The 58,234-nt window shown below is 46.2% G+C and overlaps 1 protein-coding gene across 1 annotated transcript; it reads right to left on the bottom strand.

Moving 5' to 3' along the window:
* Positions 1 to 28,792: 28,792 nt before the first annotated feature.
* Positions 28,793 to 48,351, bottom strand: LOC146355543 (vomeronasal type-2 receptor 26-like). Its single transcript, XM_084829937.1, has 8 exons — positions 48,180 to 48,351; positions 45,633 to 45,749; positions 38,683 to 38,969; positions 37,385 to 37,642; positions 35,645 to 35,866; positions 35,247 to 35,429; positions 32,301 to 32,427; positions 28,793 to 29,703 (listed from the first exon to the last, which is right to left on the bottom strand). Exons 1-8 carry the CDS (start codon positions 48,349 to 48,351, stop codon positions 28,793 to 28,795), a joined length of 2,277 nt encoding a protein of 758 aa, XP_084686063.1.
* Between the last annotated feature and the right edge of the window lie 9,883 nt (positions 48,352 to 58,234).

Here is a 58,234-nt window from a genome sequence, read left to right as displayed (position 1 = left end):
ACAGGAGTGGTGAAAGGGCAGTCTTTACCTCACTCCTCTGCATCCTTAGGCCATGTCCCACCCAAAGTCTGATGGGTTCAGATTGCTGCTAGTCAAAAGGTCAAGAGAAATGAAAGCTCCTTTAAAATAATGCCATTGTGGTTTTTTGGTGGTGGGGCCAGCCAGACTAGGAGGAGAAAGAGACGAGCAGCTGCCACCAGGTCATTGGTGGCATCAGTGGTAGTGGCAGCAGCTGTGGTTGGCTCATGGATGGGCCCTTTGGAGTCTCTGGGCCCGCGGCAGCCGCCTCATCGGGCTGACCCTGACGCTGGGCCTGTTAACTTCTCTCTGCTTGGTTCTTGAATCAATATGCTCCATTGGAAACTGGAGTTGATTTGGCCTACTTTGAGGGTGGTCTTATTCACACCTAGACTAGGGGGGCATTGTGGGAAATCAAAATGGCGGTTCCCAGTTACCTGGTGCTGATTCAGAGCACTGTTGCTGCCTGGTAGTACGCTTGACATTGCTGCAAGATGAACTTGCCAGCCCTGGCCCCCCACCCCGCCCCTGACATAGGAGGGCATCTGAGAGTGGGCATGTTGTCAAGGGCCTTTTCAAAATGGGAGCAGAGCTCCTTGGTGCAAATAGACCGCAAAGGACAGAACCAGGAAGATCAGCTGAAAATGCTGAAAGGCAGGAAGGCAAGAGGTTTAATTCATGAAATGGGGAATCAGCAGTGCAGCTCCTCAGGGCACACCAGCCCTGGAAAGGTAAAAGATAATTACTCTTTCCTGCCTGAAGTCATAAGATCTGAGTTAGAAAAGGCAGGACTCCTGTCTCTACTGCAGCTGCTACTTCTTGATTTGTGAAGGGACTCCTAGTATTCTATGGCTCTCTCATTTCCGCCATGGGGGAGAGAAAAAAGAGGTATATTGAAACTGGAAATTCAGGCTAAGTATCACTGTTCCTTTCTCTCTCTCTGTATAACGCAAGCAAGTGCTTATCCAAAGAAGAGGCAGAAGAAATAATTGAAGTACTGTGTCAGGATTTATTTTGAACATCCAACACATTTACATAAAATAAATTATGAGAAAACCTCAGGATGTTCCTCAGTGCTCTGCATATAAGTATAGTGGAAATGAGAGATTGATATAATTGCTATTTACAACTGGAAAAGAACATAGCATTAATATTGTTAGCAGGATCAGAGTGAAACCAAAACAGGACTCTTTTTGAGCACTTTTATGTTCACCAAAAAGTGAGGGAAACTCATTTCTAAAGGGACTTGTAGGGCTTCATCACACAAGGCTAAAAATCCTGCAATTTACCAGGGCTTCTGCTTCCGGAATCTTTGTGGGATTAGATCAGGTCCTTTCCATGTGGCTTTAAGAACAACAACTAAACTTCTCCATTAGGGCTGTGTTTCACTACAAAGCCACTAGGCGGCGTTGCTGTTTTATTTGCAATAAAAGCGACTTTAAACAGTATACCCTCATTTATATTGACTCCATGGTGGGAGGAGGGAAAACGCCGGACTTTCGTAGTCACGGAAAACAATGGAATAGAGTTCAGAAAGAGTGGGAGGTGCCCTGGAGGACGACTGTGTTGTGTACAGGACCCACAAACTTCTGTGAGTAAGCAGTCTCCATAGCAGGATAAAAGCCCCATGTGAAGGCTCCCGTAGCCTGGAAGCACATAGCTGATTCTGCAGGGGGCTAAAGCAGGCAAATGGCTTCCTCAGCCTAGAAAGTCAGGCCACTTTCAGTGGCTTTACAGGCCCAAGTACAACCCCATTGGCTCCTTTTATCACCTGATCACAACCGGGTTGTAGGCTGTAGTTTCACTCTGTCCATCTAGACTGGCTGGCACTGCAGCACAGTGGAGATCAAGCCAAGAGTTTCTGCTAGCATGGCAGAATGGAGAGTCTGGTGCCACCAGAGCTCCCAACTCAGGACCGTAGTTCAGTAGTAGAACACCTGCTTTGCATGCAGAAGGTCTCAGTTTCAATCCCTGGCATCTCCAGATAGGCAGAACAGCAAGAGATTTAATGCAGAGATCAGGGATTCATGGCCTTGGTGCTTAGCAGGGGTACAAATAAAAAGAAAACATTGCTCTCTTCCTTAATTTGATGAGGAGCAAACATTTGCAAAAGGGGAGCATGTGTTCATCAAGGAAGATGAAATAGTAATGAGAGTGGGATTTAGTAAGATTTATTTACAGAAACAATTTTAGTTGAAGGCACACTTGGAAGAAACTGATTATCTAGACCCATTTCAGTCGGGCTTCAGGCCTGGGCATGGGACAGAAACGGCCTTGGTCGCCTTGGTAGATGATATGAGGAGGGCTCTGGATAGGGGTGAATGCTCCTTCCTTGTTCTCCTCGACCTCTCAGCGGCTTTCAATACCGTTGACCATGGTATCCTCCTGGACCGCCTGGAGGGGTTGGGCATTGGGGACACCGTATTGCGGTGGTTCCGGTCCTTCCTCTCCGGCAGGTACCAGAGGGTAGCACTGGGAGAGGAGGTTTTGGACCCGTGGCCACTTACTTGTGGGGTGCCACAGGGTTCCATCCTCTCCCCGATGCTATTTAACATCTATGTGAAGCCGCTGGGGGCTATCATCAGGAGGTTTGGGGTGCAGTGTCATCAATATGTGGATGACACGCAGCTCTACCTCTCGTTTAAATCTTCACCAAGGTTGGCCGTAGAATCCCTGTCCAAATGTCTGGAGACGGTGAGTGGCTGGATGGGGAGGAATAGGCTGAAGCTGAACCCTGACAAGACCGAGGTACTTTTGGTGGGAGACAAGAGGAGGCTGGGGGATGTTGACCTGGTGTTGAATGGGGTACGGCTACCCTTGAAAGACCAGGTCTGCAGCCTGGGGGTCATTTTGGACTCCCAGCTGTCCATGGAGGCTCAGGTGTCAGCTGTGAGCCGGACAGCGCTGTATCAACTCCATCTGATACGGCGGCTGCGCCCCTTCCTTCCCGACCATCTGCTCCCATCGGTAGTACATGCCCTGGTCTCCTCTCGTTTAGACTACTGTAATGTGCTCTACGTGGGGTTACCCTTGAAGACGGTTTGGAAACTGCAGCTGGTACAGAACACGGCAGCTCGCCTGATTAAAGGCAGCCGCCGGCGAGATCACATCACTCCAGTGCTGAAGGAGTTGCACTGGTTACCAGTTGTTTTCCGGGCCAAATTCAAGGTGTTGGTTTTGACCTTTAAAACCCTATATGGTTCCGGCCCAGCCTATTTAAGGAGCGCCTCCAGCAGCACCAGACAGGCCGCTTAACAAGATCAGCCTCGGATGGCCTTCTCTCTGTCCCATCAGAGAGCTTCGGCTATTGGGCGGTATAGAAATGAAATAAATAAATAAATAAATAAATAAATAAATAAAATCAGCCAGGACAGCTAGACTGGTGGGGACGAGGGAGAGGGCCTTTTCTGTGGTGGCCCCCACTCTGTGGAACTCCCTCCCTAGGGAACTCCGTCATGCCCCCTCTTTAATGAGCTTCCGTCATGCATTAAAAACGTGGCTGTTCAGGCAGGCATTTGGGGTGGGTTAGGGTATTTTAGAAAATGTTTTTATTGTAGAATTTTATTGTTTTAAACTGTTTTTATTGTATGTTGTACATCGCCCAGAGTGGCTGGGTGACCAGCCAGATGGGCGATTAATAAATTTAATAATAATAATAATAATAAATAAATAAATAAATAGTGTGCTTAGAATGGGCCAGAACCCATTTCTGAAACTTTGTAAAGAAAGACCTATAAAAATGTATGTGCAAAAGTGTTCGTATTGGGATTGGCTCAAGCACTGCTATGGGCCCTATAGTTTTAGAGTCAGAATCTGATTCAGAAGTGGACCAGGATGGTTGAAAGATCCCATTCAGTCATAGAAAACCTGGGGCCTGAGAGAGTTTAGCTCAGCCTGGTTTCTTATCTGATGGCAGGCTGAGGGAGCGAGTGGCTGGTTGAGCCTACTTGGGCTGTGGAATGACAGAATGGTGGGAGCTTCCCCCTGGCTTTCACACGGATGGGAGTTGAATCAGTCCTGGCTAGCTGCAAAGTGTGACGTTGAATGACATGCCTACAGCTAAGAAAGTTCTTAGCCTCTCTGTGGGAACCAAACAGGCTGGGGAACATTCAGGAAAAGAAGACAGTGTTTCAGACTTGTTTCCTGAGAACGGAAGCGTCTATAAAAGACAGAGTATAAATGCCTTCTTTAATGTAGTGCTGGCTTATGGGCCAGGATCCCCTGTCAGCTAAACTGTAAAGAAAGAGGGCTCTTGCAGGATCACCTTTGCATTTAAGTAGGTGCTGAGGCTACAGTGCTTGGCTGGGAACATTCTCATCTTTACAGCCCCAAATCCTTTCTGTTTGGACTTATCACCGTTTGAGCTGCTTGAAGCACTTTTCACCTGGACTCTCTTTGAACCTTGTATCATTAAGAACCTGCCATGGAATATAATGCTGGAAATAGGGATGGGTGGATTCCCTACCTTCCAGTCCGTGGGGAATTTGACCGCAGGGGGGAGGCGATCCGTTCCTCCCCCTGGAATCCTCTTCGGCTGGCTCCACTCCATGGCGATTCCGTGGAGCTGCCAGCCAGCTCTGAAGTGCCAGCGATACATCTGCCATGCCGTATCGCTGGCTGAAAGGACTGACTGCGAACGCAAATGGCATCCAGGATGCCATTTGCAGCTGTAAAGGCCTTAGTTTAAGGTAAATGCAGCTGTAAATGGCTGCATTTAGCTTAAACTAAGACCTTTATGGCTGCAAATGGCGTCCTGGACGCCATTTGCGGCTGTGGTTTTCATTCACACGATAGGCTACGCAAATATTTACATAGCCTATCACGTGAAAAAATAGGGCCGCAAATGGCGTCCAGGACCTCTAAAGAATCCGGCCTCATTGGAGTCCGTGGTGGAATTCTCCGCCATCCTTAGCTGGAAACCATGTCTGGATAGGAGAGGCCTGGAAAGGGAATGCCTCTACTGTCTGGTACCTTCATTCTCTCTAGCTTGGACCTATCATGTCCCTTGATCTTTGATCTGCCTGGATACACACCCAGTGGAGATTCTGACATAGACTTTATGGTTGGACTGATCTCTGCTTCTCTCTGTGTGTATTCTAGTTTGTAACTTGCTTTTGAACCACATCTTGAATTGCATGGAATATGATCTTGCCTGGATATATTATGACCCTTGTCCTTGCCTTGTATTATGAACCATTCTTTGAGAGAGGGACGGGGGGAGTGCAACCCTGTTACTTCCTCTTGATTTCGTAGTGGCTTTTGATACCATTTGCCATGGTATCCTCCTGGACTGTGAGTTGAGACCTGGAGGCACTGTTCTACAGTGGCTCAACTCCCATTTGCATGGTTGGTTCCAGAGTTGGTTCCAGGAGAGGCCGTGCATATTCTGAACTGGTGTCTGGATGCAGTTATGGCTTGGATGAGGACTAATAAACTGAAGCTGAATCTTGATAAGACAGAGACCCTATGGATTGACAGTTCCCAGCTCCATGAATTGGGCTGTTTGCCTGTTCTGGATGGGGTTGCACTCCCTCTAAAGGAGCAGGTATGTAGTTTGGGGACGCTCCTGGATCCGTCTCTGTCACTGGAGGTCCGGGTGATGTCACTGGTTCGGAGTGTCCGTTACCAACTTCGGTTGGTGTGCCAACTACACCCTTTCCTGGTTAGGGACAGCGTAGCCACAGTGATCCATTCACAGGTAATCTTCCAATTAGACTACTGTTATGCACTCTATACGGGTCTTCCCTTGTGCCTGGTTCAGAAGCTGCAGCTAGTGCAGAATGCAGCAGCTAGGGTGCTCACTGGGACACCCAGCTATGCTCACATAAAACCAGGATATGTGACCAGGACCAGGATATCTAGCAGACTGCCTTCCCTTAGATATAGCCAGCTGACCTTTAAGATAATCAGAGGAGGCCATGCTGGTCATTCCAAAACCAACAAAATGTGACCACATAATACCCCAATGGTGGGCCCACCCTAGCGGCACCCGCCGTATGGAAAACCCTCGCCCATGCAGTTTGGGAGACAGAAAATGTGGCATTTTTCAAAGCCTCCTGAAAATGTACTTGGCCACCCAGGCTTTCCCTGGCTTGTAATTGGTTGTAATTAATCATGCTGTTCCATCTTCCTGCTCCTTGTATTGCTCTGTACTATTATTGTAATTGGAATCATTTTAATAATGTATTTTAAATGTGATTTGAATATTTATATATGAACTGCTTAAGGATTTTATTATATTAAGCGGTAAAGAAGTGTCACACATAAATAAAAAATGAAACATACCAGAGAAATCCAGACTTGGGAACTTAACGTGGAATCCAATCTTTGACATGGTTGTACATACAGAGCTTTGAAATGTATGTTGCACTGAGCCATGGGCCTACAGCTGTCAGAGCCATACGATTTCTGACGAGTGTAACCATTAAGCTTTTCCCATGAGATTTGCTACAATAAATAATCTTACTGACTTCGGTATCTTGTGTCAGACTACCAGTGTGTGCTAAAAGGAATGGGCCCATGACAGTTAGCCACAAAAACTGGGTGGTTTTTTTTTTGCGGGGGGGGGGGGGCTACGGATGGAAGATGGTCTACCAAAATCCATCAGTTTCACAGTCACTGTTGTAAAATTAGATCATGCAAAAATGGTCCGGTGACACCAATTTGGTTTGAATGTATCCTGAGATAAATCAGGCTGCTTTGGAACTATTTGGGGCTCTTCCGAAGTGAAGCAGATGTCCTCTGAAGCACCCCAAATTGAATCCTGAAACCTCGGGGGAACTTCAGAGGTCCCAGAGTGCTCTGAGAGATTCTGATTGATTGTCTCTTTGAAACTGTAACTTTTCCAGGACTCTCCTTTTCATTTGCTTTCACACTGCTTTTGGGAGGGATATAGATGTCATCTGAGCAGAAGACATAAAGAAGACTTGAGACAGTTTTTTATTCATCGTAACTCACTAACCCCTTTGCCTGTCCTTTGAAATGTTGTGGGTTACTTAGCTATGGACACCTCTATGATGTATGCTATTGCAAAACTGGCTAAATAAATAATCTAAATTGAAAAAATAAATCCCAAGGTGATAAGCAAAATCCTTTCCCTCCAAATGTTAAATACTCCTCTTGCATACCCCCCCCCCCGGACAACACCCACAGTCAGGGGTTGAATATTCAGGATGGTGCCCGTGGGTGCCATGGCTCATCATGGCATAAATAAGCCATGATGAGCTGTGGTGTGTCATGCAAACCAGCACACTCAAGTGGGATCTGCACTGAATCCTGTATTTGATGCACAACTCTAATTTATTGGGATTCTATTGGTTATTCAGGTTGCGATAAGGTAAGGAATGTAAATCTTTAAACAAAATGGACTGAGGACATCCCAGTTTCATTGTACATTCACCATTATTTCAAACTAGTCTCTTGTGATGTACATGCAGAGATGAGAGATTATTTAGAGGTGCATAAAAAAGAAGTTCATTCCCAAGTCAGGGAAATTGATTTTATTACCACCATTTTGTACAAAAATATGTACAAATACATCAGATGCCATATTTAAGTTACTTAGTTAGATGCCCTTTTTTATTCTGATCTGGCCTCAATATGATAATGAAACATTTGGCGATGAAGATGCAACCTAGTAACCCTACACTGGAGGCCAAGATAGAGAAGACCTGCACAGCCACCATGTATTTCCCCCTGGTGCTCAGGTAGGCTGGCACAAAGGACACCCAAACACTGCAAAACACCAACATGCTGAAGGTGATCAACTTGGCTTCATTGAATGCCCCAGGCAGCTTCCTGGCTAGGAAAGCCACCATGAAACAAATGGCAGCCAGAAAGTCCATGTAGCCAAGGGCGGTATAAAACATGATGGCAGACCCTTCATTACATTGCAGGATGATCTGCCCAGGCTGGGAGTGCATGTCAGAGTCTGGGAATGCAGGAGAGATTCGCAGCCAGATAACACAGATGACCACTTGCACATTGGAAAAAGAAATTACAATACAGTTTGCCAAACTCTTCCCCAGCCATTTCCTCATCCTTTTCCTGGGCTTTGTGGCCATAAATGCCACCATCACCATGACAGTTTTTGCCAACAAAGAAGAGACGGCAAGTGAGAAAATGATGTTGAAGGCAGTTTGTCGGAGAAGGCAGGTCACCTTCTGGGGCCTTCCAATGAAAAGAAAGGAGGACAAGAAGGAAAGCAGGAGGGATATGAGGAGTATGTAGGTGAGGTCACGGTTGTTGGCTTTGACTACTGGAGTTCCTCGGTATTTAATGAAGATTCCTAAAAGTAGACCAGTGATTAAGGACAAGAAAAGGGAAAAGAGAACGAGGGTGATCCCTAAAGGTTCTTCATAGGACAGGAAGGTTATAACCTTAGCTACACACTGATCTCGGTCTGTACTTGAATATTGATCATCTGGACACTTGTTGCAGTGGTCTGCATCTGAAAAGAAGAAGTGCAACTGAATCATCAGTAAAATCCAGCCTTCTTCAAAACCTGGCACAATCCAAATGTTTTGGACTACAACTCTCAGCATTCCTGACCATTGGCCCTGCTGGTTGGGGCTGATGGGAGTTAAAGTCCAAAGCATCTGAAAGGCACTAGGCTAGGGAAGGATGCTATAATATATCTGACACCAGTAATAGTCTGTGGTCTATTACAGTTCTGAAACTATATCTTGGGGTTTGGCACTGAGAACCTATATCCCTCAAGAAAAAGATGAGACAATGATGGAAGAGGGCATGAAGTCCCAACATGTATTAGGGTGAGGCGAGACCTGATTTCAAAATTCTATGCCAAAATATGTGGTGATGGCTCTAGCTGTTAAAAGGATTAGAGAAATTCATGGAGGGTAAGTCTGACTTTGTCTTGGTGGCTACATACATTATTCAAGTTCAGAGGTAATGTGCCTCTGAATCCAAGCTGCTGAGAGACGAGAGGGCTATTTCATTCTTGTTCTAGTTAGGGGCTTCCAAGAGGTACCTGGTTGGCCACTGTGGGACAAGGGGTGCTCTATGAGATCTTTCATAGATGTGATCCAACACAGGACTCCTTGTGTTTGGTGGAAAGGGACGTGTCCTGCATGTTCTGCTTCAACCAGAGTTGCACCACCTAAAAAGGATTCCAAACAGAAGGGCTCAGAAGAGATGATATTGGTCCACACGCAAGCAGTCAGCATCATGGCTGAGCAGTATTTGGACTCTGGTCTCTCCAGTCCAAGCCCCACACTGCAGCCACCTCACTACACAGGCTGGCCCAAGAGCAGCATGAAGTTCAAATTCTTTGCCAGGAGCAAAAGGGGAGCACATGGGGGTCATGTTGAACACTCTCCCGGCTGGCCATGTTTCTCCTTCTACTCCATTTCAGCTCACTTTGTGCAATGAATTCGTGAATACACTAATAATTAATGATACACAAGGATCATTTGCCAAAAAAATCCCTTCCCAGAACATGTGTCAGTGGTTGTTCATCCTATTCTTCAGGGGAAGCCTTTTGCTGTGGAGTTTCTTACCTTTCTGAGTGGAGATTGTCCCTTCCGCACATGGGGCACAAGCATAGCAACAGATGGGCTCTCCTTCCTTTATCATCTTGGCGTACCCCGGGAGACAACTTTTAGTACATCTAGAAAAAGGCACAGTCTAACCATAAAGAGAATCAGCATTAAACAAAACATGTTAGTTAGGAGGTTGCATTTATTTTGGCAGAGATTAGTTATCGAGTTGGAAAGGACATAACAGGAAACCTTTAGTTAGTCCCACCCAGCTGTTTATCGAGGGCTGTATTTGTGATGATGGAGCAAGGGGAGAGGCAGTCATCAAGCTGGTACTTGACAGCAACAGTGTTTCCTAAAGGTGGCCTAATATCTTTGAGGCAGGCATCATGTTTAAGGGCCAAGGGTCTACTTATGCCATCATTCTAGTACACCAGGTATACCCACTTACTTTATAATACACCTTCAACATATCTTTCAAAGTATATTGAAACATTTTTGAGGAAGGGTTAATATACATTGTACCAGAACAAAGACTCACAAACAGGGATGTCGCGGAAGCCTGGCTGGAGCTTGTGCTCGGCGATTTGTCGCTGGGTTGGCCCCCAGGACACGGGTCCACAGATCCCTGCTCTTGCCCATCTTGGTGCACCCCAGTTGGGGCGAACTCAGAGTATTCTGCTGCTGGCCAACTCCTCATGCTTTTCTTGCAAAGAGAGAATGAGGGGTTGATGGGCGGTGACGCGGACTCTGGCGGCCTCCATTTCGTTCAAAATGGCAGATAATCCTTTCTGCAATGGCAGGCATAAATAGACCATTTGCGCCAGTAATTTTGCTTAAATGGCCCAATTTACAGCCGCCATTTGCCCAAAATGGGGATTTGAGGAAAAGGCCTAGCAGCCATTTTGCACAAAATGGCAGCTGCCAGAGCAGCGGGATGCCACTCACTGGGTGCCTGCAGAGCGTCCGGAGGCTTGTCCTGCATGCCGAAAAGGGTTGGGTGGCTGGTGGGGTTTGGCAAATGGCATGCAAGGCGTTGGTGGGTGAACTCAGCCATCCCTACTCACAAGACCAGTTGCCCCAAAGAATTCTACTGGTTAGAATAAACTGGACCCTCTTCACCTAATGAATTGTTCTTCTGAAGCACAAACTTATCCCAACTCTCAAAGAAGGAGTACATAAGTCATGCTCCAAGCTCTCGCCACAAGGAGGTTGAATAAATTAGATTCAGAAACTATCATAGGGAGTATAATCTCATCCTCCTACCTTGGGGGTTGGGGAAGGAAAGAGAAAGGGTAGAGACCTTGTGGGGGGACTTTTATCTCAGTGGTAGAACACATGCTTTGCATGGAGAAAGTCCCAGGTTCAAGTCCTGGCATTTTCTGTCAAAGGGACCAGGCAGTAGAGGTGATGCGAAAGGTCTTCACCTGAGACCTCAAAGAGTCACTGGCAGGCAGAGGAGACAATAATGGTTTAGAAAGACAAATACTCTGACTTGTAAAAAAGCAGCAGCTTATGCTCAAGTGGAAAATGCAATGCTCAGTAGGAACCAGAAATCATTACATTTCAGCAGGATATGATCCAGAGCCACCTCGTCAGTCACATGGAGATGATGCTCTCTTGCCCAGGCTTCTTAAGCCTTCTGTGTCATCTAGAGAGTTGCTAGGGAAACCTCTGTTCTTGGAATTAAGGATGTACAGATTGGGCAAAATCCATCTGTTTCGTAGGTTGTCAGGCACCTTTCATTCTGTCATCTGCCCATTGACGGAATTGGTCCCCCCCCCCCGTTTTCCAATTTGTACAACTTTGCACGCGCAAACATGCACAAATTCCCACAAAAGGTCCAAATCCCCCCCCCCCATGTGCATTTTCACATTTTAGCCTATGGGGGAAATGCACATTTTTGCCCTGGCTTTTAAAGTTTTTGCATATTTTTCTAGGATGAACTTTGCGCAAAATTCCCATAGGTTAGAAGTTCGGTCTGCAACTAAGTGGAATCCTCCCGACAGGGGAAAAGCCAGTTTGTTGTGGAATCTGTGGGTAGGATTTATAAAATTCTGAGCTCATTATCTGAGCTCGTTGCGCATTTCTGCGACATCTCTAGTAGGCCTAGTTGGCCTTTCTCCTGAGTCTCTGGCCTTTTTCAGCCTATCCCTAACCTTGGCTTGTCACCGGAGAGCACGACGTCTTTGTTCCTGAATCCTCAGTTTCCTATTCTAGGCCAGACTGAGGCCTCACAACTGCCTTATCCAGACTCAGGGCCAGCTCCAGGTTTGAGGGAGCCCTGGGCAAAATCTCCTAGGTTGGGGCTCCTCCCCCATCAAAGGGCCCTGCTGGGCTCATCTGGCTGTGATGGCCATACTCCAACCTTCATTACCTCCCCCAATGCCCCAGAGCACTGCTGAAGTCTATGATTTCAAAGGCTGCTAAGATGTGCAGCTGCTGAGAAGCCAAGCTGCACTGCCCCTGTCCTTCTCTCAGCATGGTTAAGGCTCCTTTGTTGCCAAAACCAGATCTGAAACTGATACGAATGGACCCTGATAATTATTATCATGCAAGAACATCAGGAGTTGCACAACAGCCACCACCCAAGCCCCTTGACCCAAAATGGAATATTTCAACTGGCCGATGCATCCAGCAGTCTTCAGGAGCCAGATGTGGCCTATCCAGTCTCAGAAGAAGGCATTAAGCACTTCCCAAGACCAGCAGAGCAACCCTCTCCGGCTAGATGTTCTACACCAGGGGAGACAACAGTCAGGAAAGGAGCCCTCACCTTTCCAATATGCAACTCATGCATCTGTCCTCAAGCATCAGTAACTGAGATCTAGTCAACCAAATAAGGGTTGGTGGTGCTCTGGATCCATCATCTGACTAATCCATACCTAGGCTGAGGCAGATGTCAGCCCTTTCATCGTTGAAGTGCCTGGCAACTGGGGTGTCCAGTGTGGGGCCTGCTAATGCCCTCAGCTGCCAGGGTTGCTGTCTTAGCCCCCATGAAGATGCCTACCACACCTTCCTGTATTATAAAAACTAAAAATGTTTCTTTTGTTTGGCATCCAGGGCACACAGTGATGCCATGTGCCAGCCTTCCAGCTGCAAATTTTGTTTCCCCAGAATGCCTTTAGGTCCTATGTGAACCCAGGGGCCTTATTAGGGAATGAGGATGGTGTCTGGAGGCCTTGGCCTGAGTTGAAGTGCACCCAAACTGATATGACAAATACCACCCCTGCTACCTGGTTAACTTGGGGTGAGGGGCAGTGGGGGGATGATGTGCAATTGTGGAGGGGCTGGAGTGAGGGGCAGGGCAACTGTAGGCATGTGGGGCAATCAGGAGGTTGACAGGGTAATGATGGTGGTTGGGTTGGGAAGTAGATGAACTGTGGTAGAAAGCAGAACAAGGAGTTATGCATGTGCATATGTGTTTTCTGTGTTGGGATGGGCGTTTTCTGTGGTTCTTTTGTGCTGTTTGTGTGGGGTGGGAAGTTCTCTGTTTTGTGCATTTGTGTGTGTGTGCACACAGGTGTGCTTGGGGAGAAATTATTTGGGGAACAATATCCCTATTAATGTTGAATTGAGAGGAGTGGTGTTCTGTTTCTGGGCTAAGACCATACCTTCTCCCTTTTCTATGCATATTCATGGTGTCATTTCATTGTAAATTAATGGGATAACAACAATATCCTTGAGGTATTTTCTGTAATACCTAAGAAATTAATAACACTTAGGGCTGCAATCCTATGGCCACTTACCTGGGAGTAAGCCCAACTGACCTCAATGAGTAAGACCCCTTGAATTCAATGGGCTATACTTCCAAGTAGGCCTGTATAGAATTATCTTGTAAGAGATATTAAAGGGCAACAAAAGAAATAAGCAGTTTCTCCTACATGTTTAAACCACCTGGGCCACAGAATGGCACTCTGATCAATGGTGAACTTGATCTCTGAGGAGGCCTCCCTCTCCATGCTCCCAACTTCCACTCCAGCAGTGGACCTATTGGGAAAGACCACCCAGTTCACAATATCAAAGTCAGCTGACAGCTCCCCGTTCTCATCCAAATAAGCTCCATCTGTGGAAGTATTGTAGAGATGGAAGGTTCTCAGGAAAGGATGAAGCTAGAATGGTGTAGAAAAACACAGATTTAGGAAACAGGAAGTCCTGTTGCACAACTTGGCTTTGTAGATTCGGAGCTTTAATCTCCAGTGATTCTTCTGGACTCATAAGCTATGTTCAGGAGTTCTGCCTAAACAAAATGGGCTGGTTCGCATGACATGATAGCCCACCATGGCTTCATTTAGTTGCGGGGATGTCGTGGCATGCTGGATGCTCACAGGTGCCATTTCTGTATGGAGTTCAAGGGTGCTTGGCTCACTGCGGCTTGCAATATTGTAAAAACATGGGAGTAGACAACAAGCCAACAACTGATTGTTTGTGGGTTGCGGCCCATTTCCATAAGCTATGCTGCCCACTTTCGCACAGTATGATAAACAGTGGCGGCAAGGGTTGCATGATAGAATTACACAAATCCTATCGGCATACAACTGGCATACACAGTTGTGAAAATGAGCCACTGTTATTAATTTCCCATGCCGTAGTTGTGCGACTGCTGATCTCTATGTTAATTTGAAAGAAGAGACATATGGTGAATTTGAGTCATATTCAAGCGAATGTTTGTATAACACTCCTTCAGACCTCCATGAACCAGTGTCAGGAACTGACAGGATGGGTTAGCACTCCCTGGGAGAGGGGGCAGGGCCAGTGCTTTCTGCACATAGCACTACTCACACATTAACATCCAGCTGCTTCGAGTATGTGTATGTATAAATGTATCTGTATAGCCAGTGTAGTGTAGTGGTGAGAGTGACGGACTGGGAGCCGGGAGATCCGGGTTCTAGTCCCCACTTGGCCATGGAAGCTCACTGGGTGACTTTGGGCCAGCCACAGACTCTCAGCCCAACCTACCTCACAGGGTTGTTGTTGTGAGGATACAACGGTGAGGAGGAGGATAATGTAAGCCGCCTTGAGTTCCTTGCGAGAGGGAGAAAGGCGGGGTATAAATGCAATAAAATAAATAAATAAATAAATAAATAAATAAATCTGTATAGTTTACATTTATAATGAACCAGAGGTCCACTCCTGAGTTTCATCTCTATAGTTTACTTTACTGTTGCGGCAACAGGGTGGTTTAGTTTAATATAAGATGACTTTGACATCCTAAAGGGAATTCTGACAGCAGGGGCTAGATGTATTATTAGGCAACGTGGGGCAATTCTTGTACATCTCAAAACCCAACCAGGGAATGATTTTTTCATGACACGCAGACCACTTTCTGTTCCTCCATCCCCAGATCACCATCATCCCATTATAAAAAAAGGAGAACCAGAGTGTGTCCTGCTAGATGAGTAAGCCTGATATAATCTTGAACAGCCATGGAGTCCTAAGCCACTACCATTTAGGAGACTCCCACAACACATTTGAGACCAGGTAGGCAGATGGCTGAAAAGCTGGGAGGGTGGTCCACCAATAGGATCCCCATTTTTTTCCTGGCCACTTTTTCTCAAGAACAACCACAAAAACTGGAGGGTTGCTGGTTGGGGTACCTGGTGGACCATAGCAGGGGAGGAGGGCCATGCATGCCTTTCTTGGGGGAAAGGTAGGCAATAAAAATAATTAAAAAATAAGTAAAAATAAGTAAATATCTGGAAAAAGAAAGGAATACCTGCCAGGACTGTGGCCTTTGAAGTGCCCACCTGTCTCCACCCAGCATCCCCATCTGATGTGATCGTGGTGGGTATGCAGCATGTAAGGTCCGTGCCACAGCCTGGATGGACTTGTAAATACTGTAGGCGTCTTGAGACAGGATCCCTTCAACCATATTTTGGCGCAGGTTCCCCCAGCTCACTTTTTCTCTGCATCTGTTCCAAACTTTCACAGACAACCCATGCCTTGAATTTATACAATGAAATACTTCCATCCCAAGCCACTTGATAAAAGAAGGAAATATGTCAAAATGGTTAGACTGTGTCTTTTTTTGTGTCTTCCTTAGGAAGGACAAAGAAACATGGGTATGCTGAAGATCAAACGCCGTGTATAACATCCTTATGCTGAGATCTGGCAGAACTGTTGCAATCCAAACTTTCCCCACAGTAGAATTTTTGATATATTCAACTGTTGAGATTAGTGTGGATACCCTCAACATCATCAGAGAGTCCAGTGGACAAATAACTACATTGACTTGAGTGTCCATTAAGTTTAAAAAAATGTTCATGTTTTGTCTTTTCATAGTCATCACTTGAATGCTTCCTGAGAAGGCAATGCAAATGCCGTGCTTTATGACAAAAGGCGTGAAGGTGCTCACGAACCTTTCTCCACTGTCATTCTCGGGACCCAGGAGACCGACCCAATTCCACCTGAAATGCAGGAGCAGCTTGACAATTCCCAGGTAAGGTGGTTCTCGTTTTGGGACCATCCGGTAAGTAAAGGGGAACTTTTGTTTATCCTTCGGATCTTGACTAAAAAAACCATAACCAGCCTAGCAAAGAGAGAAAGACATTGGTGTGGACTCTTCGTCCACAAAAACATATGCCATGCTCTTAGGTTTTCATGTGCCACCAAGACACTTTTCCTTAAAAGAAAAAGAATATGTTTGCAAGGTAATTGAATTATGAGTCAGGTTTTTAAATACATTCCAGACAGAGAAAGTGGATTGCAATCTATTTATAAATTAATACTACATATTTAAAGTATTTATATTGCACTCTTCAGTTGTACAGCTTCCAGGGTGGTATACAATCATCTTATAAATATGAAACGAGACCCAGCCTAAGTTTGTCTAACTTAGGCCCGGTTGAAAAAAATGTGAAAACAACAGTTGAGAATTTAGTCTTATTAATTGGGAGTGACTTAGGTTGCTTCTAGATGAGGATTTTTGTGAAATGTACAGATGACGATGTCTTCATTTTGTAACCCTCCCATGTTTCCATATGGCTTCTTCTGTCATTTATTATCAGCAAACATATGTTAAGGAAAAAGAAGACGGAAGAGCTGCATAGTGCCAGTGGGGTGGGGGGTTAGTGCTAGGAGCCATTTGTCTGGAAACACCCTTAGTCTGGATACAACCCAGGAACAAAAACTGAGAACCCACTGCACTCTCTGTAGTTTCTCAGACGTCACAAAGCTCGCCTGTGCAGAGAATGACAGTGGGAGAAAAGAAATGGGGGTGTGCACTAGGGAAGTTAAAACCTCTCTCAAACCACATTCAGGTCTTCGGATAACTCCTGCCTTGATAAATCATTAGTTTGTAGTTTTAACTAGACCATATCCTTTCTGGTTATAATTGATGTAATGCCAACTCAAGATACTGTATTCATATATATATTTGTATCATGTATTTGTGTGTTATAGTCTGTAGGCGGAAATAAACAGATTGATAGATTGATCACTACTGCTGACCTGCAGCCTTATTTAGTGATGCCCAGCCCAACGTTCCCCTTCATGGATCACGGGCTTGTTGTGGTGATGGGGCTTGCGTAACTCAGTGAAGCCATAAGCTATGCCGTGCAGGGACACCCAAGACGGACAGGTCATGGCTGAGAGTTCTGACAAAATGCGGTCCACTGGAGAAGGAAATGGCAACCCACTCCAGTATTCTTGCCAAGAAAACCCCATGGAACGTATCACAAGGCTAAAAGAGATGACGCCGGAAGATGAGCCCCTTAGGTCGGAAGGTGTCCAATATACTACTGGGGAAGAGCAGAGGGTATTTCCAAGTAGTGCCAGAAAGAGTGAAGCTGCTGGGCCAAAGCCGAAAGGACACTCAGCTGTGGATGTGTCTGGTGGTGAAAAGAAAATCCGATGCTATAAAGAACAATATTGTTTAGGAACCTGGAATGTCAGATCAATGAATCAAGGTAAGCTGGAGGTGGTCAAACATGGCAAGATTGAACATCGACATCTTGGGAATCAGCGAACTAAAATGGACAAGCATGGGTGAATTTAATTCAGGTGACCATTATGAATATGAACTTGAGCACACTCCAGGAGAGAGCGGAGGACAGGAAGGCCTGGCGTACTATGGTCCATGGGGTCACGAAGAGTTGGACACGACTTAACGACTGAACAACAACAACAAATAATATCTCCCTTTACTCACCATTTTCCTGGCTAAACAATCCCAGCTGTTGTAACCTTCCTTCATAGGGGAGATGCTCCAGCCCCTTGATCATTTTGGTTGCCCTTTACTGCACTTCTTCCAGCAATATCTTTTTGTAATGTACAGTGACCAGAACTGTTCACAGTATTCTAGGTGAGGTCACACCATAGATTGCTATGAAGGCAGTATGGTATTGGCAGTTTTATTCTCAGAGATTTTGTTCTATATATATGCTGCATACTGTGCAGTGGGTTTCTCTCTTTCCTCAGCAGAGGGAGTACTGATTCTAGAAGGGGAAGGGAGGGAGGGTTTTTTTACACTGAATGTATAAATTGAAAAGGTTGTACATTACAAAACAAATGGACTCAGTTCCACAAAGCATAGGGCACAATCTATCTGTTAGTTTTTAAGCAGCCACAAGACTACACTAAGAAAGTGGTTCAAAGTTCATGGGAAGGATGAGACAGATGCTATATATACTTCCACAGAGTTGAAGGCAATTCAGAAGATGGGTCTCTAGTCATGGTGTGTCCATTGATTGTTTGTTTATTTGTACTTCTTTATTTTTTAAAAATCCCACCTTTCAGTTTGATAACTTCTGGGGTGGCTTACAGTGGTCTTAAATATACTGGGTTGGATCCACACTAGGTCAGGTGAATTTAGGTCCTTTTGAAATCAGTGTAAAATGGTTGTGATCACCTAAGTGTGACTGATTTACTGCCAACAGGTTATTCTGTCTTCTACAGCTGTAGTCTGGAACATGCTGCTGCCTGACAGACATCAGGGCTACCATGGCCTTCTAATTCATTCTTCCACTGAAATAGTTCTCATAGACGTCGCAGCTGAAGGCAATATTGGGCAAGAGCCTCGGATTCTGGTTGTCCTCATGAATGGCGAACAAGAAAGGCAGGTTGTGCCAAAAGATCACACTTTTACTACTGTAAGAAAAGAGGCATCATCATTTTTTCAGCCTCCCTTCAATCAAAATACAACAAACTGCAGCATCGGCTATTGAAAGGGTCTTTCTTGAAAATAGAAACGTCCCTCGCAATGCAAACAGAAGCATCAGGGGTTGTTTTTGTCAGACCCATGGCAGGGAGGGAAAGGGTTACATTGCCCCCTCCTCACCCCCTGCAGACCTGGGCCTAAATGCCCCCCACTGTACCACAGCGAAATACACATAACATGACTATTCTCAGAACAAGGGCCACTGCCCGAGTTTGGGCCCTCCTCTACATCCACTATTAACACTCGCCTTCATTTAAAAATGAGAATGCTGGAGGGCAGCTCCACTATGTATTGGATGGGTGAGTCGTTGGTCACCTGTTTTTTTTTAATGTTTTCATTACATTTCTATACCACCGAATAGCTGAAGCTATCTGAGTGGTTGACACCATAAAATACAGCATGACAAAGCATAATATAAAACTTTTAAAGGTTTAAACCAGCAACTCTATACAGATAGAAAAATACAGTAACCGATATAAAAAGAAAAGGAACTGAGAGCACAATCCTATGCAAGTTTAGAGCAAAAAATGTCCTACAACTCCCAGCCATGCCCAGCCACCCATGCTGGCTGGGGCATGCTGGGTAGTGAAGGGCTTCTTTCTGTCTTAACATACATAGGATTGCACCTTAAAAGACTAAAATGCCTGGTAAATAAGATCTTCATTTGGCACCGAAAAGACTACAGTGTCGGTGCCAGGCGAGCCTCTCTGGGGAGGGCATTCCACAACCAGCATGTCAGCTGGACACTGCACCATAGTTAAAGACAACACTACAGATCTCAGAACAATGGTCACGGCCTGATCACAAACTCTCCTCAGTATCACACACTTGCCTTCATTTACAATTTAGGAGTATGATATGGGACATCTTTACTATATATGGAATGGGTGGGTCGTGGGACATTTCTTCTTTCTTTCATTTCCAGGACACTGAGCTGCACATACTTTACTCCCCCCAATCGCTCACTCAGGGGGTTCTTGACAGTGGGCCTCTGCTGGGGTGTGGGCCCTTGGCAGCTGCCCATCCATGCCTACCCTTGACCCTACTCTTGTTGATGAGTTATAAAAGCCTCCTTGACACTGATTCTCTAGTAAACCTTTTGTTTATGTGACTGATACATTTTCAGTATCTGCACACAATTTTAAAAGAGAAGAAAAACTAGGAGAATGTTTAATTTCCCAGCTGATATGGTTGAATATAGAACAGCTGCAACTCAGATACCTGTAACACCCCGACTCTCTGAGAATGGGTAAATCAAGTATAGGTTTGGCATAGTCAAGGAAGCATTTGAACCAGAATCCTTTCAAGTCTCAGACCAGCTCACCTACATATTGCTACACCCAAATACACAACATACCACTACTCTAAGAACAAGAGTCACTGCATGAGCACGGATCCTCCCCTACTCCCAGTATGCACACAATACTGAATGCTGTTGCTCCCTGTTCTGTATGGCATCTTCGTTTATTCCACTTAGCCTGCTTACACTTGCTTCGAAAGTTGGTGCATGGGTAAATGAGCCGTAAAGGTTTCCTTCTTTCACATATTGGGAGATTGTTACAGGGCAGCTCCACCACATATGGGGTGTGCTGGTCATCTCTTCTTTCCTGGCGTTTACAGCATAGGGAACTGCACATATTTTTACTCCCTCCAAGAGGAAATGCAGGTGGTGAGAGCCACCTTCAAGCTGAAGCCTGGAGGAAAGCAAATGTTCAAAACATAAAATAACGGCTTGGGAAATGACAGACCACACAAATACTTTTCAGGAGGTTATAACATGTAGCAGTCTCTTTGATGTTGATTATTTAATATATCTTCTGTTGGGTTGTTTGATATATTTTTAGTATCTGCATGAATTTTTAAATGACACAGAAAATGTAAGAGAAAATTTAGGAGAATGTGTGATTTCACAATAGGTATGGTTAAAGACGCCAGCGCAAGCGGCGTCCCTCTAGGGGTCAGTAATGACCCAGTGCTTGCACAGGAGGAACCTTTCGTTTCCTATAGAGTAGCTGCAACTGAAACACCTTCAGCAACACTCACTGCCTGAATTGGCCGGTACATGGAGTGTCGAGTGGAAACAGCACATTGGCTTTTCATGTCTCTAGATCAGCCTCCTCCAGCTTGGTGCCCCCAAACAATGTTGGACTACAGGTCCCATCACACTCACACCCTATCTGCTGAAGACTAAGAATGATGGGTGTTGTAGTCAAATACATCTGGGGAGGCCTCAGCTGGGGATGGCTCCTATAGAAAACTAAGAAACTACTGTCTTACCTATAGTCACTTCTAAAGCAAAGAAGCTATTTTATTAAAGTTATGCTAGAACCTCCATTTCCTGCAATGAATTATTAGAGGCATTAACAGGATGGCTAGATCCAGCCACCTGACACTGTTCAGAGTAGAGTACTGGGCCAGAAAAAATATATAGGGGGTTGAACGTAACATAAGAACCTAAGAAGAGCCCTGCTGGATCAGACCAAGGTCCCTCTAGGCCAGCAGTCTGTGCTTACAGTGGCCATTAGAAATGCCCTCTGTGGCCCTCACTGAAGACAGAGCTCAAAATGAAATCTGCCCAGAGAGCTTTGGCTATTGGGCGGTATAGAAATGAAATGAAATGAATGAATGAATAAATAAATAAATAAATCCCAAGAGGGCACATTTCAAATGGCAGGCTGTGCCCTGACTCAGTGAGGCCTGGGCATCCCCACGTCCTCCCGAGAAAACTTTTTCATAAAGCAAAATGGGGAAAAATAGGGCCACAATAAGAAAAATGGGAAGGGATCTTAAAATTGGGATCCAAGTACAACCTCATGGGCTCCTTCTGTCACCTAAGCTCAGCTGGGCTGCAGGCTGTAGTTCCACTCTTTGGCCATCTGAACTTGTGGTGGTGCTTGACAATGGAGATCAAGCCAGGAGCATCCTCTGCGACAAGGCAGAGCGGGGACTTTGACACCAGGGAGCCACCCTCACAGTTTCTAATTCAGGACTGTAGCTCAGTAGTAGAGTACATGTTTTGCATGCAGAAGGGCTCAGGTTCAATCCTGAGCATTTCCAGGTAGAGCTATGATGGAATCATGCCAGAAATCCTGGAGAGTCGCTGACAGTCAGTGACTGGGTTCAGACCTCACAATAATCCACAATGGGTTAATGAAGACATGATGGCTTAATTAACCCATCGTGAGTTATTGTGTTGTCTGGTGGGAGGTTTTTAACCCATGATGGCTTATTTGGCCAAAATAACTGACTCTGATAACCCATGGGCTGCAGAGTGGTTTATTTAACCCATTGTGGGTTGTCGTGTAGTCTTGCGGTCACTGTGGGTTATTTTGGCGAGCTACAGAGCTGTGTGGGAAGAGGTCAGAACTGCTGCTGCTCTGCTGTTTGCTGGCTTAGAGCTTTTTGTTGTTTATTCATTCAGTCACTTCTGACTCTTCATGACTTCATGGATCAGCCCACGCCAGAGCTTCCTGTCGGCCGTCTCCCCCCCCAGCTCCCCCAAGGTCGAGTCTGTCACCTCCAGAATATCATCCATCCATCTTGCCCTTGGTCGGCCCCTCTTCCTTTTGCCTTCCACTTTCCCTAGCATCAGCATCTTCTCCAGGGTATCCTGTCTTCTCATGATGTGGCCAAAGTACTTCAGTTTTGCCTTTCATATTCCCTCAAGTGAGCAGTCTGGCTTTATTTCCTGGAGTATGGACTGGTTTGATCTTCTTGCAGTCCAAGGCACTCTCAGAATTTTCCTACAGCACCACAGTTCAAACGCATCTACGTATCTTCCTTCACTCAGCCTTCCTTATGGTCCAGCTCTCTCAGCCATAGGTTACTACAGGGAATACCATTGCTTTAACTATGTAGACCTTTGCTGTCAGTGTGATGTCTCTGCTCTTCACTATTTTATCAAGATTTGTCATTGCTCTCCTCCCAAGAAGTAAATGTCTTCTGATTTCCTGGCTACAGTCAGCGTCTGCAGTAATCTTTGCACCTAGAAAGACAGAGTCTGTCACTGCCTCCACGTTTTCTCCCTCTATTTTCCAGTTCTCAATCAAGCTAGTTGCCATAATCTTGGTTTTTTTTAGGTTTAACTGCAACCCAGCTTTTGCACTTTCTTCTTTCATCTTCGTCATGAGGTTCCTCAGCTCCTCCTCGCTTTCAGCCATCAAAGTGGTATCATCTGCATATTGGAGATTGTTAATGTTTCTTCCAGCGATTTTAACTCCAGCCTTGGCTTCTTCAAGCCTAGCACATCGCATGATGTGTTCTGCGTACAGGTTGAATAGGTAGGGTGAGAGTATACAACCCTGCTGTACTCCTTTCCCAATCTTGAACCAGTCCATTGTTCCGTGGTCTGTTCTTACCGTTGCTAGTTGGTCGTTATACAGATTCCTCAGGAGGCAGACAAGATGACTTGGTATCCCCATACCACCAAGAACTTGCCACAATTTGTTATGATCCACACAGTCAAAGGCTTTAGAATAGTCAATAAAACAGAAATAGATGTTTTTCTGAAACTCCCTGGCTTTCTCCATTATCCAGTGGATATTGGCAATTTGGTCTCTAGTTCTACTGCCTTTTCTAAACCCAGCTTGTACATCTGGCAATTCTCGTTCCATGAATTGCTGGAGTCTACCTTGCAAGAAGAGCCTCGTGTGGCGCAGAGTGGTAGGCGGCTGTATAGCAACCAAAGCTCTCCCCACGACCTGAGTTCGATCCCAGCGGAAGCTGGGTCCCAGGTAGCCGGCTCAGGTTGACTCAGCCTTCCATCCTTCTGAGGTTGGTAAAATGAGTACCCAGCTTGCTGGGGAGAAAAGGTAGTCACGACTAGGGATGGCGGAGAATTTCTCCCCGAAACTTCGGGGGGCCGAGCGCCAACGTGTTCGGCCCCCCGAACAAGTTTCGGGGAGAAATTCTCCACACCCCCCGCACCCCCCCCCCCGGGACGGGACTTACCTTTGCCAAATGTCCCTCCCGGCGGAGGGTCCGGCCGGCGGTTCAGCGGGTGTTCGTCCGGGGCGGGAGCGGCAGCTGGTCTTTTGACCGGCTGCCGCCCCCGCCATTCCAATAAAAGAAAAAAAAACACGCCCCCGTGATAGACTATGTGACGATTAACGTAGCCTATCACGGCTAGATCTGCAAAGTCAGCCGTGATAGGCTACATAAATCGTCACGTAGCCTATCACGGGTGACTTAAAAAAAAAAAAGCACATACGGATAATGGCGGCCCCCATAGGGAGCCGCCATTCCCATTCCTTATTTGGTTGCTGTAGTCTACGTAACGATTTACGTAGACTACAGCGACCAAATAAGGAATGCGAATGGCAGCTCCCTATGGGGGCTGCCATTTGCGTACGCTTTTTTTTTTTTTTAAGTCACCCGTGATAGGCTACGTGACGATTAACGTAGCTTTTCACGGCTGACTTTGCAGATCTAGCCATGATAGGCTACGTTAATCGTCACGTAGCCTATCACGGGGGCGTTTTTTTTTTTAAAAAAAAACTTTTGAGTTCGTGGCCGGGCGAAGCGAGGCGCCTCCTCCCCGGCCTGAATTTTGGCCGGGCAAGGCGGGAAGCCTCTCCCCCGGCCTGAACTTCGCGGGGGGAGCAGCGAAGCACCTCCCCCCCACCGCGAACAAGCTTCGAGGACAGGTAAGTGACTTTCGTCCACCCCTAGACTCACGACTGGGGAAGGCAATGGCAAACCACCCCACTACAGTCTGCCACAAAAATGCTAGCGCAAGCGGCATCCCTCTAGGGGTCAGTAATGACCCGGTGCTTGCACAGGAGGAACCTTTCCTTTTGCAATGAATATGAACTTGAGCACACTCCGGGAGAGAGCGCAGGACAGGAAGGCCTGGCGTGCTATGGTCCATGGGGTCACGAAGAGTCGGACACGACTGAACGACTGAACAACAACAACAACCTTGCAAGATCTTGAGCATTACCTTACTGGCATGTGAAACAAGTGCCACTGTTCGATAGTTTGAACATTCTTTAGTGTTTTCTTTTTTTGGTATGGGGATATAAGTTGCTTTTTTCCAATCTGTTGGCCATTCTTGTGTTTTCCAAATTTTCTGGCTTATGGCATGCATCACCTTGACAGCATCATCTTGCAAGATTTTAAACAGTTCAGCTGGGATACTGTCGTATACTGCTGCCTTGTTATTAACAATGCTTCTTAAGGCCCATTCAACCTCACTCTTCAGGATGTCTGGCTCTAACTCACTGACCACACCGTCAAATCTATCCCCGATATTATTATCCTTCCTATACAGATCTTCCATATATTCTTGCCACCTTTTCTTGATCTCTTCTGCTTCTGTTAGGTCCTTGCCGTCTTTGTTTTTGATCATACCCATTTTTGCCTGGAATTTACCTCCGATGTTTCTAATTTTCTGGAAGAGGTCTCTTGTCCTTCCTATTCTGTTATCTTTTCCCACTTCCACGCATTACTTGTTTAAAAATAATTCCTTATCTCTTCTGGCTAACCTCTGGAATTTTGCATTTGATTGGGCATATCTCCCTCTATCACTGTTGCCTTTTGCTTTCCTTCTTTCTTGGGCTGCTTCCAGTGTCTCAGCAGACAGCCATCTTGCCTTCTTGGTTTTCTTTTTTTTGGGGATGTTTTTTGTTGCCGCCTCCTGAATAATGTTGCGAACTTCTGTCCATAGTTCTTCCGGGACCCTATCTACTAAATCTAGTCCCTTAAATCTATTCTTCACCTCCACTGCATATTCATGAGGCATATTAGTGAGCTCATATCTAACTGCTCTGTGGGTCTTCCCTATTCTCTTGAGTCTGATTCTAAATTGTGCAATCAGAAGTTCGTGATCTGAACTACAATCAGCTCCAGGTCTTGTTTTTACCGACTGCATAGATGTCCGCCACCTTTGGCTACAAAGGATGTAGTCAATCTGATTTCGGTGTCGACCGTCTGGTGAAGTCCATGTATAAAGTCATCTCTTAGGTTGTTGGAAGAGAGTGTTTGTTATGCACAGTGAGTTGTCTTGGCAAAATTCTATCAGCCTATGTCCTGCTTCATTTTGTTCTCCCGGACCATGCTTGCCTGTAATTCCAGGTATCATTTGACTACCCACCTTATCATTCCAGTCTCCTGTAATGAAAATAACATCTCTTTTTGGCGTATTATCCAGTAGGTGCTGCAGATCCTCGTAGAACTGATCTACTTCTGCTTCTTCAGCATCTGTGGTTGGGGCATATATTTGGATCACTGTGATGTTAAATGGCTTACCCTGAATTCGAATTGAGATCATTCCATCATTTTTTGGATTGTATCCAAGCACTGCTTTAGCCACTTTATTATTAATTATGAAGGCTACTCCATTTCTTCTGTGGTCCTCTTGTCCACAGTAGTAGATCTGGTGGTCATCTGATGTGAAGTGGCCCATTCCAGTCCATTTCAGTTCACTGACACCCAAAATGTCTATATTTAATCTTGACATCTCCCCAATAACCACATCCAATTTGCCCTGGCTCATAGATCTTACATTCCAGGTTCCTATGGTGTGTTGATCTTTAGAACATCGGATTCGTCGTTCACCACCAGCACCATCGCCGCTAGCCGTCCTTTTGGCTTTGAGCTAGCTGCGTCATCACATCTGGGGCTTGAACTTATCCTCTGTTCCTTCCCAGTAGCACTTTGACCATCTTCCGACCTGGGAGTCCCATCTTCCAATGGTATACCGACATGTTTCTGGTTGTACTGATCCACTTAGTTTTCACGGCAAGAATACTGGGGGGTGGGTTACCATTTCCTTCCCCAGGGATCGTATTTAGTCTGACCTCTCTGCCATGACCTTCCCGTCTTGGTTGTCCCTTCACGGTTTAGCTCATGGCATCATTGAGGTGCTCAAGCTCCAGCACCACAACAAGGTAACAATCTCCTTTGCTGGAGGGCTTAGCGCTTAGCACTTAGGAACACGTTAAAGCAACCAAATCTCATAACTAGCCTCCCCTACTTAGGAGGAGCACAGTGCATCATCCAAACCCAGCGCCCTGATAGCAGTGAAGATCTGAGGTGGCTAGAAAACCTTGGGGGGTTTGCAGGATCTGGACAAAATGTCATACGCTGCCTCTCTCAGTCAGAAGGCCCCCAGTCCACCATCAAGACCCAGCGTGATCACTCACCAAGCAGGAAAAATCCCAAGTGCAGCAAAAAAAGGGGATGCGGTTATGACACCTTGGCGGTTTGCAGGATCAGGACCAGGCTTCCTTGGGGTATTTGCACTAGGTTCTGATGGTGGATTGGGTTTTGTCTGGATCCTGCAAACTTCAAGCACTTTAGAGGTGAAACAGTGGCACTTCTTGGGTGGGGGGACTGCAGCAGGATGGGGTGAGGGGTGAGTAAAATTACACGCAGTAGCTTAAGAAGCTACTGACAGTAGCTTATTAGCCCAGTCATGTGGCGGGGCATTGAAGGATATTTAAAAAATAAGCTACTGTGAGTAGGTTATTAAGCCACAATGGGTTACTGTGAAGTCCGGATGCGGGCAGCAGCGTGGGCAGTCAAGACGTCTAGAGCCTTGCGGTACCTTGTAATCCACACACAGGTGTGTGTTTCAAATTAGCCAACCTGAATCAGAAGACTGAATCCTTTTGTTCTCACTTAAGGAACATAATCAGACACAAACATTGCAATGAGAAGCACTGAGAAAATGGGGGAACAAAGAAAAGAGGGAGAAACAAATCCAAGATGTGCTGAAAGGTGCCTCAGGGCAGAAAAAGAATGGTCATGCGAGAAGGCCCAAGAAAGGGTGGATACAACATTTTTATTTTATTTTATATATAAGGATATTTATATTTCACTTTTTCACCTTATAAAGGACCCACCAACTTCACTTACAATAAAAACACACAATATCCCTCCCCTATACATACAAATGTCAAATTCTCCACTTGCACACCCCGCCCCTGCATAAGTTATCTGTCTGATATTTGGCAAGCTTCATCCCCTCCGAAGGAGTTACTATGCCTAAAACGTTCGTCCCTTTATGTCCAAAAATAAGTAAGTGATGACTGTTGGTTGATATTCCCATTCTAGTAAGTGGGGCCATGAATATTAAGCCTTGGATATTCTTAGGTGTGACAAGGCTTTGGATCTGAGCCAGACAAGCTGTTTTTGGAGACACTGTCCTGGTTCACACAACATGCTGCAGCTTGTTAGCAACCCATGGTGGGGGACTGAGTATTCAGGGTGGTCCCCACAGCTGCCATGGCTCATCGTGGCTTAAATAAATAAGCCATGATGAGGTGTGGTGTGTCACGAGAACTGGCCTATACTGCATAAGCTGCAGTGGTTACCAGTGTGTTTCTGAGCCGAATTCAAAGTCCTAGTTTTGACCTTTCAAATCTTAAAAGGCTTGGGATCAAGTTACTTGCCTTTACTCATATCAGCCTGCCCACACTTTAAGATCAGAATGAGAGAGGCCCTTCTCATCTGCCCACCCGTGAGAGCAGTCAGGTGGGTGATCTTGCAAGATGGCCTTCTCGGCAGTGGCCCCACGCCTTTGGAGGGAGTTGCCATCAGAGGTCCAGCGTGCTCCATCATTGCAGGCTTTTAAGAAGGCCTTGAAAACATATTATTTTACCATTGCCTTCTCTTGATATGACAGCTGTTGCCATTGTTGTTGTTGCTGGTTTTATTGTTGGCTTTTATTGTTGTTTTTCTTGTTTTTCTGTCTTTATCACTTTTAATATTTTAATTATTTTATATGCTTTATTGCTGTAAGCCACCTTGGGAGGGCTTCTGCCCTAAAAGGCAGCCAAAAAAAGGTTTAAATAAATAAATAAATAAATAAATCTCAGCCCAGTGAAGTGGGATCTGAACTGAATCTTGTATTTGATGCACAACTCTAACTCATACTCATTAAGATTCAATTTGTTTTTCAGGTTGTGATAAGGAGAGGGATGTTAATCTTCAAACGAGAGAAAGTTTGAGGCCGTTCCAGTTTCATTATACATTCATTATTATTTCAAATTAGTCTCTTCTGTGATATACATGGAGGGAAGAGAAATTATTTCAAGTAGTGTACAAAAGAAGTTCCTTCCTAATGCAGGTAGAATGGTGTTACTATCACCATGCTGTACAAAAAATATGTATTAAAATTTCAGATGCCATCATTACGTTTCTGAGTTAGATGCTCTTTTTTATTCAGATCTGGCCTCAATATGATAATGTAGCATTTGGGGATGAAGATGCAACCAAGCAACCCTAAACTGGAGGCCAAGATAGAGAAGACCTGCACAGCCACCGTGTACTTCCCCTTGGTGCTCAGGTAGGTGGGCACAAAGGACACCCAAACACTGCAGAACACCAACATGCTGAAGGTGATCAGCTTGGCTTCATTGAATGCCCCAGGTAGCTTCCTGGCAAGGAAAGCCACCGTGAAACAGATGGCAGCCAGCAAGCCCATGTAGCCAAGGGCAGTATAAAACATAATGGCAGACCCTTCATTACATTGCAGGATGATCTGCCCAGGCTGGGAATGCATGTTGGAGTCAGGAAATGGAGGAGAGATTCCCATCCAGATAAAACAGATGCTCATTTGAACACTGGAAGAACAAATGACAATAGAGTTTGCCAAACTCTTCCCCAGCCATTTCCTCATCCTGTTCCCTGGCTTTGTGGCCATAAATGCCACCACCACCATGACAGTTTTTGCCAACAAAGAAGAGACAGCAAGTGAGAAAATGACGCTGAAGGCACTTTGTCGGAGAAGGCAGGTCACCTTCCGCGGCCTTCCGATGAAAAGAAAGGAGGATAAGAAGGAAAGTAGGAGTGAGGTGAGGAGTATGTAGGTGAGGTCACGGTTGTTGGCTTTGACCACTGGAGTTTCTCGGTATTTAATGATGATTCCTAAAAGAAGACCAGTGGTTAGGGACAAGAAAAGGGCAAAGAGAGCGAGTGTGATCCCTAAAGGTTCTTCATAGGACAGGAAGTTTATAACCTTAGCAATACACTGATCTCGGTCTGTATTTGAATACTGATCATCTGGACACTTCTTGCAATGGTCTGCATCTGAAAAAGAAATGCAACTGAATCATTTGCAGAATCATCAGAGTTCTTCACAGGCTGGCAGTCTCCAAATGTTTTGTACTACAGCTTTCAGCATTCTTGACTAGGAATGTACGAATCCCTTACCTGGCTCCACGCAGGGGCATCCGCGGTGCGGAGGAGGCGCTCCATCCCTCCCCTCGGAATCCTCCCTGGCTGGCTCCGCTCTGCGGTGGCTCCATGGAGCCGCTGGTTGGGGCTGTCCACAGCCGGAGTTCCGGCCGCGGCCGGGCTGCTGTAGCCGCAAATGGCGGCTGTCGTAGCAGCTGCCATTTGTGTCCTTGCAAGCAGCCGTGATAGGCCATTTGCGTGGCTGCCTTTACCGTGATAGGCTACGTAAATACCTACGTAGCCTATCATGGCAAAGAGCAGGGGCGCAAATGGCGTAGCGGCCGCCATTTGCGCCCCTGCTCTTTGCTGTGATAGGCTACGTAAATACTTACGTAGCCTATCACGGCTGCAAGGACGCAAATGGTGGCCGCAGCAGCCTGGCTGCGGCCGGCTGGGTGACCACCCGCCGCCGCTGGGGCCGCTGCTGCCGGAGCTGCCGCCAGAGCCGCTGCCACATCCGCCCCAGGTACGTTCCGTCACAGGGGGATTTGGCGGGGTGGTGGGGGGCCATTCAGCCACGGATTCCGGAATCCACTCACTGGAATCCGTGGCAGAATTCTCTGACATCCCTGTTCTTGACCATTGCTCCTGCTGGCTGGGTCTGATGGGAGTTGAAGTCGAAAACATCTGAAGAGCACTCAGCTAGAAAAGGTTGCTAAAATATATCTTACACCCTTAATAGTCTGTGGTCCATTACTATCAAGGTTCCCCTTGTGACCTGGACCCCCCCCCCCAGCAGCTCCTTAAGGATCTCTTGCCTCCTTAAGAGCCCCACCTTCCTTCTTTTCAATGTCTCCTTCCCAGTAACATGGAGATTAGGCTGGAGACCTGGGGTGACTGCTGCTCTAGACACAGTGTTTAACAACAATAGTTTACTAGTAGATTTAAAGCAAACAAATTAACAACTAAAGGTATTTACACAATAGAGCTGAGTGAAACAAAAGGCCTGAAAAGAAAAGTTGGAGAATGCAAGTTCCTTTATCTGTCTTTAGACTTTTCTAGGCTGCTGCTTCCTGTTCACTCTCCAGATTCTGCTGTCACTTCAGGCTCTTGCTGTCTCTCTGAAGCTCCCACTTCAGGCTCTCGCTCTCTTCACAAACCCTCCTCCCTCAAACCTGCTTCAGACCTAAAGAAACAAAACTTAAGGAGAGAAATGGAACTGACACTAATCTGGAGAAATGAAACTACTCTCTCGGTTACCCCTTCCTAACAGAAAACTCCTGGCCTCTAAGCCTGACTGTTTTCCCTTTGCCTTTGTAGGCCTCAAACCTTCGCAATTACATTTCCAGAAATATATGTTGGGGATGGGCACTGAGTGCCTATATGTTGCAAGAGCAAGCTGAGACAATCATGGAAGAGAGAGCATGAACTCTCAACATGTATTAGGGGTGAGGAGAGGCCTGGTTTCAAAATTCTGTGCCAAAATATGTGGTGATGTCTCTAGCTTTAAAAAGTATCAGAGAAATTCACAGAGGGTAGGTCTTTCTTTGTTTTGGTGGCTACATACATTGTTCAGGTTCAGAGGTAATGTGCCACTGAATCCAATATGCTGTGAACAACAACAGGAGGGGGCTATTGCCTTCTTGCCCTAGTTATTGGCTTCCAAGAGGTACCGGGTTGCTGGACTTGATATTACATAGATGTGATCCAACACAGGTCTCCTTGAGATCAGTGGAAGGTTATGTGACCTGCATGTTCTGCTTCAACTAGAGTAACACCACCAAAACAATCCCAGATAGAAGAGTTCAAAAGAGAACATATTGGCCCACTTTATTCATCTGTTTGTTTTGTAGCCTATGTATCTACCAAGAAACAGTATAACCTATAGCAGTATGTTAGCAGGGTAGTAGTGGATTAGTGAAGGGAAATATTTATTTTAGCTCTGTCCCCAGAATGCCATGTGGCTGTTGTGGGCAGAAATGATTGTTCTTACTAATGAATAGTATTAATGCTTTTCTTATTAATGTTGTACTTCTATCCTGCCTTCCTCGATAGGACTCTGGGCAGCATCAACAAAGGTTTTCCATTTTCTCCTCAGAACTGTGTGGGATGTTAGGGCCAGGAAGCCCATTGTGTAATCCAGGGACACGCAAGCAGTCAGCGTCATGGCTGAGCAGTATTTGGACTCTGGTCTCTCCAGTCCCAGCCCTACACTGCAGCCACCTCACTGCACCGGCTGGCCCAAGAGCAGCATGAAGTTCAAATTCTTTGCCAGGAGCAAAAGGGGAGCACAGGGGAGTCATGTTGAACATTCCCCTGGCTGGCCATGTTTCTCCTTCTACTCCATTTCAGCTCACTTTGTGCAATGAATTTGTGAATACACTTATAATTCATGATACCCAAGGATCAAATGTCCCCCCCCCCAAAAAAAAAAATCCCTTCCCAGAACATGTGTCATTGGTTGTTTGTCCTAATCCTCAAGGGCAGCTCTTTGCTCTGGATTTTCTTACCTTCCTGAGTGGAGATTGTCCCTTCTGCACATGGGGCACAAGCATAGCAACAGATGGGCTCTCCTTCCTTTATCATCTTGGCGTACCCCGGGAGACAACTTTCAGTACATCTGGAAAAAGGCACAGTCTAACCATAAAGAGAAGGAGCATCAAGCAAAATGTATTATTTGGGAGGTTTCATTTTTATTGGTGGAAAGTAGTTATAGAGCGAGACAGGTCGTAACAGGGAATCTTTAGGTAGTCCCACCTAGCTCTTTATTTGAGGGCTGTATTTGTGATGACGGAGCAAGGAAGAGGCAGTCATCAAGCTGGTACTTGACAGCAACAGTATTTCCTAAAGGTGGCCTACTATGTTTCAAGCAGTCGTTGTGTTTAAGGGCAAAAGGTCTACATATGCCATCATTGTGGTTCAACAGATAAGCTCACTTACTTAATAAAAATACCTTCAATGTGTCTTTCAAAGTATATTGAAATATTTTTGATGAAGCGTTTTTAAACATTGTCCCAGAACAGAGATCCCAAAGACCACTTGTCCCAAAGAATTATACTGGTCAGAATAAATTGGACTATTTTCTCAGAATGAATTGTTATTCTGAAAAGCAAACTTATCCCAACTCTCAAATAAGGAGTACTTAACTTATGAACCAGGCTCTTGCCACAAGGAGGTTGAACAAGTGATTAGATTCAGAAACTATCATAGGGACTATCATACCTCATTCTCCTACCTTGGCGGGGCAGGGGGGAAGGAAAGAGAGAGGGTAGAGATCTTGTGGGGGGATTTTTATCTTAGGGGTAGAACACATGCTTTGCATGGAGAAGGCCCCAGGTTCACATCCTGGCATCTCCTTTCAAAAGGACCAGGTAGCAGAGGTGATGGGAAGCCTCTTTCCCTGAGACCCTGAAGAGTGACTGGCAGGCCGAGTAGACAATAATGGTTTAGAAGGACAAACACTCTGACTTATGATAAAGCAGCAGCTTATGTTCCCAGGGGAAACACAGTGCTGAGTAGGAACCAGAAATCATTACATTTCAGCAGGATAGGACCCAAAGTCCTATCCTGCTGACCCACGTCGTCAGTCATGTGGAGCTGATGCTCTCCTGCCCAGGCTCTTTAAGCCGTCTGTTTCATCTAGGCAGCTGCTGGGGCAAGCTCTGTTGTTGGCACATTCCCTGAGTCTGTGGCTTTGTCCAGCCTATCCCTGACCTTGGCTAGTCACCAGAGAGCACAACATCTTTGTTGCTGAATGCTCAGTTCCCTACTCTAGGCCAGACTGAGGCCTCACAATCCAGACTCAGGCCCAGCTCCAGGTTTGAGGGAGCCCTGGGCAAATTCTCCTAGGTTGGGACCCCTCCTCAGTCAAAGGGCCTAGCTGGACTCATCTGGCTGGGGCAATCAGGAGGTTGGCAGGGTAATGATGGTGGTTGGATTGGGAAGCAGAAGAACTGAGAGAAAGCAGAACAAGGATTCATGCCTGTGCACATGAGTTCCTGTGTGGTTCTTTTGTGCTTTCTGTGTGGAGTGGGAAGTTTTTCTCTCTTTTGTGTGTGCGCGCGCATGTGCAGATGAGTGAGCTTAGGGAAAATTGATTTGGGGGACAATACCCTTAAAGAGATGGGAGTACCAGACCACCTTACCTGTCTCCTGAGAAACCTGTACAAGGGTCAAGAAGCAACAGTAAGAACCAGACATGGAACCACTGATTGGTTCCAAATTGGGAAAGCAGTACGACAAGGCTGCATATTGTCGCCCTGCTTATTTAACTTATATGCAGAGTACATCATGAGAAACGCCGGGTTGGGTGAATCACAGGTCGGAATTAAGACTGCTGGAGGAATTATCAACAACCTCAGATACGCAGACGATACCACCCTAATGGCAGAAGTGAAGAGGATCTCAAGAGCCTCTTGTTGAGGGTGAAAGAGGAGAGTGCAAAAGCTGGTTTGAAACTCAACATTAAAAAAAACTCAGATCATGGCATCTGGCCCCATCACTTCCTGGCATATAGAAGGGAAAGAAATGGCAGCAGTGACAGATTTTATTTTCTTGGGCTCCAAGGTCACTGCAGACGGTGACCGTAGCCATGAAATTAAAAGACGCTTGCTCCTTGGGAGGAAAGCTATGGCAAACCTAGACAGCATAGTAAGAAGCAGAGACATCACCTTGCCGACAAAGGTCTGTCTAATCAAAGCAATGGTTTTCCCAGTAGTAATGTATGGCTGTGAGAGCTGGACTATAAGGAAGGCTGAGCACCGAAGAATTGATGCTTTTGAACTGTGGTGCTGGAGAAGACTCTTACGAGTCCCCTGGACTGCAAGGATGTCAAATCAGTCCATCCTAAAGGAAATCAACCCTGAGTGCTCATTGGAAGGACAGATCCTGAAGCTGAAGCTCCAATATTTTGGCCACCTAATGCGAAGAGAAAAGTCACTGGAAAAGACCCTGATGCTGGGAAAGATTGAAGGCAAAAGGAGAAGGGGATGGCAGAGGATGAGATGGCTGGATAGCATCACCGATGCAATGAATATGAACTTGAGCATGCTCCGGGAGAGAGCGGAGGACAGGAAGGCCTGGCATGCTATGGTCCATGGGGTCACGAAGAGTCGGACAGGACTTAACGACTGAACAACAACAACAACAACCTCTCTTAATGTTGGGTTCAACAGAGTGGTGTTCTGTTTCTGGGCTAAGACCCCACCTTCTCCCTTTCCTATGCATATTCATGGTGTCATTTCATTATAAATTAATGGGATAATAATCACATCCTTGAAGTATTTTCCATAACACCTAGCTACAGTCCAATGGCTACTTGCCTTGGAGTAAACCCAATTGAAATCAATGGGTAAGACACCTTGAACTCAATGGGCTGTACTCCCCAGCAGGTCTGTATAGCATTGTCTTGTAAGAAATATTAAAAGGCATCAAAAGAAATAAGCAGTTTCTCCTACATGTTTAAACCACCTGGGCCACAGAATGGCACTCTGATCAATGGTGAACTTGATCTCTGAGGAGGCCTCTCTCTCCATGCTCCCAACTTCCACTCCAGCAGTGGACTTATTGGGAAAGACCACCCAGTTCACAATATCAAAGTCAGCTGACAGCTCCCCGTTCTCATCCAAATGAGCTCCATCCATGGAAATATTGTAAAGCTGGAAGTTTCTCAGGAAAGGATGAAGCTACGATGACATAGAAAAACACAGAGATTTAGGAATCAGGAAATCCTGTTGCACATCTTGGCGTTGTTGATTTGGAGCTTTAATTTCCTCTGATTATTCCTGACTCATCAGCCCTGTTCAGGAGTTATGCCGAAATACAATGGGCTGGTTCACATGACATGACAGCCCACCATGGCTTCATTTAGCTGCACGGCTGTTGGCTCATGCCGGCTGCTCACGGGCACCATTTTTGTATGGCGGTCAAGGGTGTTTGGCTCACCGTGGCTTGTCATATCATAAAAACTTGGGCAGCATGGCTTGATGGGAGTGGACAGTAAGCCAACAACAGGCCATGGCTTGTTTGTGGGGTGCGGCCTATTTCCATATGCCATACCACCCAGTTTCCCACAGTGCTGTAACCAGTGGCAGCGAGGGCTGTGTCATAGAATTACACGACTCCTATCAGCATACAACTGGCATACGCAGTCGGAGAAATAAGCTTGTTTCCCACGCCGTGATTTTGTGACCCCTGGTCACTATGCTGATCTGAAAGAAGAGACATATGGTGAATTTGACTCATATTCAAGCGAACATTTGTAGAACGCTCCTTCAGTCCTCAGTGAAGCAGTGCCAGGAACTGACAGGATGGGGTCAGTACTCCCTGGGCATAGATGGCAGGGTCAGCGCACATTGCCAGTTACTGCTACTCACACATGAACATATAGTTGCTTCAACTCTCTCTGTGTATAAATGTATATATATAGTTTAAATCTATAATGAACCAGAGGTCCATTCCTGAGTTTCATCTCTATATTTTACTTTACCGTTGCAGCAAGTGGGTGGTTTAGTTTAATATAAGCTGACTTTGACATCTTAAAGGGAATTCTGACAGCAGGGGCTAGATGTATTATTAGGCAACTTGGGCAATTCTTGTACATCTCAAAACCCAAACAGGGAATGATTTTTTCATGACACGCAGACCACATTCTGTTCCTCCATCCCCAGATCACCATCATCCCATTTACAAAAAGGAGAACCAGAGTGTGTCCTGCTAGATGAGTAAGCCTGATATAATCTTGAACAGCCATGGAGTCCTAAGCCACTACCATTTAGGAGACTCCCACAACACATCTGAGACCAGGTAGGCAGATGGCTGAGATGCGGGGAGGGTAGTACACCGATAGGATCTCCATTTTTATCCTGGCCACTTTTCTCGAGAACAAACACAAAATCTGGAGGGCTGCTGGTTGGGGCACCTGGTGGACCACAGCAGGGGAGGAAGGCCATGTGTGCCTTTCTTGGGGGAAAGGTAGGCAATAAATATAATTAGGAAGTTATCAATAAATAAGTAAATATCTGGAAAGAGAAAGGAATACCTGCCAGGACTGTGGCCTTTGAAGTGCCAGCCTGTCTCCACCCAGCATCCCTGTCTGATGTGATCGTGGTGGGTATGCAGCATGTAAGGTCCGTGCCACGGCCTGGATGGAACTGTAAACACTGTAGGCATCTTGAGACAGGATCCTCTCCACCATACTCTGTGGCAGGTTCTCCCAGTTCTCTTTTTCTCTGCATCTTTTCCAGACTTTTATAGACAACCCATGCCTTGAATTTATACAATGAAATACTTTCTTCCCAAACTGCTTGATAACAGAAGGAAGTGTGTCCAAATGGCCAGACTGTGTCCTTTTTTGTGTCTTCATTAAGAAGGACAAAGAAACATGGGTATGCTGAAGATCAAGCAGAATGTAAAACATCCTTACACTTAGATCTGGCAGAACTGTTGCAATCCAAACTTTCCCCACAGTAGAGTTTTTGATATTTTCAGCTGTTGACATTAGTGTGGATATCCTGAACATCATCAGAGGGTCCAGCGGACAAACAATTACATTGACTTGCATGTCCATTAAGTTTAAAAACATGTTCCAGGGTACTCTGTTTTCATTCAGCACTGGCAAGATTCCTGAGAAGGCAATGCAAATGCCGTGCTTTATGACAAAAGGCGTGAAGGTGCTCACGAACCTCTCTCCACTGTCATTCTCGGGACCCAGGAGACCGACCCAAGTCCACCTGAAATGCAGGAGCAGCTTGACAATTCCCAGGTAAGGTGGTTCTTGTTTTGGGACCATCCGGTAAGTAAAGGGGAACTTTTGTTTATCCTCTGGATCTTGACTAAAAAACCCATAACCAACCTAGCAAAGAGAGAAAGACATTGGTGTGGACTCTTCGTCCACAAAAGCATATGCCATCAACAAACCTCTTAGTTTTTAATGTCCCAGCAGGACACTTTGTCCTTAATAGAAAAAGAATGAGTTTGCAAGGTAACTGAATTTTGAGACAGATTTTTAAGGATATTCCAGACAGAGAAAGTGGAATGCAATCTATTTATAAATAAAGACTATCTATTTAAACTATTTATATTGTACCTTTGAACTGTACAGCTTCCAGGCTGGTATTCAATCATCTTATAAATTCTAAGCCAGATCCAGCGTAATTTTGTCTAACTTGGGTCCTATTGGAAACAATATCAAAACATAGTCGAGACTTTAGTCTTATTAATTGCAATGGGATTATCTAGGAGTGACTTAGGTGCTTCTAGATGAGGGTTTTTGTGGAATGTACAGATGACGATGTCTTCATTTTGTAACCCTCCCATGTTTCCATATGGCTTCTTCTGTCATTTTTTAGTCAGAAAAAATACGTTAAGGAAAAAGGAGGCGGAAGAGCTGCACAGTGCTTCAGGGCAGGGGTAGTGCTAGGAGCCCTCTCTCTGGAAACACCCTTAGTCTGGATACAGCACAGGAACAAAAACCGAGAACTCACTGCACTCTCTGTAGTTTCTCAGACGTCACAAAGCTCGCCTGTGCAGAGAATGACAGTGGGAGAAAAGAAATGGGGATGTGCACTAGGGAAGTTAAAACCTCTCTCAAACCACATTCAGGTCTTCCGATAACTCTTGCCTTGATAAATCATTAAGTTGTAGTTTTAACTAGGCAATATCCATTTTGGTTATAATGGATGTAATGCTAAATCAAGATACTGTATTCATATATATTTGTATCATATATTTGTGTGTTATGGTCTGTAGACAGAAATAAACTGATTGATTGATTGATTGATTGCTAACTACTGCCTGTCTGATGCCAAGCCCAGTGTTACCTTCTGGACTTCTCTTGAGAGAGATGGCAAAGTGGATACAGACTGAGCCTGCATCCCTCACTCCAATTCATACCTGTGGGATTTTGTAGATGTCCAGCATGGTTGAAATCTGGTAGGAAAGTTCAGAGTCACCTTGTTGGAGAACCGCCAAGAGGTTATTGTGTCTTCCACAGCTGTAGTTTGGAACATGTAGCTGCCCCAAAGACATCAGGTCTGCCATGGCCTCGTAAGTCATTCTTCCACTGAAATAGTTCTCATAGATGTTGTAGCCCAGGGTGATATTGGGCAAGAGTCCCGGATTCTGGTTGATCTCATGAATGGTGAACAAGAGGGGCAGGATGTACCAGTGCCTCATATTTTCTGCACTACAACAGAAATTGATGTCATCAGATTTTCATCCTCTATTCAATGAAAAGATTTCAATTTTCCACATCCTATATTAAAAGAGACATCTCCAGAATGTACCCCTAGAACAATACTTCCCTTGAATTTTGCCCAAAGGAAATAGGAGGATGAGGGGAGTGATATAGGTCAAGACCATGGAAGGGAGGGAAGGGGTTCAACACCCCCAGGCCAGCCCTGATCAGTCCTGAGCCAAACTGCATCCCCTTGCCATGTCTTTGCATTTATTTTAATGTGGATATTAAGTGCATAGTAAGCTCAATGACTATAATTTTCTTTTTAAACAACCCAAATAAACCCAAAGTGAAACAAAGGATGCTGCATTGAGCCGTGTCAGTTGCTGAGTCCTGGCATGCCCACGCCAGCTCAGGTGCTGATGCCGGGCCTTTTTTGCCACTGCTTCCATCCCATCCTTTTCTCTGGTCGTCCTTGGTGGGCCCCTGGGCTGCAGGTCCCAGACTCTTGCCCCAAGGCCCAGTCTTAACTGCTCCACTGCCGGCAGCCGCCCAGGGATGTCAGGTGCTGCCGCTGGTCCTCACCGAAGAGCTCAAAATGAACCACACAAGTGGGAGCACCTGAATGGCAGGCTGTGTAATAGCTAGATGGTGCCTGAGCATTTGCACATCACCCCCAATAATATTTTCCCAAAGAAAAACCAGGCAGAGCAATCAGGAAAGACAGAGTCAGCGACCCTGCTAAAAGGGGGCAGCTGGAGAGTATGCATTCAAAGCCAGGCACATTATTACTTACGGGTCAAATCTGACCGTGGGAGGCTTGGAGAAAACGTATGGCTCAAATATTGCATTCGCTGTGGATGTGATCCCACTAATCATGTACTGTCCTGGCCTGTAATAATTAAATGTGTCATTTCGATCACTGAGCACATTAAATGGGCATTTTGTCTTTCGCATCTCACAGGGAACATGGGGCAGCAGAAGAAAGAACAGCAGCAGCAGCATGTCAGAGATGTTTGCTACAGTCTCTTTCTATGCCTCTCTTTCCCTGCTACACATACACTCCCTGTCATTGGTCTCAGGAATAGGTAATTAGGAGCTGAACCATCTCACAGCTGCATTGACTTTACTGATAAAGAAAGACGGAGTCCGGCATGGCCTCAGATCCGGAGGGGATGATATTAAGCCTCACACTGGCACAGTCCCTGCCTTCCCTAAATCTCACTCCAGGATCTCGGAGGCACAGGAGGTTTTTATGGACCAGCTTCTCAGGCTTCATATATGAGGAGTTACCAACTATTGCTCTTGACCTGAGGTTTCTTGCATCGGTTTCAAAAGCCATCTTTGGAAACAAAAATCCCTCGAGCATTGGTAAACAGTAGAGTAAATGACCATGATACTCCTTATGATAAGGGAGTAAAAATCCCTTTGTTGACTCCCTGTGTGGCTCCATGTGCAGGTGTGCATCTGGAGGAAACATGTTTGCATGACTCACCAGAGTGGATGTATTTCATGGGTCAGCAAGGGAGAAGTTCAGCAAACTTTGGCTGACTTTTGCTGAAGATAACAGTTTCTTGGCATATTAAAGGTTATAGTATGGATATAGTGCTGTGCCAGATATTTCAATCCTTCTATTTTCAGCATTTTGAAGGGGGGTGGAGGCAAAAGGAAAACTCTGTCAAAAGAGGCTGGGAGAGGGGAGAATTTTGAACACCTTTCTCCTTGTGGAGGAGAACAGGATTTCCGCGTACTTTTTTAGCTGGAGGTGGTGGGTAAGGGGTCTTCGTTCTATTTTTTTGAAACACCCCTGCACTTGGAGCAAGCCAGGACTCTTTACTGAGAGGTTTCTCCAGTCTGGTAGGTCTTTCTGAACTCCCAGGAGACCATGTGATCTCTCCCTCTCCTATAGGCATTCAGGAAATGCTCCCATTCTGCAGAAGCTTTTTAAAAAATTATGTATTAAATTTATTAATCGCACATCTGGCTGGTCACCCAGCCGCTCTGGGTGATGTACAACATTAAAAACAGTTCAAAACAATAAAATTCAACATTAAAAACATCACATTTCTAAAATTACCCTAACCAACCCCAAATGCCTGCCTGAACAACCATGTTTTTAGTGCGTGGTGGAAGCTCATTAAAGAGGGGACATGGCGGAGTTCCCTAGGGAGGGAGTTCCACAGAGTGGGGCCACCACAGGGAAGGCCCTCTCCCTCATCCTCACCAGCCTAGCTGTCCTGGCTGATGGGACAGAGAGAAGGCCATCCGAGGCTAATCTTGTTGAGTGGCCTGTCTGGTGTTGCTGGAGGTGCTCCTTGAGATAGGCTGGGCTGGAACCGTATAGGGTTTTAAAGGTCAAAAGAGAGGTAGCCTGAGGGCATTTCACTTTCATTATCCATTCATCATTAGTTAAAACTAGTTTCTTTTGTCGTGTACATGGAGGGAAGAGAGATTATTTAGAGTGGCATACAAAAGAATTTCCTTCACAAGTCTTGTAGAATGGTTTTACTATCACCATGCTATACAAAAAATGTATACTAAAATATCAGATGCCATTTTTATGTTTCTGAGTTAGATGGTCTTTTTTATTCAGATCTGGTCTCAATATGATAATGTAGCATTTGGGGATGAAGATGCAACCAAGCAAACCTACACTGGAGGCCAAGATAGAGAAGACCTGCACAGCCACCATGTACTTCCCCTTGGTGCTCAGGTAGGTGGGCACAAAGGACACCCAAGCACTGCAAAACACCAATATGCTGAAGGTGATCAGCTTGGCTTCATTGAATGTCCCAGGTAGCTTCCTGGCAAGGAAAGCCACCGTGAAACAGATGGCAGCCAGCAAGCCCATGTAGCCAAGGGCAGTATAAAACATGACAGATCCTTCATTACATCGCAGGATGATCTGCCCAGGCTGGGAGTGCATGTCAGAGTCTGGGAACGGGGGAGAGATTCCCAGCCAGATCATGCAGATGCCCACTTGGAGACTGGAACAAGAAATGACAATGGAGTTTTCCAAACTGTTCCCCAGCCATTTCCTCATCCTGTTCCCTGGCTTTGTGGCCATACATGCCACCACCACCATGACAGTTTTTGCCAGCAAAGATGAGACAGCAGCTGAGAAGATGATGCTGAAGCTGGTTTGTCAGAGAAGGCAGGCCACTTTCTGGGGCTGTCCGATGAATAGAAAGGAGGACAAGAAGGAAAGCAGAAGGGTGACGACAAGCATGTAGGTGAGGTCATGGTTGTTGGCTTTGACTACTGGAGTCTCAGTTTCTCGATATTTAATGAAGATTCCTAAAAAAATACCCGTGGATAGAGACAAGAAAAGGGCAAAGAGAATGAGGGTGATTCCCAAAGGTTCTTCATAGGATAGGAAGGTTATAACCTTAGGAACACACTGATCTCAGTCTGTATTTGAATATTGATCATCTGGACCCTTGTTGCAGTGGTCTGCATCTGAAAAGAAGTGCAACTGAATCATCAGTATAATGCAGTTTTCTTCAAAGGCTGGCACAGTCCAAATGTTTTGGACTACAAGTCACAGCATTCCTGACAATTGGCCATGGTGGCAGTTTCTGATGGGACTTGAAGTCCAAAGCATCTGAAAGGCATTGGCTAGAGAAGGATGCTATAATCTGTTTTACACCATTAATAGTCTGTGGTCTATTACAGTTCCTAAAATATATGTTGGGGCTGGGCACTGAGAGCCGACATGCTGCAAGAACAAAATGAGACAAGAAGAAAGAGGGCATGAACTCCCAACATGTATTAGGGGTGAGGCGAGACCTGATTTCAAAATTCTATGCCAAAATATGTGGTGATGGCTCTAGCTTTAAAAAAGATTAGAGAAATTCATGAACAGTAAGTCTGACTTTCTCTTGATTGGCTACATACATTGTTCCGGTTCAGAGGTACTGTGGCACTGAATCTAAGCTGTTGAGAGCAACAACAGGAGAGGGCTATTGCCTTCTTGTCCTACTTAAGGACTTTCAAGAGGTACCTGACTGGCCCCTGTGGGGAAAAAAGGGTGCTCTATTTGATCTCTCATAGATGAGATCCAACACAGGACTCCTTGTGTTCAGTGGAAGGGGTCATGTCCTGCATGTTCTGCTTCAACCAGAGTTGCACCACCTAAAAAGGATCCCAAGCAGAAGGGCTCAGAAGAGACAATATTGGTCCAATTGTTTTATTTCTCTGTCTGTTTGCTTTGTACCCTGCAAAGGTGGCACTCGAAGTGGCTCAGGATAACAAAGCAGCTCCAAATAGCAGTAGGATAGCAGGGTAGTAGTGGATTAGCTAAGGGAAATATTTCTTGTAGCTCTGTCCCCAGAATGTTACGTGGCAGTTGTGGGCAGAACCTTTTGTTCTTACTAATGGTTAATATCAATGCTTTTCTTATTAATGCTCTAGTTCTGTCCTGCCTTCCTTGATAGGACTCTGGGCAGCATCATAGAATCATAGAATTGTAGGGTTGGAAGGGGCCTACAAGGCCATCGAGTCCAACCCCCTGCTCAATTCAGGAATCCAAGTCAGAACATCCTTGACAGATGGCTGTCCAGCCTCGTCTTGAAGGCCTCCAGTGTGGGAGAGCCCACCACCTCCCTAGGGAATTGGTTCCATTGTCGTATTGCTCTAACAGTCAGGAAGTTTTTCCTGATGTTCAGCCGGAATCTGGTATCCTGTAACTTGAGCCCATTATTCCGTGTCCTGCACTCTGGGATGATCAAGAAGAGATCCTGGCCTTCCTCTCTGTGACAACCTTTCAAGTACTTGAAGAGCGCTGTCATATCTCCCAATCTCCCCTCAATGTTCTCTTCTCAAGGCTAAACATAGGGATGTCAGAGAATTCCGCGATGGATCTCGGTGAGGCCGAATGCCAGTGCATTCGGCCCCCCGAAATCCATCATGGAACGGCCTGCCACCCCCCCCCCGCGGATCCCCCCCAGGACGAGACTTACCTAGGGCAGATGTTTCGGACGGCGGCGGCTCCAGCGGCGGCGGCGGCTGGTCTTCCGACTGGCTGCCGCCGCCGCCATTTGCAGTCTGTGTCCCCTCCCCCCATAGACATGATAGGCTACGTAAAGACTTACGTAGCCTATCACGTCTGGGTAAAAACACACACAAAAAAAACGCGTACGCAAATGGCGGTGGCTACAGCCGCCGCCATTTGCGTTCCTTATTTTTCGCCATCTTAGTCTATGTAAATATTTACATAGACTAAGACGAAGACAAGAAAGGGGAACGCAAATAGCGCCCAGTACGCTATTTGTGTTCCCCTTTCTTTTCTTCATCTTAGGCTACGTAAATATTTACGTAGACTAAGATGGCGAAAAATAAGGAATGCAAATGGCGGCGGCCATAGTGGCCGCCATTTGCGTACGTGTTGTTTTTTTTTTTACTCAGAGCCCTCCGCGGCCGGAAATCCGGCTGCGGACGGTCCTGGCCTGGGCCTGGCCGGCTGCTCTGCGGATCTGCCGCGGAGCACAGCTGGCCATTGAGGATTCCGGGGGGGAGGACCGGATCGCCTCCCCCCCGTCGAGGATTCCGAGGGGAGGGATGGAACGCCTCCCCCCCCCATGATCTCATGAATGGCAAACAAGAAGGGCAGGATGTACCAGTACCTCATACCTCCTATACTGCAACAAAAATAGATGTCAACAGATTTTCATCCTCCAATCAATGACAAGATATCAAATTTCTGCATCATTTCTGCTTCTGGATTTCACCCTTCAAACTATACTCCCATTGACCTGATGGTGATGTCAGTTTTGTTCACAATGCAACTAGCAGGTCACAGGAATGTTTCGCATTGAGATCATGGCAGAAAGGGCACAATGGCCCAAGCCCACCCTTAGCAGATTCTGGTTGATCTCATGAATGGCAAACAAGAAGGGCAGGATGTACCAGTAACTCACAGCTTAATCGATGGAATCAGATTTTCATCCTCTTTTCCAAGGGTGTAGAACAGTGGTTCCCAACCTTCCTAATGCCGTGACCCTTTAATACAGTTCCTCATGTTGCGGTGACCCCCAACTATAAAATTATTTTCGTTGCTACTTCATCACTGTAATTTTGCTACTGTTATGAATCGTAATGTAAATATCTGATATGCAGGATGTATTTTCATTGTTACAAAACCATACTGTAAAAAATCCTCACTATATTTTCTTTTCTTAACGTTCTTCTCTACACGATCCATTGTCATGGGATGGTTTGCTAATGAAAATAATATATAACAATAGCTTTAATAATACAAAAGATGATACATGGCATAGTTCAGTCAATACAGTTCATTAAAGTTTCCTATGATTTACCATTCTCTGTGTTGTTGTTTTTACATACCTGTTACTATCACAAGGGGGCAGTATTCACATCAACCACAGCTGAATATAAAAAGACCAATCAGCATCCAGATTAAGTTCCCAGGGTACAGATATTTTTTTTTTTGCAGTAGTTGATGATTTTACAGTACATGATTTTACATTTACCCAGTAATTATAATTCATGAAGTGTCGTTTTACCTCCAATACTGCTGCTTTCAACACAGTAGCTGCTTTTAACAGAGTAGCTGCTTTCAACACAGCAGCTGCTTTCTACACATGTGTGACTGGTCCGCATAAGTACATTATGGCGCCAACCCTGTCACATACACCTGTATTTGTACGGGGTGTATGTGATGGGGTTGGCGCGATGATGTCATCACGCTGGGTACTCGTACGTGGGCGTATCTGCATGTGGGCGGACCCGCCTGGAGATGGATAGAGGAGTGGTGTCTCAGTTCCTAAGACCATCGGAAATATGTGTTTTCCGATGGTCTTAGGCGACCACTGTGAAAGGGTCGTTTGACCCCCAAAGGGGTCGCGACCCACAGGTTGAGAACCGCTGGTGTAGAACCTCAGGCCCGAGGGCCTAGCTGGAATCCCAGTCTGACCCTCTGGGGTTCTCCAGATGACCCCTCCCCTTCTCCTGGCCCCTCCCCCTCTCCCTCAGCTGCTGATCATTTGGTGGTTTCCTGATTTCTGTACAGTTTTGTCCCCAGTCTAAATGAGCTGAAATGCTGCTCCTAAGGCTTAGTTACTGGCAGTAAATCTTTAAGCTAAATTATGCTGGCGCATTTTGTTTTCTTGCTCTGCCATTTTTTGCCTTCCGCCCTACACACCAGTGGAACGTGGCCACTGAGAGCTTCTCCAAAATGGAGTTTGACCCTCTGGGTGAAAGATCTTCTGCATTCCTGTTCTGTTCCATGAAAACATATCACATCCCTGCATCATTTCTTGAAAGAGCCTTTCTTGGCAATAGAAATCTCTGTATTTCACTCTTAGAAGTAGACCTCCATGGACGCCAATGGGAGGTTTCCTCCCAACGCAAAGAGCAGTAGTGTGTGTGTGTGTGTGTGTGTGTGAATTTTGTCAGGACCATGGCTACATTCCCCTCCCGGAACCTTTGTAGCCATGTGCCTAATTGTCTACTGTCACTGGCATCTATTTATATAACTTTTTGACATGCATGTTAAATGCAAAACCAAAAAAAAGCCCACAAAGCTGATTTTATGTCATGTTTAGTTTAAGAATGGAAAGTGTTAAACATTGCCCCGCCCAGCCCAGCCCAGCCCAGCCCAGCCCAGAACTAGGGCTGTGATGCTAAACATACTTGGCAGAGAGTATGTCCCATTGGGCACAGTGGGAGTAAGTTCTGAGTAAGCATGCATCGGATAATTGCACTGTGGATTCAGTCAAAATGTATGTTGAAGAGGCTCACTAAATGGCAGAGAAGTGCAATAGGAGGAGGGGTTCCTTTTGGGGTGTCCGCAACTTAAAATTGGGAACATGCTTGAGAGGGAGCAGTCAGCCTCCAAATTGGAAAGGGAGGATAGAAGGAGAGTAGCCAGGTAACTGGTTTCTCCCCTTGGGCAAATTGTGTTCTCCCCAGACACATTGCGAATTTCTAAATCACATGGTGCCTTCTGACATTTATTTCTTTGATTTCATGGGTGCTCAAGGAGGTGTAGATGGTCTCCCTCTCCCTATTTTATCTGCTCAATAACTGTGTGAGCCTGGTTAAGCTGAGAAAGCACGAGTGACTCAAAGTTACTCAGTGACCTTCATGGCTGAATGGGGATTTAACTGGGGCCACCCATTCCCAGTCCCTGCATTCTAACCACTCTCCACTGCAACACATTGTCCCTCCACAAATTTGGTAGAGTCAAGGAGGCATCTGAGCCAGAAACCGTGCAACTCCCCAACCTGCTTACCAACACACTGTGCCATGTGAGGTTGGTTAAAGTGAGAGAGTATAACTGGTCCAAGACCACCCAGTGATCTTCATGGCAAAGTGGGGATCTGAACTCAGGTCTGCCGGGTCTTGGTCCCAGCACTCTAAGTCAGGGGTCCCCAAGCGTTTGGACTCAGTGGGCATGTTTGGAATTTTGAGAAAATGTTGTGTGCACTCTTTCAAAAGTGGCTAAAATGGGGGGTATAGGGGCCGCGGTGGCTTAGTGGTTAAGACGCTGAATTGCAGACCGGAAGGTCGGCAGGACAGCAGTTCGAGACCCGAGTGCTGCGTGATGGAGTGAGCTCCCGTCTTCAGTCCCAGCTCCTGCCAACTTAGCAGCTCGAAAGCAAGAAATTGCAAGTAGATAAATAGGTACCGCTTCGGCGGGAAAGGTAACAGCGTTCCGTGCACCTCGGTGTTCAGTCATGCCGGCCACATGACCACGGAAGCGTCTTCGGACAGTGCTGGCTCTTCGGCTTGGAAATGGAGATAAGCACCACACCCTAGAGTCGGACACGACTGTTTGGGGACACCTTTACCTTTACCTTTTTAAAATGGGGGGTGGGAGGCTTGCCCATCCATCAAGTCGTTGCCATGGCAGACATGGCTGGTCACCCAACAGTAATTCCACAGAGGGCAAACTAGTGAAATTAAAAGAAAAGTGCAAGGCAGAGCTGGGGTCTGAGCTCCAAAAGACAGAACCAGTCTTTTGAACCCAAATGAAGGTGGTGCCGGAGGGCAGCACTTTTCTTTGCAGCATGCCAGCCTCCCAATTAAAATAATAATATATTTTTTAAAAAAAATCTTAAGAATTAACATTAAATCCAGGAGGGGCAGGGAAAACAGTGGACTCAAAGAGAGACATCTGCGTGCACACCGATGCCTGTGGAACCTCATAGGAGACCCCAGCTCTAACTGCTATCCCCTAGAACACACCCACCCTCCAAAGATGAATACACCACTAGTTTGACAGATTCAAGGAAGCATTTGACCCAGAAACTCCTCAGCTTCCCAACCAGCTCACATTCACGTTGTGCCAAAGGTCTATACACACAGAACACTGTTCTCTGAACAAGGATCTCTAAGCACAGACCCTCCCCTACTTTCACCATCAACGCAGTACTGAAGGCTCTTTTCTGCTTGCTGAATATGTCATATTGTTGTCTTCTGCAATAACCTGTCTGCACTTGCTTCTGGAGCTGGTGTGTCAGTAAAATGACTGCAACACCTCCCTCTATTTCAAAATTAGGAGAATCTTACAGGGTAGTTCCACCAAATAAGGACTGGTTGGTTCGTGGGCCACCTATTTTTTTCTGACGTTCCTAGCACACTGAAATGCACATGGTATTACTCCCCAGTGGTGATTGGTGGCTACAGACAACAAAGAAAGAACCAACTCCAGCTTTTGGGGGGACTGGAAAAACCATCCTCTGGCAGGCCCCTCCTCTGCCAGTGAGGACTGGTAATTTCCCACAATGATCCAAGAATGCCGCTAGTTCAGGGGCATTGTGGGAAATTGAAATGGTGGCTTGATTGAAATGGTGGCTAGATTCACTGCTTTGAATGCTGGCCCAGAAAAAAAAAAAAATAAGCTGGAATCATCAACGATGGACCCTTCCAGGGCCAAGGGGCTCTAGCAGCCACTGCTGCAGCTATGTAATGTTAGACCCAGGACTTAAGGATCTTGCAGGGGCGGAGGCTTTAGATGGCCTTGTGCATTACTTCAAGTATGAAGCACACAACTAACATTTCTCTTCCCCCCATCCACCAGCACCATTCCACGCATTACAACTGCTTCTATATTCCTGAGAGGTTAGACCAAAAAGACCCCTTGAAAACTGTTTGCCAACCCCAATAGAAAAAAACCCAAAGAAATACTCTGAGCATGTGCAGTTTCACATTTTAAATTCACTAATCGCATAGCGCTATCATGGCTACGGGAATAAAATGGAGTTTGCTTCTGCTGCCCTGTTGCTGAATACATTTACTTGGGAAGAAGCACCATTTTGTCGGGGAGAAAAAACGGGATAATATAAGTTTAAAGTAAAAAAATAATGATAAAATGGGCATCTCTAGCCTTGAGCATGTCCAGAAAACTATAGCCCCCCTGACTACAGAATGTATGTTTGTAATAATAAGAAGTTGCAGTGAACTATTTCAACCCCGGTGGGCCCCGTGCCTGTTTGCCACTGCTTCCATCACCTGCTGATCTCTGGTTAGTCATTGGCAGAGGGGAGTGGGTGGGTGGGAGGCTGCGGGGCCCTGGATTCTCGCCCTGAGGTCCTGCACAAGCTGAAGAGCTCAAAATGAACCTCTCAGGTTGCAGCATCTGAAATGGCAGGCTGTGCACTAACTAGATGGTACATCCCCACATCCCCACGAATCCTTTCCCTCAAAGGAAAGGACAAAAATAAAGATGAGATTTACCAGACTCACAGATCCTGCTTAAAAGGGGCAGCTGCCTGAAAAGAGAGACTCACTGTCCCCTCTGCAAAAAGGAAAACCGGGAGAATAGGAATTCAGAGTTGGTTACCTCGTCACTTACGAGTCAAATCTGGTAGAAGGAGGCCTGAAGAAAACATATAGTTCAAATGCAGTATATGCTGTAGATGTAATCCCACCAATCAGGTACTCTCCTGGCCTGTAATAATTAATTGGTTCGTTTTGATCACTTATTACTTTTAATGAGCATTTTGTCTTCAGCATCCTACAGGAAACACCGGGCAGCAGAATGAGCAACAGCAGCAGTATCATGCTGGAGAGGTACACAGGCCTCAGAAACATCTAAGCCGAAGCCAAACCCTCTCGCAGCTGCAGTGACTCTTGTAATAAAGATGGAGTCCAGCATGGCCTCACATCCAAAGGGATTAATCCTCAGACTGTCACAGTCCTTCCCCACCCTATATCTCGCCCCGGTATCTTGGAGGCACAAGTGGTATTATGCCCCGGCATCTCAGGCGTTCAGTATGAGGAGTTACCAGGAGTTGCTCTGGATTTGGAATTTCTTGCATTAGTTTCAAAAGTCATCTTTGGAATTAAAAATCCCTTGAGCTTTCATGTGAAGCAGAATGTATCACCAAGATTTTGACAATTATAAGGGTAAAAAATCTCTCTGCAACCTTGTTGACTTTCTGTGTGGCTCCATGTGAGGTGCTCATCTGGAGAAAACATGTTTTTGCAACTCACCAGTGTGGGGCTATTTCATGGGACAGTGAGAGAGCAGTTCAGGAAAGTTTGACTGACCTTAGCTAATTAATTTTAGATTTCATTTTATGCTCAAGGCAACCAACCATTTCTGAAATGCTATCTGCTTGGTTGTTGCATAAATATACTCAATTTGAAAATGGAGTTGATTTCGTTGTTTGGCCTGGCTTGAGCTTGGTCTTGCTCATGTCTAGACCACTTGGCATGCGCTAACCTGGTCTCCTCTTGTCTAGACTATTGTAACGCACTCTATGAGGGGTTGCCCTTGAAGATGATTCGGAAGGTGCAGCTGGTACAGAACACAGCTGCTCGCCTGATTAAAGGCAGCTGCCGGTGTGATCACATCACTCTGGTGCTGAAGGAGTTGCACTGGTTACCAGTTGTTTTCTGGGCCCAATTCAAGGTGTTGGTTTTGACCTTTAAAACCCTATATGGTTCCGGCCCAGCCTATCTCAAGGAGCGCCTCCAGCAACACCAGACAGGCCGCTTAACAAGAGCAGCCTTGGATGGCCTTCTCTCTGTCCCATCAGCCAGGACAGCTAGGCTGGTAGGGACAAGGGAGAGGGCCTTCTCTGTGGTGGCTCCCACTTTGTGGAACTCCCTCCCTAGAGAACTCCGCCATGCCCCCTCTTTAAAGAGCTTCCGCCACGCATTAAAAACGTGGTTGTTCAGGCAGGCGTTTGGGGTGGGCTAGGGTATTTTTAGAAAGATGATGTTTTAATGTAGAATTTTATTGTTTTAAAACTGTTTGTATTGCTGTACATCGCCCAGAGTGGCCAGGTGACCGGCCAGATGGGCGATTAAGAAATTTAAGAAATGAATGAATGAATAAATATAAAGGACTGTAAAGGGGATCCTGAGAAAAGTGGTCTCCTGCATAAGTTATCCTGAATGTAGCCGGGCATGACAACAAAGTGCAATTGCAATGGTTTCTGAATTACAGTCCATCATGTGGTAACCGGCTGCCTGGCCATCCTAGCAACCTCACTCTGGAATACTCTTGCCAGCTCTCTCTCATCGTTAGGGAGATGTTTGACCTATGTGCCAACCTTCTCACCTAGGAAGAACTCATACCACGATAGGAAAGCTTGATAATTAAGCTACTCTCAGGCCCGATGCCACTGAAAAATAAATTTGGCAGCCCATGGCATCCAATTCTCTGCCTTCCTTGTTGACAGGGTCAGTATGGATCCTCTGAGATGGGCTCTTTGCCACTTTAGCAATGATGGAGCCCTGAAAGCTTAAGCAAGCCCCCCACTGTCAGCTTCCTGTACTCTGTACAGAGGGTCTAACCTTTTAGATGTTGACAGCATAGACAAAAGCTGTTACCAACAGATCTTGACCAATTGTAGTAGATCAGGAAGCATTGGGATGGCTACAGGGGCTGAGGCCTCTGTCTGCACTGCCTGGAAAACTGGGTCCTTCATAGGAACCTGAAGGTGATGGATTTTCAATCCCAATGAGTGTGCCATCCAGATCACCCCTTCAGTGAAGGGTCTAGATTTCTCTGAAGGTGAGGGTGGTTCTGGTCACCTAGCACATCATCAGGAGAGGAGACAGATGGGGATGACAAATATGCTGGCCCTGTTCATGCATTTATGCATTTTTGAGCTAACCATGATGGGTTAGTGTGATGTCTGAATGGCACTTTTCCCAACCACAGTGGCTTATTAACCACGGACTAACAAGTTCACTAACCACTAGCTGCAACATGGTTAGCCACCCTAACCATGGCTTAGCGTGACATCTGAACCCCATGCATAACCGAGTGCTGCCATCGAGCTCTGCAGCAAGAGCAGCTGAAATTGGCCCAGCCACTCCTGCCAGTGTTCCAGACCTCCATGGTCAAAATCTGCCTGGAAACACGTGACACTGAAGCTGAGAGCCAGCCTCCTCGCTCTCCATCCCTGCCCGCAGTATGAACATTGGAGAAGCACATGGGCAGAGAAGATGCTTTCGATCCCATGCTGCTGTTATTGGTACAGTGACCTTGAGCACTTAGCACTCCCAGGCACAAGGACCTGTGTCCACCGCAATAAGGGACCCTCCCAGCTGGCAACTGGCCAAACAGTGTCATCCTTGCCTCAAACGGTGCTCCTGCCCCCAAGCTTGCGCCCCATAGCCCCTGTGAATTGGTTGCCCATAGCTGCCGTGGTGCTGAGCCCCAAGATGGCCACTGGCTGCTGCTACAGCACTGAGAACCAAAATGGCCACCCGCAGCAGGTTCCTCCACTGAGGCCACTGGGATGCATGGTGGCCCATCTGGAGGACTGTGGAGTTTAGCGGTAGCCATGGTGGTTAGTGAATGGTTAGGCTAACCATGCTGTGGGCCATGGTTACCTGCATGTGTGGCAGGGGCTCTTGTCTTGCAGTAGTTAGCGCTAACCACCCTGCACCATGGTTAGCTTAATTACCCTTACCCAATGAGCGTCTGAACAGGATCTCTATCTAAGACACTGCCGAATTGATATTAATCACCCCTTCATGGATCGGGGGGCTTCTGGCAGGTTAGAAGGATTCAATGCAGCTGTCCTCCGGAGCCCTGCCATGTCTGCTGGAGTTGGTGGAGAAGCTCTCCAGCTTTCTAGAAAATGTGATACGCTAATGGAAAGTGCCATTAGCCTACCATGGGAAAATTACAGCTGTAAATGGCATATTTTACACCCTTTGTGGTTGTAAAGCACTTACTTTTATCTAAATTGCAGCTGTTTATGGCTGTATTTAGGTAAAAGTAAGTGCATTACGGCCGCAAATGCGGTACAATATACCATTTATGGCTGTAACGTTCCTGCAATAAGCTCATGGCAGCTGCCATTAGCGTATCACATTTTTTAGGAAGCTCAAGAGCCACCCCACGGGAACTCCTCCGGATCTGGAGGTGTGTCTGGTTTGCTGTAGACTCCGGAGATTGGATTCTTTGGAATCCAACTTCATTTGAGTCCACAGCAGATTTCTCTAGCATCTCTACCACTACCCATACTTTAATTTTTGAAAACCAAAGACTCGGTAAAGAGTTGTAAATCTATCACTGAGTGGGGTCTGTCCTTAAAGCCATTGTAGTCTCTCTTGATCTGGTGAGTCTCAGACATACCTGTTCAAGTTTGAGAAACAAACTACTTGGATGGAGCGAGAAGAAATTACTCGTCTCACTTGGGGATGGGTCCCATTGTGGTGGCATCCAACGAGGCTAACTACAGTCCTAAGAGTATGATGAGGCCCAAGATTGTTGGGACTGAGAGGGCTCCCTCTGCTATGAATGCCTGCCAAGTATATTGGATCTGGAAAGCCCCTGAAGGTATCAGAAGAGCATAGATGGTGAAAAGTGGACCTGCTTTGGCATGGCAAGTGCCAGGTCTGAGGAGGGGGCTCAGCTGATCTGTCCCTAATTTTCCCCTCCAAAATCAACCCTATAATTTGCACATCATCCAAGGGCACCAGGTCTTGGGTAGGGTTAGTAGCCATCCATTCCAGAAACTGGATGGGCAGGACTGACACTGGTGGCAGAGGTGGAAGAAAAAACAATGGTGCAGGCTCCCCTTGACCCAATGGCATGGCATGAGAAATAAACAGCACCACTGGTTGCAACGTGTACCTGGCCAACAGGCTGGTCACCCCTGGGCTGTGGTACCAATGGCAGGGCCAAAGCTGGAGCAGAAGGCATGGAAAGGGAGCTCAAGCCCGGTGGGGGATGGCCTAATCCAAGGAGAGCCATCTTTTGAGCTCGTGAGGAGCAGATGGTTGAAGCAGGGAACATCACCACTGGTTCCTGGTCACTTCTGTGAGGAGAGGTTGCTGGAGTCTGTTTAGAATGCGTCTTTTTCTTCTTGACAGTACATGGTTGTGGCCTCACCTTAAGTTTACTGGAGAGACGTGACCTGTTATGTTTGGATTGAGCCAAACCTAGAGAGCACCTCAGCATGGATGGCAGGTGCAAAATCTGCACCAAAGTAGTTGGCACCAGAGAATGTACCAATCTGAGGTGTGTACTGAGATTACAGGCTATTGCTTAGGACCAGAATGTGGTACTGAAGCTGGGGCCAAAGCTGGAGCAGAAGGCAAGAACCCAACACCCATAGGAGAGGGTCCGATCTAAGGAGGGCCATCTCTGGTGTTCATGCCGATCAGATAATTGAAGGAAGCTGCACAATCGACTTAGGATCTGTGCCCACAGCCTGCAGCACTTGTTCCCAACGGAATGCGTGAAGTATTGCTGAGTGATTTCAGTGAGTCTCTTCATAAAGGCTTGGTACAAGGGTCCACTCTGCCTCTCACCAAAGCAGAGGAAGCAAAGGGAGTGGTTGTTTGATGGTGGTAGCTCACTTCCACCAGCAGAGCATTCGCAAAAGGGTCTAAAGCCTTAAAAATAACATTAACATTGTGGTGTAGTGGTTAGAGTGTTGGACTGGGACTTGGGAGATCCAGGTTCTAGTCCCCTCTCAGCGATGAAGCCATGAACCCCATTTGACGATTTTGGGCCATTCACTGACTCTCAGCCTAACGTACCTCACAGCGTTGTTGTGAGGATGAAATAGAGATGAAGAGGATTATGTAAGCCACCTTGGGTTCCTTGCGAGAGGAAAAAAGGTGGGATATAAATGCGATGATGATGATGATGGTATAACTTGAAAGAAAATGACAGGCAAAACCAATAAGGGTAACTCAGAAAGAAACAGGGAAGGAAAACCCTCACAGACAGCTATCTAGCACTTGGCAATATGTCCCAAGGGAGAGAAAGTGCCCCACAAAGCTACCAACATGGTGGCCAAAGAAGAACTGAGCAGGCATGGGAGGAGGCTTTTTCCTGGGCATGCACACTGGGGTGCAAGGGCAGGCTTCCCACCAAAACTTCTTGGATATAGAAGGTTCCAAATGGGGCTCCACTCAGGTGCAGAACACATGTGTATGATGCACAGAGACCACGAAGAAGAAATTAAAATTCTTACTCATGTGGGTGGTGGCACGAAACAACTGACCTTTAGTGAAGAAACAATTGAAGGGGTAAAACAGGCCAGTAAAATGGGACAGTTGTTAGCTCTGTGGGCAATTCTTCCTCACTCAGCTTTTTTGGTATGGATGAGGACTTCATCCTCCTACGCTCAGGTCTTATTCCCCAGAGGGCCCACATCAGAGAGGCCATATCTCATCTTGTCTAACCACTCAGGCACATGTTACAAACTCTGTCACTGTTTTCTGGAAGGTGATGTTCAAGGCAGCCGAAGTTAGCACCACTGGCTTCTGGTTTGGCTGAGAGGTGGGTTTGTTCCTACATACTTGTCCAGGGCAACATACAACTGCCCTCATATATTATTGGACACTGTGCCTTGCTTCCCCATGTGACTGTCACTGTCCCATGCAGGTAGTGGAGAGTTTGAGGTAACGTAGAGACCACTCTGCCCTCATGGCTCCCCAGCACTTCCCCTTCTTTAAAAAAAGAAGGGTCTGGAGCTTGGAGTGGCTTTTAAAACATCCCACAGCGGTACTACATTGGGGACATTGTGGTCAATTAAAATGGCCTCTTCCAGTCACCTGGTGGTGATTCAGAGCATTTCTGCTGTCTCCAACTATGTCTGCCAGTGCCATCATATAAGGGCCTGCCTCTAACATAGGAGGGAAGCCAGAAGGCTTAACACATGAAATGGGTCATCAGCAATGCAAAAACTCAGAGCACACCAGATCCAGAGAAGCAAAAAAGAAAACGACTCTCTCCTGCCTAAAGTCATAAGGGCACAGAAAGAGCAGGAACTCCTGTTTTCACTGCAGCTGCTACCGTTTGATTTGTGAAGGGACACCTACTGTTCAGTCATACACATACTAAAATGCTGCTGTCCTATGGCTGCTCTTTCTTCCACTTTGGGTGAGAAAAAGAAGAGGCGGGTTGAAAGTGGAAACTGAGGCAAAGGGTCATTGTTATTTTTCTCTCTGCATAACACAACCAAGTGTTATTCAATGATTTAATGTTTGAGGGAGCTGCAAGAAGTTCTTAATTGCCCTGCAAAGTAGGGCTATGCATGGACCCCACCCCCCAACCCACTTTGGAGGCCAATTTCATAGAATCATAGAACCATAGGGTTGGAAGGGGCCTATAAGACCACTGAGTCCAACCCCCTGCTCAGTGCAGGAAGCCTGATTCCCAGGCGGTTTCCCATCCAAGTACTAACCAGGGCAGACCCTGCTTAGCTTCCGAGATCAGACGAGATCAGGCACATTTGGATTTGGCCCCAATCCAGTTTGGACTGATTCAGACCTGAGCCGACCCACTTTGGACTCCGAATCCGAAGGAAGATTCGGAAATCCAAATTATTCGGATTTTACATTTTCCCATTGACTTGCATTGGAAAAAAGAAAAAGTTGTAATATTTTTTGTTTTTATGATAAATACATGAAAATTGGAGACCTGGCTGCTGCTATGGAGGTGATTATAACTGCCAAATTTCAGACAGTTAGGTCCAGTGGCTTTTGTGCTAGCCACAGGTAAAATTTGCTTTTTTCAAGAAAATATGTCAAAGAAAAGAGCTATAATTTTTCTGTGCTTCCACATTAATGCATAGAAATTGGGGATGTGGCAAGTGCAAAATGACCCCTCTCCCCTAGTACTTTCCTTTTGTCTGTCCTGAATCTGCCACTATTCAGCTTCACTGGATGACCTGAGGCTCTTAAGGGAAGAAAAGTTAAACCTCTCTTTGGCTGCAATACCCATTACCTGGGATTTGTGTCTGTGGTTTTCCCCGCGATAGGCTAGCCTATTGCGTGAAAAACCACAGATGTGAATGGTGTAGCAGATGCCATTTGTGGCCGTAAAGCCCTTAGTTTAAACTAAATGCAGCCATTTACGGCTGAATTTAGCTTAATTTAAGAGCTTTACAGCCGCAAATGGCGTAGAGGACGCCATTTGTGTCTGGAGTCAGCCTCAGCCAGTGATACGGCACGCCAGTGGCGGCTGTATCGCTGGTGCTTTGGAGCCACCGGCGGGGAGGATCTGGCCAAGGAGGATTCCGCGGGGAGGCAGAGGTAAGGGATCCTTTCTGTCACGGACTCCGGCGGCTGGATTCTATTGAATCCGGCCTCACTGGGGTCCGTGGCGGAATTCTCCGACACCCCTACTTTGGGGACATGGTGGAAGCCCCTTCAGAGGTAGTTGCCCTGCCAAGTTGCACAGCTGGTCCAGTAGCTTTTGCCACAGGTAAAAGTTTCCCAGTGTCGTCTTCTTCTTCTTCTTCTTCTTCTTCTTCTTCTTCTTCTTCTTCTTCTTCTTCTTCTTCTTCTCCTTCTCCTTCTCCTTCTTCTTGTGACATCTTACAGGGAACTAAGTCATAGCCACCAGTCAGCCACCACTCAGATGGGCACATTCAAGGCTGGCACAGTCCCCCTGGCAGCAGAAGAACCATGCAGTGTGGCATGGGTGGCAGAAGCTGTCTGAGATGCAACAGCAAGGAGGGCATCACATGGGCACTGGGCAGGCAGGCTGGCAGAGAGATGGAGAGACAGCTATGGGAATGGGTGCAGCAGGGTGTAAGTACGCCACAGGCCTATGGTACTGAAGTCACCGAGCCCAGCTACACACCCTGGAACCAGGTGGGCCGGCAGGCAGAGTGGCAGAGCACACCAGCAGACTCATGCCATGTGGGCATAGGTCTGTGTTGTTAGAGGAAGACATAGAGATGCTACAGCATCCCTTTATTCATTTCATTCAGAGCTACAGACCTGCACTGCAAGCACAGCCAAAGGACAATACAGAAAATAATGATGATGATGATGATGATATGCTCTGAGTGAAGGACCCATAAAGAGACA

Source organism: Heloderma suspectum, chromosome 2 (genome assembly GCF_057233095.1).
Source record: "Heloderma suspectum isolate Gila_16-S chromosome 2, 16-S_ref, whole genome shotgun sequence".
NCBI classification, from domain to species: Eukaryota; Metazoa; Chordata; class Lepidosauria; order Squamata; family Helodermatidae; genus Heloderma; species Heloderma suspectum.
This window is presented reverse-complemented; position numbering and strand designations above follow the sequence as displayed.

Coding starts and splice junctions, on each gene's coding strand:
- LOC146355543 (XM_084829937.1), bottom strand. CDS start 48,351: ATGGTGAAAGTAGGGGAGGGTCTGTGCTTAGAGATCCTTGTTCAGAGA. Junction 45,750..48,179: donor GGTGTATTCATCTTTGGAGG/GTGGGTGTGTTC, acceptor CGATGGTCTTAG/GAACTGAGACACCACTCCTC. Junction 35,867..37,384: donor CAGTGCTGAATGAAAACAGA/GTACCCTGGAAC, acceptor CACTGGTTACAG/CACTGTGGGAAACTGGGTGG.